The 69,598-nt window shown below is 56.7% G+C and overlaps 1 protein-coding gene across 5 annotated transcripts; it reads left to right on the top strand.

The window, feature by feature from the left end:
* Positions 1 to 26,005: 26,005 nt before the first annotated feature.
* CTDP1 (CTD phosphatase subunit 1) lies at positions 26,006 to 57,143 on the top strand. 5 transcript variants are annotated; one of them, XM_060405420.1, is made up of 14 exons: positions 32,087 to 32,107; positions 34,193 to 34,281; positions 36,970 to 37,053; positions 37,562 to 37,655; positions 38,857 to 38,985; positions 40,399 to 40,549; positions 41,420 to 41,510; positions 43,021 to 43,187; positions 43,962 to 44,939; positions 45,258 to 45,399; positions 45,972 to 46,172; positions 50,528 to 50,690; positions 51,851 to 52,017; positions 56,341 to 57,143. In XM_060405420.1, the coding sequence occupies exons 2-14, from the start codon at positions 34,247 to 34,249 to the stop codon at positions 56,480 to 56,482; spliced, it is 2,544 nt and encodes an 847-aa protein (XP_060261403.1). In that variant the 5' UTR covers positions 32,087 to 32,107; positions 34,193 to 34,246; the 3' UTR covers positions 56,483 to 57,143. The 5 variants fall into 5 exon arrangements, with proteins under 5 accessions (XP_042095469.1, XP_042095470.1, XP_027816523.2 ...); XM_042239534.2 differs by lacking the exon at positions 32,087 to 32,107 and adding an exon at positions 32,164 to 33,468; XM_042239535.2 differs by lacking the exons at positions 32,087 to 32,107; positions 34,193 to 34,281 and adding an exon at positions 26,006 to 30,984.
* The last annotated feature ends 12,455 nt before the right edge of the window (positions 57,144 to 69,598 follow it).

Below are 69,598 nucleotides of genomic sequence, written 5' to 3'. Positions count from 1 at the left end.
GCCTGCAGCAGGCTATGCTGTCCACATCCCAGCCTGGCCCTGGGTCTATACGGAAGCCAGGACCCCAAGAGCGTGGGCGGCCTGGCCCTAAACGGTCCTGGCTACTCCAGGTGCTTCAAGGAAGCCAAGGTGGCCCATGAGCAGTGAGAACCCCCTGCCCCTTCCCTAACTCAGGTCACAGAGTGACCCCTCACGTCCTCGCTCAGCCCCAGGGTCCTGGCCAGCTCGCTGCAGGACGCTGAGTCCTCACATGTCCTGGGCTCATCCGGGCCGAGACGATCTCTGAGACGTCCCGTTTTCGATGACCCACTGGCCTCAGGGAGAGGTGGCCAGCTGTCTGGTACAATGTCTCTCTCTCGGGACCTGGCTGTTGCTTTCCTTGCAATGACGCTGGGCTGAAGAGTTTGGGGACAAGTTCGAGTCAGTCTGTATCAAAGGTGAGGCTCCCTGGGTCACCTGACTGCGGCCTTTGTCAGGCATCTCCGGGAGCAGTGACCAGGTGGGAGTAACACTCTCCCTCCTGAGAGGGGGTGGGCAGAATCCACGGAAATCCTTTGGAATTCTTCTGCACAGGAGATGTGTCTGTTCTCTCCCTAAATTTACTTTTTGGCTTAATAACAAGGTTTTAAGAAAGTCACTGTGTAGTCTTCACTAGAAACATAAAGCCAACTAATTTTTTTCTACCAGAAAATGCAGAAAAACGAGTTCTTCTTAGGTGTGCTACTCACTGAAGTGAGGTCACCGGTCACCGCGTGCTCTGCCCTAGGCACCCTTACCAGGATCCCCAGGACTTAGAGCCCGTGGAGTGAGGAGCCTGTGCTACAAGGGACATGGGTGACCCCGCGGAGACGTGCCTTCACTCCCCACGGGGACAGGAGCTGCAACCTGTGATGCGGCCACCCGCTGAGCACACCCTGAGGGAAGGGGGCCCCACCAGGATCCAGATGTCGGAGGGCGGGGCCTCCCCAGGCTCTGCCCGCTCCCTCGGGGCATCTCCCCAGAAGCCCTGATAGGAGAACCGCTGGAGGCTTCAGCAGGTCCAGAGTGGAGGGTGGGGTTCTGCTCACCCCAGGGCCTCAGCCCAGGGACACCCCGTATGCCCGCCTACAGGGAGTTCCCGCTCAGATAAGCAGGCCTCAGGGCTGACCCAGGGAAGGCAAGCGAGCCTCCCCCATCCCCGCCCCCGCCCCCACCCAGGCTTCCCAGCTGGGAGGCCTAGCTCCCAGGGACCCTCTAAGAGTCACGAGTGAGGTGGTCTCAGGCAGAGGGAGGGAGCCTACCCAGCGCTGCCTGGTGGACACTGGCCTCGGGACCTCTGGCCCACGGAGCCCAGAGAGGGGTCACTCGGGGTTGGTGCTCGGCCTCGCGGGGTCCAGGAGCAGCTGTGGGCGGGAGCGCGGACGCCGTAATCTAATATTTCCCTTCTGGCTGCGGCCATCGCACGCTAAGAGCCGCTCTCTCTTAATTAAGCTCAGCTCCCAAATCCTTTTAACCACGCAACTTTAAAAGAAGACTGCATCTTTCCAAATTAGCCTTGTATCTACGAATAATAAGACAGCAAGAGTGTGTTAATGAGCTTAGACGAGCTCCGAGGGCCCATCTGCAGGGGGTTTATTTGCTTCAAAGGAAACCAGCATCCATTACACCGAGAGGAGCTCCGGGGCCGCGGGGCACGCCTCCCACCTCCTCACCGACTCTGCAGCTCAGACGGAGGCTTAGAGAGCTGGCCGCAGGCTATGGCGGCCTGGGGTCTAGGATGCCTGTCGGTGTTCAGTTGCTCAGTCACGTCCAACTCTTTGTGAGCCCGTGGACTGCAGCACACCAGGCTTCCCTGTCCTTCACCATCTCCCAGAGTTTGCTCAAACTCCTGTCTGTCGAGTCGGTGATATCATCCAGCAATCTCATCCTCTGTCGTCCCCTTCTCTTCCTGTCTTCAGTCTTTCCCAGCATCGGGGTCTTTTCCAAAGAGTTGGCTTTTGGCCTGAGTCTGCCCTAAATAGCCTCCAGTATATTCCAAATGACGTGAAGGTTTTTCTCCCAACTTGTGCTAAAGTCACATGCAGGCTCTGTCTAGAATAAGTGCCTTTAATTGAAAAAGTCAAGAGAGAATCTTGTCCAAAGAGTGGGATTTTCAAGGTACAGGAACTGACTCTGGACCTTTCAAGGGCCACTCCTGGCTCCTGCCTCGGACCTGAGACCCAAAGCCTGTGTCTTGCCTGTGCCAGGGGCAGGCCTGGGACCGGCAGGTTTCCTGAAACAGGTGGCAGGTTGTGTCCCAGACCACCGGGCGCAGGGGTGTTTGGAGTGCCCTCTCCCCACCCCGCCCCTGCAGTGAGCGCCACCACCCAGCTCCTCCTCTTTCTGCCCACAGAGCTGAGCAGGTCAGCCACCTCATTCTGAGAATCTAAGCTAGACTAGAATCAAAGTGGGAAACTTGGAAGAGGAAGAGGCCACGAGCCGAGCACAGTCAGAAGTCACCTCCCATCTCCCCGGTGACGCCGAGTAACCATGACACTGGTCTCAGTCTCGAGAGAAAACTCTAGATTCTCCTTACAATCCGCCAGCGGAGGAAACACATAGACACCCCCTCCCCCCACCTCCTGGAGGCCAGGGCTGTCTTAGGTCCTCAGTCATGCCCAGATAGGGGGAAGCCAGGTGGCCCTCTGGAGGAGTGGCAGGCCGCCGGGCAGGAGCACAAAGGACCAGGCTTGCAGGCCGCTGGTGCCGACCACCAGGGCGACTGGACAGAGAAAGCGAGAAGACCAGCCTCAACCCTGCGTCTGGACACCGCGGGATCTGGGTGTTTGCACCCTGGGCCGCAGCTCCCACGCTCGGCTCCTGAGCGGGCAGTGGCCCCAGGAGGGGCTGTGTGTCCCGCAGCCTCCAGGCCCAGCAGATGGGCCCCTCCTCAGGCACAGGAGATGGACGTGGCCGTGGGAATGAAAGCAAAGAGAGGATGCTGAGGGGAGGAAGATGCAAGATCAGCCAGGAGATGGGCCGGCTGGGGAGGATTCGGTGCGGGGGCCGCAGCAGGGCCAGGAGGAGCAGGCAGACAGTGAGCTGACCGGAGCCTGGAGGCAGACAACGGGAGAACAGCCCCCGAGCAGGGAGCGGCCCTGGACCGATGTGGATAAACACAGCGAAAGCAGACGGGACCCTCTCCTGAGAGTCTCAGCCTCTTGAGAGCAAAGGGCGTTTGCAGGGCTTCACACCCAGCTCTGACAATGCCCCTGGGTCTCAGTGCCTGCTGTCCCAGGAAAGTGGGGGCACGGGGCCTGGGCCAGCGACAGAAAGGGGGTCAGCCCTGAGAGAGCCGAGGGTTTCTACACATCATGGGGTCTGGGGGCTCCCCCCCACCGCCCCCACACTGACCTGCGGTGTCGTATTTCACGAACAAGGAACGAGGGTCCAGGAATGTTAAGCCACTCGCCCAAACGGCCGTAGGGGTCGCTACCAGGGGCAAGCCCTGTGACCCCTGACCCCTGACCCCAGGGCCCTGGCCTGTCCTCCGTTCCACTCTGAGTTTTTTAGACCACCGACAGCAGAGCGGCAGGGGCCGGCCACGGTCAGGGGTCTGGCGGCAGGGCCGTCCGCACAGAGCTCTGGGGGTCACCGTCCTTCCTGAGCAGGCGGGGAAGCCACACCTGCACAGCGGGGCCAGGGTCCCAGCCAGGGTCTCAGATGCGAGGGGAAAGGCCGGCCGGGCCGTTTGCACTCAGCTCTGATGGAGGAGAGGCTGCGGGGTGTGGCTGGTCTTCCTGAGAGAGGAGTTATTCATATTTCCCAAGTGGGTCTAAGTAAATAATCTATTGTTGGTTCCCTCTGTCAACAAAGGTGAGCCTGCTCACCACCCAGGCCCTCCCTTTGGGGCCAAGTGTCAGCAGGGATGTTACATGCTGGCACCTCGGGGACCAGGGTGCGAGGATCAGGGCTCGAGGCCATGGAGCAGGCCCGTCCGGGGGACCCGGAGCCCAAGCAGCCCGGCATCCAGCCTCCAGCCGCTCTGTCACGACATAGGGTCAAGCATGCCCTTTAGAAGGGGGCCTGCAGTCAGCGAGGGGGGCGCAGGGGGCAAGACCGTGAGAGCCTTGTCCCCCATTACCTCCATGACGGGACTTGGCCGTGGCGTCACTGGCGTTGGAGGAGGACCCGCGTAATGTGGAAAATCTTATGTGGATCAATACGAGTGCGGCCCTCTCCACTCCGGCTGCCAGAGACTTTCTGATGACGGGACTTGTCTGGAACATGAATCCTCTGGCTGTGCGGCAGAGTGCTTTCCGTAACCTGGAAAAAAATTTTAAGTTGATGAGTAGATGGGACCCCATCTTGCGGTGGAATGCAATGCCAACGAGAATCCGAAACCTGCGCCGTTATCAGAACTTCCGCAGGCTGGATGCGACAGGAGCCCCACTGCTGGTCTTAAACACTCTCGTAACTGGAAGGACTGCTTTCATAACCAGGAGACAGACGCCCACCTGGTGACAGCAGTTAAATTTAACATCAGTTAAATTTGGTTTTCGTTGCCTGTTAAGACTTCATTTTAAGGAAGTCTCATATTCAAAAATCTCGGTGAACGGAACATAGAAATTAGAGAATCTCATTGTTTTCCTAACACATCCGTCCTTCCTCGCAGAGTCTCTGCTGTAGTTAGACTGTAGCTAAACGAGACAATCCAGCAAGCTTCTGCTTCCGATCAGCTTTAAAAGACGCTGCTGCAGCGCCAATTCAGGGACACTTTTATCTATTTTAAGCAAAGCTTGATAACCACGATTGTCATTGCAATGACTGATATGCTTGATTTTATGATTTTGTCTTTTGGCAGCGGGAGGGGAGGGGAGGCGGGGCTGATGGGGGTGCTGGTCCAGGAGCCCCATCTCTCCTCGTGGGGCTTCTCAGTGACCTTCAGCAGCACCAAGCGCCCCCACCACGTCCACGTGCAGATGAACCTAGCCCTGGGGGTGGGCAGACGCTGGCTTCTGGAATTTTCCAGAATCACCTGTGTGCAGAGGAGAAAGGTGTCCTGTTCCCGGCCTGTGTCCCTGTCAGCCTGTCGGCTCTGAGGGCAGACCCCTGCCTGGGGCGTCTGTCTTCTGGTTATGAAAGCAGTCCTTCCAGTTACGAGAGTGTTTAAGACCAGCAGTGGGGCTCCTGTCGGCATCCAGCCTGTGGAAGTTCTGATAACTGGCTGTGAAGGACCCAGAGGGAGCAGTGAGTCCAGCACCATCACCTTCCACAGTAGGAAATGAAGAATCGGTCCAGACTCTGTGCCCACTGGATAGGTTGGCCTGGCCTGGCCCAGCCCCTGGGCAGGGAGGCAGCCCAGTGCACAAGCTCCCCTTCCATCCGTGAGGCTCCACATGGAACCTCTTCCAGGAGAATGCCTACCAGATCTCTCCACTACTGGGAGACCTGCACCCTCAAGGCCAGGTGCTGTCAGAAGCCCCCTCATGATGGCAAGTGGAACCAGCCTCAGAATGAGGCAGAATCCAGAGGCCTGAAAAAAGCACAAGTTTGGTGTCACCATTGAGCTGCTGGATCAAGCCATCCCTGAAGCCTGATCCCCTGGACCTGCCAGCTGGAGGGGCTGATCAAACTCCTTAACGATATTATTATAAAAATGAGCTTGAATTGACAGCAATCTAACTGACGCAGTGGGTATACATCGGAAGGTAGAGCTCAGGTTCACACAGCGTTGAAGAGCCTGCCCAGCCAAGTGACGCCGAGTCAGGGAAGCCCTCCCCCAGAGCCCCGTAAAGATGTGCTGCTCCACAGTCATGGGAGGACGGCTTTTACAGGGAGGCCGTGGGAGTGCCACCTTCTTTCTCCAGGGTAGAGATTACGGACTTCAGGACAACAGATCCACCCTGTTTTTATGAGATTCCTGTCCACAGCCTCAGTCTTAGTATTACAGAGAATATTTAGGATATTAAAAGCAACAACATCGTGCTTTGGGGAGCAAACAGCTGCCAGAGACCAACAGCATGTTTGGTAAATGTTGAATCCGCACACTTGTGAAGGAGCTTTTAATTAAAATGTGGAACTCCAGGAGGCCTGGGGTCCCAGGGGACTTTCCAGGGTGAGTATCCACTCTGCTAACATGTCTCATCAGCGGAGAGCTGCTTCTGGGGAAAGAACAAACAATAAACCAACCAAAAATAGTCATGATTGATCCAAGCTTCCCCTTTCAGAGAAAAACCGGAAGTCCCCCTTCCGCATTCCCGTGGAAACCCTGGCAGGTGGGGGGCACGGGGCTGGGGTCTGGGGAGCTGACACCCCGCGGAGGCCCTGCTGCCCTTGACTCACTGCCCGGCCCCCTCGAGGACCCTGCACGTGCACCTTGGGGAGACAGTGATTAAACCCTGACTCAGCCCACCCCTCTGTGCTGGAACTTGAGAATGTTCGTTTTTCCTCTTGGAAAAGTACAAGAAAGGCAAAGCAAGATTAAGAAAAAACCCGTGTTTATAGGCCTGCTTGGTTCTGCCAACACATTCAGAGATTTACACAGATGCAGCACATGAAGGGGGCTTCCCAGGTGGAGCTAGTGGTAAAGAGCCCGCCTGCCAATGCAGGAGACACAAGAGCCATAGGTTCGAACCCTGGGTCAGGAAGATCCCCTGGAGCAGGGTGTGGCAGCCCACTCCAGTATTCTTGCCTGGAGAATCCTGTGGACAGAGGAGCCTGGGGGGGCTACAGTCCATGGGGTCGCACAGAGTCAGATCCGATTGAGCCTGCAAGCAGCCTATGAAGGAGTAAGGGCCCAGCCCAGGCCTGGACAGATGACCTACCTTCGGCCCTCTCTGAGTTAGGCAGGATTTAAATCAGTCAACAAGGCTCCTCTTTAAAATCTGGTCCCTTTCACCTTCTGAAAGGCCTCTTCAGGTGGACAGAGCTCCCGGCCACAGAGGCCTGGGGACAGACTCCAGAGAGTTCTCGGAGCTCTTTCATCTCATGACACAACCTCTGAAGCACACCAGTCCCCCAGGCTCCGCCGCGGCAGCTGGTCCCCATTAGCACTCACGAGACCCCCGGGGAGGGAGCTGTCAGCCTTCAGCTAAGTACAACTGCCCCGCAGCCTGGGGCCACAGGCATCAGAGAATCACTGTGGTTTTCCACCCACTTTTGGGATCTGCATTTGAGAGAAGCCTGTGTTTAAAGGCCCCTAACAGACAGCTGGCAGCGCGGACGTCCCCGGGCAGGCCTAATGTGAAGCCAGCTTGACAGGCTCATTGGGTCCGGCACTGGCCATCTGGCCGTGCAGAGCGGATCCACCACTCGGGGTGACGGCCGGTTTGTGAGGAGCCAGTGCAGTGACCAGTCAGTGAAGCTGCTGTTTCTAACACCCAAATAAGCAGGTGTCAGGCATCCACTGGAATTCTAAACCGGAGATTTAACCTCCTCTCTTATAAAGAAGGCTGAATGATGAAGAATTGATGCTTTCAAACTGTGGTGCTGGAGAAGGCTCGAGAGTGAGAGTCCCTTGGACAGCAAGGAAATCAAACCAGTCAATTCTAAAGGAAATCAACCCTGAACACTCACTGGAAGGACTGATGCTAAAGCTAAAGCTCCAATACTTTGGCCACCTGATGAGAAGAGCCAACTCACTGGAAAAGACCCTGATACTGGGAAAGATTGAAGGCAGGAGGAGAAGGGGGTGACAGAGGATGAGATGGTTGGATGGCATCACCAACTCAACGGACATGAGTTTGAGTAAACTCCAGAAGATGGTGAAGGACAGGGAAGCCTGGTGTGCTGCGGTCCATGGGGTCGCAGAGTCGCACAACTGAGCGACTGAACAACTTCTGCATGAAATCAGCTCCCAGGGATGCAGAGCCAGGCTGGGGTTCAGGGGAGGTCAGGTGGCTCGGACCTCGGAGGAGGAAAGCCTCGCAGTGAGAGGAGAGGCCGAGCTCGCAGAACACCCTCCAGGGAAACTGGCAAGTCCAGCCCAGCAGGGAGAAAGCAGGTGGGCGGCCGGGGCCTCTGTGCTGGGATGGTGCTCACAGGGGACTCTCCAGTGGGCCTGGGCCTTGAGGACGGCTCCCTGGGCAGACAAACAGTGGCTACCCCTGCGGACCTTGGGGCTTCCAGCAGAGCCTGTCTGCACAGTCCTGGCCTCATCCTGGCTGCATCACTGGGCTTCAGACAAAGCGAGGTAAAGGTGCATTCCTTCCTGCCAGGGCCCCTGAGTGTGGTGGAGGCCCTGGGAACTGCCCCGTCATTTCCCACTGGACGGTGCGGTCCTGCGGGTCTTGTGTCTGCCCACCGGGGCTCTGGCCTGCGCTCTGGACCAAGGTCAGAGAGGTGGAGCCACTTTGCCCTCTCTGACCCTGATTCCCCGCTTTATCCTGGCACCTCTACCCAGGAGCACTTGGCAGTCAGTCTGGAAGTCTTGGCTTAGCAAGCGGGACACAGGACCGAGACCCGTGAGGGACCCGTGTCTCCAGGCCCGGCCACCCAGACTGTCACCAACAGGGAGGCTCACAGCAAGCACAACCCCCCATCACGCCTCCGGATTCCTCCTCTTCAAACAGAATCGGACAAACAGCAGAGCAAACGCTGTCATGTGAGAAACAAACTTCCAGTAACAGCTTAGGAAAGCTTAACATCATTTCCTCAAAAGGCGGGAAATGTAACCAAAATAGCATTTACAACAGAGAACACACAGCAAACACAAGGAGCCCTGGAAATGAGAAATATGGTGACGAATGTCAAGTCTACTAGAAATTACAGCTGAAGGAAGACAAGATCAAGACTGGGAAAGGGAGGGTCAGAAAGCCACAGCGCATGTCCGGAGGGCCGACACTGGCCACCCGGAGCCCGGAACGAGGAGCAATTCAGATGGAAAGAAATCAGCCTGTAGTGGAGAAAGCTTCCCAGACCTGAGGGCACGAGTTTCCAGGCGGAGACCTTGAGGGTCCTGCGTAGACTGTCCCTGCCGATCCCCCATGAACTCTGCACTCAGCCAGGAGGAATGTACCTGGGGACCAGGAGGACGCAGGGGGCTCTTGGGCCCCAGAGCAACCACAGGGGCTGGAAGTTAATGCAGCACCCCAGGATTGGGGCTCGGGGGTCCAGCAATAAGCGTCAGTTCTCAAGGGGTGGACACTGAGGGCAAGCGGTCAGTTTGCTCAGGCTGAGTTGTCGTGATGCTGCTCACGTGACCAGTAGGGAGCAGGCCACGAGGTGAGGGCCCAGGGCTGAACAGAGGGGCCAACAATTAGTACCTAAAAGACAGTGATAGTAGCCAGTGGCTCAGAGGCCGGGGAACCACTGAAGGTCAGCTCAGAGATCAGGGAGCAGGTGCCCCTGAGAGGAGGAGGGTGGGGGTTGCGTTCAGGGGCTGCTGCTCCAGAACACACTTAATAAAACTAGGCAAACACTGACCTGGGGGCTTTGCCTCGGACAGAGTCTTCCCTTGAACTTCACGGAGCTGGAACAGTGGTGCCGCCACGTAACTCAATTAAGACGCCCTTTGTTATCATTACTGTTATCATCAGGGAGCCTTCGCCACAAATTAGTATATTAATAATTAATATCAAATTGTCTTTCTGCGCATCTCCCAGGGACGAGAAGATGCTGGTGAGGATATGGAAAGTTCATCTCTCACTGCAAGTCTAATCGCCTCCCAGGTCTCAGTCCAGGAAAACACCATCCATCTGCTGCGTCTCTGAGCTGTCTCTCGGGAACCCGGGGACAGTAGGCTGTGCAGACATCCAGGGCACGCAGGCTGCCCACCGTCGGCTGGGTCTGTGAGCAGAGCAGGTCGGGGCCCACAGGAGCCGCGCAGCAGAGGGGTGTTGACTCCTGTGCACAGCCAGCAGGCCCCGCGTGCGCCCCGCCGGGACCCGTCCAGGCCGGCCCAGGTGCCGGTCCCGCGGCAGCCCCTCAGTGAGCCGCGGGACCCCTGATCCCTCGTCCTCGTGAGGCCAGGCAGCTAAGCTGATGGAATAAAAAGTGCCCGGGAAGAGGGGAGTGTGGCCTGTGAGCCCGCCCCGAGAGCTCAGTGCCGTGACTACACGGGCTCTCGACACACGGCTGGGAGTCACGCAGCTGCTACACGCGTGTGTGCTTGTGCACGCGTGTGCCGCATCTCGGTGACACACAGACAGCCAGAGTGAAAGCTGACTAGCTCCGGCCGTAGTCTGAGGCTGGGCCCGGCCTGCTGCGGGCACCAGAGGTGCTTAGGGGTCTCCCCTGCACGGCTGCCACCTTGGGGCTGGACCAGGCAGAACTGCCAAGTAGGGTGGGACCCGGAGGGGCCTCAGGTGGAAGGCCAGCTCCTCCTGCCCACGTCGCTCAGCTCATTGGCTCTCTGCGAGGGATGCGGCCGTGCAGGTGCTCTCTTCCTGGAAACACCTGACTCACCAGAGGAGAGCCGAGGGAGGAGAAGGACCCAGAGTCCACCAGCGGTGGCCGCGGGCCAGGCCGGGGAGGAGAGGCCGCGGCCTCCACGCCCAGCTCATGTCCTCCTCGGGCAGCTTCCTCAGCCTGCGAGCAGCAGGGGACGGTCACGTCGAGCTGGACATCCTCATCTTCAGGACTTCACAAGGCGTCTGCTGGAGCCTTGGTGGCCCATCGCTACCCTGCGGGGGGCCTGTGATCTCAGCCTAGAAGCCGTTCGGAAAGGAAGACTGGAAACACAGGGACCCCCGGTGACCTGACGGTGACGAGGTCCCTGCCTGGCCTCGCCTGGAAGGACGCAAGCCGGGGGGCAGGAGACTTGACCAGACGAGGCCCGAGGTCGCGACCCACCTGGCCAGTGCGGTGGAGGACCCTCGGGCCTTGTCCCAGGGCCATCCTTGCTGTAAGAGACGAGGACCGCACACACATCCACCAGCACAGCTGGCACCTCCAGACCAACAGAGGGCTGCGGGGCCGCGTGACTGCGAGACCAGCTGGGCCAGGGCCAAGGGCACTCCTCCCGCTGCTGCGCCCCCGTCCGGGCTCAGCTGTCCCAGCTGCCTTGGTGGAGCCCTTGGTTGTTGACTTTTCATGCAAGAGAATACTGAGTTACAGTCATTTAGGGAGAAAAAGAATTAGCTTTTTTGAATGTCCATGTCCTCAATCACTGAACACAAAATTAAGAAACAAAAGCTGAGGGCTACAGACCATCCCAGCTTGAGAACAAGGTCACATTAGTGACAAACCACAGCCTCCGGGGCCTTCCCATACGGTGGCCCAGTGGTTTCCTGGGCCTGAGGGGCCCCCAGTGCTAGCTGGGGACGTGGGTGACGGAGAGGCGGTGAGGTGCTAGGGCTGGGCCAGGCCCCTGTGCCTTGGGAAACCTTCGTGGTGACCCACTGATCACTCCAACCCGAGCGCTGACCCCAAAAGCTTAGCTGAACCAGAAGCCGCTGGCGAGACGTCCCTGGGGCCAAGTGCCCAGACATGAGGTCAAGAGACCTCTCAGTGTCCAACCCAAGTGCTCACTGAAGTCTTTGTTAAAATACTAGGGTTTTTTCTCAGAGAAAAAGAAGGCAAACTCATTATAGAAACATGGGAAAGTATAGAAAAATGGAGGGAGCTAGGGATCACCAAGAGCCTCACTTCGGAGAGGACCGGGCTTAATGCCCCTGCATGATTCTTCTCAATTGTGTGTGTGTATGTGTGTGCGCGTGTGTGTGCACGTGTGCACGCGTGTGTGCATGTATGTGTGTACATGTGTGCATCTATATGAGTGACTGTGTGTGCATGTGTGTGCATGCAGGCAGGCGTGTGTGTGTGTGGAGGCAGGACAACAGGTCAGTGCAGCCTGGGCCGAAATCCAGCCCCAAACAAGGGGGCGTCTGTCGCGGGTCTCGAGTGCTGGCTTCCAGACCCTCTTGCAGAGGCACTCTTTCCCACAGCAGGCCCATCCTCTGAAACTGTGGTTCTTATGAGGTTATGGACGCCACTGCAGAGAACACCTCACGGGGTCGACGTGAGGGTGGCTGACCTTTCCCGGGAGTCAGTCCTGGATGCAGAATTATTGACCAGAGGGCAAAGATGTTTCAGGGCTTGTGGCACACGGGGGCAGCAGAGCGACCCCCTTTAGGATCCGACTGTAGGGCTGTGCCCTCTCATCGCGAGGGGCCTCTGAGCATCTCAGGCACCCTGGCCCCCGAGGGGCCTAAACAGCCCCCTGACCACTGAGTTGGCCTTTGACCCTGCCCAAGGTGCCAGGACACAGGAAGCGACCCTAGGACGGCCAGCACACTGACCCTTGATCCAGGCCTTCCTGGGGCCTGGACCGCAGGGAGGGCGCGCCTCTACCAGAGGAGGAAGGTCAGCCTCGGGCCTTTCCTGGTTTCCAAGGACTCTGAGTGCCTCCTGGGCCCGCTTGCAGCATCGCCCTCTATAGCCCTCAAGCATTTCCACCCGTGGATCATCCTCATGGGGCTCCCATCCTGTACCCACCCCTCCCCATGGGCTCTGCACCCACCCCTCCCCATGGCTCCCTCCTGACCCGCCCCTCCCCATGGCCCCCTGCACCCACCCTTCCCCATGGCCCCCTGCACCCACCCTTCTCCAAGGTCCCCTGCACCCGCCCCTCCCCATGACCTCCTGCGCCCGCCCCTCCCTAAGAACCCCTGCACTCTCCATGACCGCCTGCACCCACCCCTCCCCATGGCCCCCCTGCACCCACCGCTCCCCCAGCTGCTCCGAGGGCACCAGACATCCGGGAAGGCCCTCTTGCTCACATGCTCTCCCCACCTCCCAGGTGACCTTTGCCCTGCTGCCCTGCTTAGACCTGCATTCCTGACCCCAGCACTTCACTCTCCTGGTTTCTTTCCTCTGTGGCTCTCTTCCCACCTGACAAACATCTTCTTTGCTCCAGGCCCGTCTCCTGGACCCAAATTCCCCATGGTGTCCTCTGGTGTGGCCGCTGCCGCAGACAGAGCCTCGCACACGTGGGCCTGGATTGCTCACCCAGACGCCATGGGCCCCCAGGGCTGTGCCCTGCCGGGGGCAGAGCCTTCAAGGCCCCAGGATGGGGGTCCTGACCTCGGTGGTCTCGCACTGGGCCAGTCTCCCCTCCTGGACACCACCCCTCTCTGGCCCCTAGGTGACACTGGCTGGCAGGGCACAGTGGCAGAGGCCTCGGTGGCTGGGACAGAAACTCTGCTGTCTCTAGCCCTTCAGGAGGGGGTGGGAGGCTCCCCCAGGGCCCCAGGGTCATCATGGACCTCCACTCACGTTTAGTCCTACATGAGCCAGGCGGCAAACCCAGCTCCTCCCCGAACCTGACGCCAGCAGAGCAGTGACAGGGGCCCAGGGGTGAAGAGGAAGAAGGCAGGGAGAACTGGACGCTGGGCAGGGCACAGCCCTCTCTCAGTGCCCCCTCTGCAGCGGGCCCCTGCATGGACCCTCAGGGGAGAGCTCCGATCTGGGACCCTGGGACCCTCCTGAGCTCTGCTTCGGGCCCCGGCACCCGCGCTCAGATCTGAAACCAGTGTCCAAGGTCAAGGATGTAGAATCGCGCCTTGAATTAATTTTTGTTAATGTTGAATTTTAATCGTGTTTGTCTTTTTATGTGTGTGTTTGGTGTTAGAGCTTTTAATCCCTTTGGGATTGAAAATCTTCAAGACGGAACGGAACAGAGGATGAGGAGAATGTCTTGGGCTGGGACTGACCTTCGGGGGCCCCGAGGCCCAGGCACTTGCCCCCACCAGGGGTGAGTCACCTCCCCGGACCCCAGCCCGCGGCCCCTCACACCCTTCATTCCCGAGGGCGGCACAGCCGGGGCCTGAAGAGCAGAGTGTGCCACGCTCATCCGCCAGGCCTCACGGCATTCTCCTTGTGCTAAAGCTCGAGAGCAGGTTTCCACAGGCTGGGGGAAAGGCCAAGTCCACTCAATGCTCATTTATACTGGTATTTGTAAACACTTTTATCAGCACCATGGGGTCCTAAGAGCATGTAGGACACTCTAGGGATTGTAAATGTCTAGGGGACATCAGATCCACGAACGATCCGAAGCAAAAGAACAAAAGTATGTCAAATAAGCTACGTGAGAATTCTGACACTGAAAAAATTCCAAAACCTAAAGACGCGAATGTGGGACGAACATGAACGCGAGGCCGGGCCACATCCTGCCTCTGCGGTGGGTCTGCGCCGGCGGGGGCTGGGCAGGGGAGCCTCCTCAGGACACCACAGCGGCAGGAGACGCAAAGCGACTTGTATTTAGGGCAAAACTCTGAGGTACAAGGCTCAGGCCAATTGCAGCGAAATTCTACCTTCAGGAAAAGTAACTTCCATGCTGTTCCAGTATCTAATACACGTGAGACAATCTTCAAGAGCACAATGTCACACTGGTTTTCAAAGTTTCTACTGGCGTCCAGTCGCTTTAGAATGCCGTGTTGCTTCCGCTGCGCGGGGCCGCGGCCCGCCTCTCCCCGCACGTCTCCCCTGCCGTGGGCTCCCTTCCCGCTCGGTCACCACAAGCGCCCAGTCGGCTTCCCCGTGCTCACAAGTCACGTCTTCAATACATACTAGTGTATATGTGTTGATCCCAATCTCTCAGCTTCACTCAGCCTCTTAAAGATTCTGCCTCCTCCCCCAAAAAAGCCACATGGTGAACGGTCGCTTAACTCTACCCCTTGCTTGCATTTCTGAGAAGCCAAAGGCCCGAGGGGCCCTGGTACGCCATGGGCCCCTGTTCCCGCCCCAGCCAGGGCTGCCTCCCAGAGGAGCACCTCCACGCGGGGCTCAGGAGAGCGGGCAGGGGCCGTTCCTGGAGGTGTGTAAGCTGTTGCAGGCCAGGGCGGGGACAGGGGTCAGGGTGCCAGTGCCGGGACCAGGAGTCAGGGTGCCGGGGCTGGGACAGGGGTCAGGGTGCCGGACCAGGGGTCAGGGTGCCAGGGCTGGACCAGGGGTCAGGGTGCCGGGGCTGGGACAGGGGTCAGGGTGCCAGTGCTGGGATAGGAGCCGCAGCGCTCTGAGGTGGGATGCAGCCCCTCCTTTGAGGCCCTGGCCCCCCCGGGTGGAGCCCCCAGAAGGCACAGCACTCCCACCAGGCATTCCTTGGTTCATATGACTACACACCTGGCCTGGGGTCACCCAGTGCCCGGCTGGGCCCACCTTCCAGTCACAGCCCGTGGGGTAAAAGAGCAGCAGCTGAAGGCACAGCCTCAGACCCTGTTCTTGGGAGGGACCGGCTTCTGGCCCCCTGAGCTGTGAAGCTGCGTCTGCAGGCTCGTGCCACTCAGAGGAACTGCTCCTGGATGACACCCGTGTGCACAGAAGAGACGGAGCCTACACGGGGCGGGCCAGGGGCTGCCTGTGGCCTCTGGCGGGAAAGTGCCCTCCAATCGCTGTGACGTGGGCAGAGGCTAGGGAGGGCCTTGGAGAGTGCTCCTCACCCCCCAAGAAGACAGCAGGGCCCCCAGGCTCCCGTCCGCACCAGTATCACAGTGGAGTCTGCACAGGAGCTCCATGGAAAGCTCAGCGTCTGAGCCACTGTTGCCTCTCCCGTCTCCGACTCTGGGCAGACTCACGGCGTTTCTCTCAAGGCTCTGCAGCCCCCTCTCCAAGCCTCCTGCTGGCAGCCTGGCCGCCTTGCTTCCCCACAAGCCAGAATCAGAGAGAAGGTGGAGTGCACATCCACCTGAGGTTGTCACCAACCTTGTGCACAAGGCTATCAGCTTTGAGTGCCTCTATTCTGAAGTGAGGCGGTTCTGTCCGGCTCTAATCTCCCCTAGCAGCCATCTGGACTGAGGCAAACTCTGCCAGCGTTTGGACTCTGTACATAAGAAACTCCGACCCGAAATGTTTTTATAGGCTTAAAAGTTTTGGGGAAAACATTTCTTGAGAAGTTTCTGTAAGAAAAGAGCATTTATTTTGGTTCCGTGTCTACTGGCAGGTTGCCTGGCTCTGCACCCTCCCCAACCCCCGCGCCACCCCCCACCCTCAGCTCTTTGTTCTAACTGGGCTTTCCAGCCACTGCCCAGCAACTTGGGCTGAGAGCTGTTCTGAGAAGCGGGAAGGCTCTCAGGATGCTTCCTTCTGCCGCAGCACCACGTGTCCGCAAGACTGGGCAGCCCTCTGTTGGCGGGGGCAGGCCCCAGCCCGAGTCGGGCCAGGACAGGGGCCTCGGCCGGCGGGGGCTCCTGCCAGCAGAGACACTCCCTCTGGGAGTCTGAGTGGGAGGAGAGGGCAGGTTTTATGGGACTTGGAAAAAAAGAATGACAATCACGTAAAATATGTCACAAATTCCTTTCATGAGATGGACGGATTGTGGCCAGCCACACTCTCGGAGTGAAAGGGCGGGGGCGAGGACACGGCCTCTGCGCACGTCCAGGGGAGGCGGCTGTGCTGAGCGCTCAGCTTCTCCCCGGGGCCCTGCAGTCTGCGCCCTGGCAGGTCCTCAAACACCCGCTGCGAGTGCTGGTCCGGGAACCTCTCCGCGAAGCTGGAAAGATGCATCTCTGCTGCCTGAAGATCAAGCCTTCCGAGCAGCCCTATCACAATACAATGGTATTTTAATATGTGACTCCATCTCTCTCTAAGCTACTTGCGACACAGGTTTGTAAAACAACTCATTCAGTACAGTGTGCTCCCCTCAGTCGTGTCTGACTCTTTCAACCCCATGGACTATAGCCTGTCAGGCTCCTTTGTCCACAGGATTCTCCAGCCAAGAACACTGGAGTGGGTTGCTGCGCCCTCCTCCAGGGATCTTCCCGACCCACGGATCGAATCCACATCTCTGTGTCCCCTATATTTGCAGGTGGGTTCTTTACTATTAGTGCCACCAGATACACCAGTAATGACTGTTTTTGACATTGATGACCAATGTCATCTTCAAATAAGTTTGCTGCTAATAAAACTCTGTGATGGGAGAGAGACCTGGAGGGGGAGAACGGGGCTTGGAGCCCTTGTTAGCTCCCAGCCCAGGCCGTGTTCCTGGCTGTCCCAGTGGGCAAGTGCCTCTCACCTGCTCCTGAGGGCATGGGCCCCGCCCCCCTCCTCTGCAGCCCCACATCCTGAAGCCCCCCCAACTCACACAGACCCTGCTGTTGAGTCTCGGGTACCGCCTGACCTGGGTTCCATGATTTTCATCTCAATGACTGGTGAAGACTATCAGACCCCCGTCTAGATTCAGTGGAGGGTAACGCAGAGAGCCTTCAAAGGCCTCAGGTAGCCACAACCCCCAGGCACCTACTAACATCCTCACCCCAAGCCTTCCAGCCCTGCTGCCCCTTGGCACCAACCACCACCCTCAGGTTCTGATGGTTTGATGTGGCAGCCCTCACAAGGCCACCAAGTCACTCACCTGAAGGCCCCCTGCCCCGCCGTCCTGCTGTGTTACAAGCAGGGCACTCCTGAGTTCTCTGTAACCTGGAGATAGTCACCCTGCACAGGGGGCACCGGCCGGGGCCAAGCACAGGAGTCAACGCCTGAGGTCCGTGCATCTGGCACAGGCTCAGCTTTCCGCCCGTACTTGGCCCTTCACATGCCCAGCGCTCCGGGCCTTCCTGGTCCTCCCCAAAGCCCTCTCACTCACTCTCCGTCCAGACAAGAGCACGGCTCTCCTCAGCCCCGGCCTTTCCTCCCCTTGTCGAGCAGACGGGGCTTTGCCATTTTCACCTGGAGGATACTGACTACAGAAGTACAGATTCCCTCTTGCACACGTACTTCTAAAGGCAAATTGTGCCCCACTGTGGTGGCAGGAAAGAATGCAAACCAGGGAGCCTCACTGCCACATGCCTGTGCCGACTGGCTCGAGGTCTGAGGGCAGCTGCAGGAGGGGAACCCACCGGGGATGGGCAGCCGCTTGGCTTCTCTGCAGAACCCTGCATTTTGCAACAATGATAGATTTTGTTAGCTTGTTAATTCCTTCAGACCAGGTACTGTGTTTATTATCTAATTTATTAATTCATTCATTTTCTCTTTATGCGTGTATAACACCCTCTCCAGAGTGGTAGGCAGACACTTTACTAGCACGAGAATAACCCCTTTATGGAATATGATCACCCAGTTCAACATTTCGTTCTCACAAAGGCAATTACTGCATGAATCCCCGTCTTCAAACTTGCAACACCTTATAATGAAGAGAAATGCTTCATTCCAAGTGTTTTCCAAAAAAGCTGGCAGTTGCCACGACAGACGAGTGATGTAGGTAATTATATAAGTGTATTGTTGTGCTGGGGTGGAAACAAACCTAAGAAAGAATAATACAGTAAAAGAAAACCTGGAGTCAGAAGACCGAAGTTCAAATGCTGTTTCTCCAGGGACCAGTTAAGTTGCTAGCTTCTCTGGAAGTCAGTTTCCTCATCTAGGAAACAAGGATGATGCAGCCTCCTACCTCTCACAGATGTCACGGAAATGAAATCAGAAAGGGGGTGAGCACACCTTGAGGACAACTTGGGGGCAGGAAGCTCACTGCAGGGAGGTGAAACCTGGGCGGAGAGCTGCTGCTGAGCACTGAGCTGCTCACCCACTCCGCATCACTGCTCAGGGTATTTCCAAATCCTGGTTTGCAGCTGACCCCGGATAACTGCTGTCCTGCCCGGTTCTAGCATCTGCTGGCCACAGTCAGGACCCCGAGCACACACAAGTGGCCTCTTGTTCTACAAGGGTCGACTTCCAACTGGCCGTCCAAATGACGGAGGGCAGCTCTCCCCATCTAGGGCCATCCCAGAGCACAGAGGAAACCCAAGGCCTCTTGCTGCCAGGCCTGGGAGGACCAGGCAAATAACCTGGGATTACTCCCCCTGACCAGCACAGGGAGGACGCCCCTCCAGACATGAGAGGATCTTTCGTTTGTGGAAATGAAATTTCCCCTTCTCACGGTGGGTAGGGGTTCTTACTGAATCCTCCCAAACCTCAGCACTCTGAGTGCTCACACAGCTTTGCCATATTTACACAACACTTGTGCTGTTCAGTTACTTAATAGTTTTCTTGGAATTAATTTTAAATGTAATCCTTTTTTAAAAAAAAAAAACTTGTCCTTATCCTAAGTAAAATGAATAACATCATAGGCTTAATATATTTGTTGTATTTTTTCTATTACACATTCAGACAAATACGTAATAACTATGTAATGAGTAAATTAAAATATGTCTGTCCCTCAGTTCGGTTCAGTTCAGTCATGTTCGACTCTTTCCGACTCCATGGACGCCAGACCTCCCTGTCCATCACCAACTCCCGGAGTTTACTCAAACTCATGTCCACTGAGTCCGTGATACCATCCAACCATCTCATCCTCTGTCGTCCCCTTCTCCTGCCTCAATCTTTCCCAGCATCAGGGTCTTTTCAAATGAGTCAGTTCTTCGCATCAGGTGCCCAAAGTATTGGAGTTTCAGCTTCAGCATCAGTCCTTCCAACGAATATTCAGGACTGATTCCCATGAAGACTGACTGTCCCTAGGCTACCTAAAAAGTCTCAGCGCTTCAATCTGGGAAAGCCGCTTGAAAGAACCCGGTTTGCCTTTGGGTAAAGGCGAGAGGGCGCGGCAGGGCCCTGATACCCAGCGCGGGAGCGCCTCCGTCCCCACCCCCATCCCGGCACAGCGAAGGACCGGACTTCGCAGAGAAATTCGCTGAAGGAGCGTCTCCATCTAGTGGCAGAGACCTCTCATTACAGCCGGAAGGCAGCTCTGCCTAAAAGGCACCAGGGGGTTGCTTTCAGGGTGACGAAAAAGTTCTGGAATGAGTGTGCCGATGGCTGCTCACCTCACTGAATATACTAAAACCCTCTGAATTGTACACTTCAGAGGGATGAATTGCCTGGTAAAAATTACATCTCAATTTTCAAAAAAAGAACGATTATGGGAGGATTCAATATGAACAGAGAAAGAAAACACTGTGCCTTCTGGTGAAATTATATCATCTGAAGCGTGGCAGTGAGGGCGTCTTTTTCTTCGCTCTGTCTTGGGGAAGTGAAGTTTACATCCAGGGGCCACAAGTCTTACCATAAATCGATTTTTTCATTTGTCTGTTTGTAAACCACGCCTGTAGCTCCTATTAAACACAATTTTCCCATGATTCCTTTAGCTAATATTCTAAAAAGTTGTCTCTTTTTTCACCCTAAAAAGTGCTTTCAAGCTGCAATTACACAGATCTGAAATGTGCAGCCTGTGCCTTCACATTCGCTCCACGGTGGAGCTGGTGGGTGTGGTTAAATTATGATGTTTTATTCTAAGGGGAGGCTGAGAAACATCTGCTCCTTGATGGAAACCATGTGTTGTTGCAAGACACTACGTCAGGCAGCTTAACGCGATGTATCCCTTACAATTACAAGTGCTAAACAGAACCCGTTACAGAATTCCCACTCACGTTCTCCTCACACACCAACTCAAGAATCTTCCCCTGTAACTCGCGGGGGATTGATCAGTGCAATTATTTTGTAAAGGTCTTTGTCAGTGGATTCAAAATAACCAGAAACAGTAATTATTATTATTTAGGATTCAAGTGTTGATTTTCCAGCTGAGATGCAGCCTCAGCCTCACGCGGCTACAGGTGTGGATAAAGCAGATAGCAAACCCTTCTGTGTGCAGCACGTTTTCTGGGAGGGCCTCTCACCCTGCTGGGCACGTGCTCCCACTGCAGTGCATAGGAAGGTGGTCCCAAGACCTCCAGACAAGCCAGCGTGAGCTCAGTTCCGCTCTGGCCACAGCTCACGTCCTCACGCCCTAAGCAGGTCTCCCTCACCGGGAGGCTTAAGAAAAGGTGCCTTTCCCAGCCCACCCCCTCAGAGGGCTTTGTCCCCAGCCCCCACCCTCAGAGGGCTTTGTCCCCAGCCCCCACCCTCAGAGGGCTTTGTCCCCAGCCCCCACCCCCAGAGGGCTTTGCTTGCCCCACTGCTGCAGGAGCAAGGCAGCCCCTCCAACCTCAGTGCCTCAGCCAGAGCTGTCGGGACAGGGGAAGAAGCCGGGGCAGCGTCTGGCGACAGCTCTGACAGCCCCAACTCCACTCCCCCCCTCAAGTCCTGCTTCCCCTCCTCTCCTCTCACATCTCATACCCTGAGGCCCGTGTGCACAGTCTATAATGTGCAGGATGAGTTATTTAGCCCCAAATGTCGTTAGTTCTCAAGTTGAGAGATCCTTAGCTAGACTGGCCAAGGAAAAAGAGAGGAGACAGTGAGCAAAACTGGTAATGAAAGAGGGGCTTTCATGAGAAACCATGCCAGGAATAAAGAAACGTTAAGATGAAATGGACAAATCCCTAGAAAGACACAAATGACCGCAACTGACTCAGGAAGAAATGGACAACTGGGACGAACCTACAACAAGTAAAGAAATTCAATTGGTGATTTTAAGTCTTTCAACAAAGAAAAACTCAGTCCTATGTGGCTTCAGTGGTGCATCCCATCATACATTAATATTTAGAGAAAAGCCATGAAATTAAAAGATGCTTGCTCCTCAGAAGAAAAGCTATGACAAACCTAGACATAGGTTATTAAAAAGCAGAGACATCACTTTGCTGACAAAGGTCATTAGAGTCAAAGCTATGGTCTTTCCAGTAGTCATGTATGGATGTGAGAGTTGGACCATAAAGAAGGCTGAGCGCTGAAGAATTGATGCTTTCGAACTGTGAAGCTGGAGAAGACTCTTGAGAACCCTTGGACTGCAAGGAGATCAAACCAGTCCATCCTAAAGGAAATCAACCCTGAATATTCATTGGAAGGACTGATGCTGAAGATAAAGCTCCAATATTTTGGCTACCTGATGAGAAGAGCCGACTCATTGGAAAAGATCCTGATGCTGGGAAAGATTGAGGGCAGTAGGAGAAGGAAACCACAGAGGATGAGATGGTTGGATGGCATTACTGGCTCAGTGGACACGAACTTGAGGAAACTCTGGGAGAGAGTGAAGGACTGGGAAGCCTGGTGTGCTGCAGTCCATGGGGTTGCAAAGAGTCGGACACTACTTAGTGACTGAACAACAGCTGTTGGGGAAATCATATTAAGAATTTATACTTGATTATGACTCTTCGGGCTGTTTCGTAGAGTGTGCTCTTGCATGAGGGCTAGTGTCAGTTTAAGGACCACAAGCTACTTGGCCAAACAAAATGGGTGCTGAGATAGTAAGAGCATGGAGTAGCTTCTATTTTATAAGAATACAGTATATAATACTTACAGCATACAAAATATGCATTAATTGACCAGTCGTGTTATCAGTAAAGCTTCCAATCAACATTAGGCTTTCAGTAGTTAAGTTTGGGGAGTCAATAGTTATACACAGATTTTTGACTGCACAGAAAGGTCAGCATCCTGTTCTTAAAAAGTCAAGTATACTATCATCAAATAACCTGAAATGAAATTAAGAAAATAATTCCAGGTACAATATCATCAAAAAGGAATAAAGCACCTAACATTGAATGTAAAAAAAAACTTCAAGATTTATTCACTGAAAACTATAAAATATCACTGAGAGAAATGATAGGAAATTTAAATGGAGAGGCATCCCACGCTCACAGATTGAAAGATTCAGTATTATTTGTACGTCAGTTCCCTACAAATTATAGAGAAACAGTGCAGTCGTTATCAAAATCCCATCGTATTTTTGTAGAAATTGACAAACTGATCCTAGTAAATATGTGGACATGAAAAGGACCTAGACTAGCCAAAACAATTTTGACAAAGAACAAAGTTGGAGAACTTACATTATTGGATCTCAAACTCACTATTATGCTACAGAAATCAAGATCAGCTGGTGTTAACATAAGGACAGACATAAAGATCAATGGAACAGAACTTGAAATTCTAGGATGTTCATGGTCTGTATTGTAAAATTTAACACAAAATAACATTTTAAAGCATCATTGGAGAGAGATTTCTTCCTATTAAGGACTCTCTCAACCCCATAGCTTATTCTCATGTCTGTCTTGTGCTGGATTCAGAGCAGGGACCAGCGGGAAAGGACTCCAACACATTCTCTGCTGTGAATTACACGTACGTGATTGTCTTGGGACCTGCTTTTTAGAAACTCTCTCCAGCAGCTGTAGTGGAAATTTGGTCATGAGACGAGAAGCAAATTAGGAGGTAATTTGTACATAAAATCATGTGGAATTCATGCAGGAACATTACTTCTTATCACACACATTGTATTTTTTATTAGGAAAGTCTTCAGATATGCAAAAATACCAACATTCCTGATATTCCTCTGATCAGGACAGAACCTACCTTGTTCAATCACACTTCCCATTCAGTAGGCCTGATTGTTTAGAAATAAATCCCAGGTATCCTATTATTTCATCTGTAAATATTTCATCACACATCTTTAAATGATAAAGGTTGTTCTTAAACCACCAGTAATCTCCTATAGGTGGAGAAGGAGATGGCAACCCACTCAAGTATTGTTGCTGGAGAATCCCATGGAAGAGGAGCCTGGTGGGCTATAGTCCATGGGATCGCAGATGAGTTGGACACGACTAAGCAACTGAACAACAGTCTCCTACAGGAATTGAAACAGTAAAAGGAAGCCATCCTTTGTAAGCTGCACAGACTCTGCCTATACAGTCTAGCTCGCTTCAAACAGCCTTTTTACACCCATCTGATGATGTAAAATCAAATGAGTCTCATGTTCATTTTTCCAAAAATAATAGACTTTTCCGAGCAGCACAGCCAAGAGCAGGGCATGCTGTGGCCAGGAGCCTGCTGTCCCAGGGGGCACCGCAGGGCCCACAGACACACCCCCTTCCACCGAGTCCAGCTCAGACCCAGGAAAGCGGACCCTCAGTCCAGAACAAGGGCAGACTCCCTGCCTCTAAACCTGATAAAGAGAAGTTTCAAGTGAAAACCTCTGGCTTAGAGATGTGAACCAGAGTGACTCTATCTTTTCTCAGCATCTGACTTGAAATAATAATTTAAAAAATTAAACCTAAGCCATGTGGGAAGGGATTCCCAGGTGGCTCAGTGGTGGAGAATCCACCTGCCCATGCAGGAGATGTGGGTTTGATCCCTGGGTCCAGAAGGTCCCCTGGAGTAGGAAATGGCAACCCACTCTGTATTCTTGCCTGGAAAATTCCGTAGACAGAGGACTGGAGGGCTACAGTCTGTGGGGTTGCCAAGAGTCAGACACGACTGAGCAGCTGAGCAGGCCTATGCGCCTTCAGGCCGCCTCTCCCCACCGTAACAGACAGTGTGCCGGAAAGATGCCGGGAGAGCCGCGCTGCTGACACTGGCACTAGAGTCACCCCCTCATGTAGGTGGCGAGGGCTACACTACTCTGGCTTAACCAATGGAGCACTGACTCTCTGCTCCCACAGGCTTGGCTGCACAGACAGCATGTTACTGTGGCTGGTCCAGGAGACCCAAGGGGGTGCCACAACATCCCCCTTTACTGGGGAGTAAGACCACAGAGAGAGCAAGGAGACTCTCCTGATCACCCAGCTGCCCTGAAGGGCCGAGACATGCTCCTGGGAAAGTCGCTGTTCCTTTCCTCCTCTGGCTTTTCTGTATTTCAAGGCACTGGTCTTAGAAGAGCCCTGTGCCCACTGCCCTTTCTGTTTTGGTGAGTGGGGCAGAGGGAAAGCTGGAGATGGAGAAAGCTCCTGTTAGTGGGAGAGCACTGTTGACATGTTGGAGGAGTGGGTGGAGGGAGAGATTCCTGGGAGGAATGGGGGGAGGGTAGGGAGAGGAGGGGAGAGTGGGGGGAAGGAGAGTAGGGGGAGGGGGAGGGGAGTCATTTCTGCCATGTGATCCAGTTAGAAACAGAGAAGAAAATCTAAGAGGTTTCCACTTTGGGTGGGACAGCAGTCTGGAGACTCTAGGGGCCCCACACTAAGAACACTTAGATTTCTGTCTAGGACATGAATTTCCATGCCAGCACCAGGTTTGAAGGAAGCAAGGGACATCCTGAAAGTGAAAGTTGCTCAGTCATGTCCGACTCTGCAACACACAGACTATACAGCCCACTGAACTCCGGGCCAGAACACTGGAGTGGGTAGCTTCTCCCTCCTCCAGGGGACCTTCCCAACCCAGGGATCGAACCCAGGTCTCTAGCATTGCAGGCAGATTCTTTACTAGGGACATCCTGAAGTCTCTCAAACCAAGGAAATCCTAATGAGCTTGACCCAGGGAGGGAAGTCCAGTCAGAAAATACAAGAAGCAGAGTGACCCTCAGGGAACTCGCCAATACCACAACTACTGATAATATATTATGCAAATATTTCAGATATCCACCATGTGGGTGGACAAGTTTCTTTTCATTGGAATGTAGCTCTTTCATAATAATTACCCCAAAAAGGAAGCTATGAAATGTAAAAAAAAAAAAAGGTGAGAAACAAATTGGTTAATATGGTGGTAGTTTAGTCACTAAGTCGGGTCCGACTCTTTGTGACCCCATGGACTGTAGCCCTCCAGGCTCCTCTGTCCATGGGATTTCCCAGGCAAGAATACTGGGGTGGGTTGCCATTTCCTTCTCCAGAGGATCTTCTTGACCCAGGGATTAAACATGCATCTCCTGTATTGGAGGCAGATTCTCTACCGATTGAACCATCAATTGGTAAACATAGGTTAAAGAAAAACAGTCTATAAAACAATGACTAATTTGGGAGTTGTAAAAAATGAAGAATTAAAATATTAGATAATTATAAGTGTGTAAGTCTGAAGAAGAACAGAGGTATAGTGTACTGAGATCTATATGTTGTTTGGAAGGAAAGTGGAAAATTAACTTTACATTTATTAAGTGAGGAATGTAGGTTCTTTGGGTTCCTGAACCCAGTTCCAATGTGCGTGTGTGTGCAGGCTTCCCTAATCAACAGGCAATTCTTGGATGCCAGCAGGATATCCAGGAATCCAACTCAGTCCTGATACTGTCTCCCTAGAGACAAAATCAGACTCAACAGCTTAAAGGGCTCAGTCCCACAAGACGGCCCTCCACTTCAGACTCCAGTCGAAAGCCCTGGTTCTGTCCTCCTTACAGACTCAAGATCCCGAGGACCCTCCAACTCAGGATGTCAGTCACAAGCCCAGCTGTCTCGTGCGCTTCTGACCAGCTGGCTAGAATCAGAGGTTCCCACAGCCCCCTCCTCAGGTCGGATTAATTTGCTAGAACAGCTCACAGCACCTGGGAAAACCCGTTTTCTTACTTGATTACCAGTTTATTTCAGAAGGATGTGGCGTCGGATGGAAGAGAGACACAGGGTGACCAATGGCGGGGAAGGGGGTGGGGGGTGTGAAGCTTGCATGCGCCCTGCAGGTATTAATATAAAACTTGGAAAGGAAGTAATTAAACAATTATTTGTAAATGATATGAAAACTCCAAAGAATCTACTGATATACCACTTAAAATAATTTATTAAAGTAAATGGATCATTGCACAAAAATCCACTACATTTTCATATACCACCAGCAGTCAATTAGAAAGTATCAATTTTTAAAAGTATCATGCAATGACAAAAGTATCAACTGAAAAATAAAGTAACTAGGAATAAATGTAAAGTGAAAAAAAGAAAGTGAAGGTGCTCAGTCGTGTCCAACTCTTTGGGACCCTGTGGACTGTAGCCTGCCAGGCTCCTCTGTCCATGGGATTCTCCAGGCAAGAATACTGGAGTGGGTTGCCATTCCCTTCTCCAGGGGATCTTCCCAACCCAGGGATCGAACCCGGGTCTCCTGCATTGCAGGCAGACACTTTATCCTCTGAGCCACCAGGGAAGCCCCGGAATAAATGTAACCAATATAAAAATCCTACATGCAGAAAATCATAAATTCTTATTGGAAGATTTTAAAGGGGGCCTAAATAACTAGAGTGATATACTGTTTATAGATGGGGAGATTCAAATCACAAAGATGTCTCTTCTCCCCAACCTGAATTATAGATTCCATGTAGTTCTGAACAAAACTCTTAACAGGTATAATCAATAAATTTGACATATTAATTAAAAAATTTATGAAGCAATGGCCAAGAATAGCCACAAAACTTCTTCCTAAATAAGTAAACTACTACAGGCAATTGCCCTCACAAATAATATGCCTTCTTATGATGCTATAGCAATGAAGACAAGGCAAGAACCCAAAATAGAAAGTCCAAAATAAGCCCATGTATTTATAGAGACTTACTGAGTATCAGAGGTGGCACTGCAGCTCAGTGGGAACAAGATAAGCCTTTCAACAGCAGTAAGCTAGTAGTAATAACCAGTAATAACCAGCTAGGATAACTGGTAACCCATATGGGAGAGAAGTCATATCCCTGCCTTACACCATAGACAGAACATCCATTTCTTATTAAAGACTGAGCTGTGAAAGGCAAACTCTTATAAAATTAAGGAGTAAAAAAGGAAGCTATCTTTATACTCTCAGGTTAGGGGATACATTCTTAAAATTAAGGACTTCTGTTCTCAAATGACCATGAAAAATACAAGTCAAACACTGGTGGATGGTATAGGTAATATAAACAATCAAAGATCTGTTTCAGGAACCACAAGGAACTACCACTGCTCAACAAGAAAAAGACAAACCACCCAACAGAAAAATGAGCAACAAACTTGAATAGACATTTTTCAAAACACACAAAAGGCAAATTAAAAAAAAAAATAGGAAAAGATACTAAGTCAAGATGGCTAGCAGACGAATACAAATTAAAATCACAACTTCATTTTAACAATTTTCATTCAGATTGGCAAAGATTAAGTAGGATAATAGCAAGTCATTGAGAATGTGGTGAGAATATAAGCTGAGACAACAATTTTGACATATCTCATAAATCTGAACACTTGCATATCCTGATTCAGCAATTCCACATTTATGTACATATCCTCAGATTTCAACTCATCATACTAAGAAACATGCAGAAATATGTTCATTGTAGCAATTTCCATATTACCAAAAAGGGAAAACATTCTAAATGTCCTTCTATAAAATAATGGATGAATAAATCCTGTCACATTCCCCCAATGAGCTATTATATAGAAGTCACAATAAACTGTACCCATATAAAATAATACAAATAAAATTCAGATACATAGTGATGAATGAAAAAACCATTCACAGATTTAAAACCATATGACACATTTTAATAAACATCAAAAGCATGACTAAATAGTATCTTTGTGCATACACTTATACAAAAGCAGCAAAACATCATACAACAGGAAAAAGACAAACGTGAACTTGAGGATGGCTGATACCTCTGGTGGGGAATCAAGGGGATGAGATGGGACTGTAAGGAGCACAAACGTAGCTATAGCAATACTGGTCATGTTCAACATTTTCAGACCACAGATAGGTTCATTTTAGGATTACGTCGTCTTTGGTATGTACATGATTTAGTTTTTAAATGAGGGGAGGGAAGAACAAAGGGCGAGAGAAATCCAATCAAAGACCATGACAGGTCTGCCTTGGAGATATGAAGGGTTTGGTTCCAGACCACTGCAGTAAAAGTGAATATTGCCAAGGCTCACAAATTTTTGGCTTCCCAATACATATAAACATTATTTCTATATTATACTGTAGTCCATTACATGTGCCTAAAAAAAATGTGTAAATTCCTTAACTTAAAAATGCTTTATTGTTAAAAAATGCTAACCGTCATCTGAACCTTCAGTGAGTCGTAATCTTTTTGCTGGTGGAGGGTCTTGCCTGGATGTTGATGGCTGTTGACTGATGAGGGTGGTGGTTGCTGAAGGCTGGAGCTGGTGTGGCAATTTCTTAAAATCAGACAACAAGGATGCTTGCCACATCGACTGACTCTTCCTTTCACGAACAGCATCTCTGTAGCGTGCAACGCTGTTTGACAGCATTTTACCCACCGTAGAACTTCTTTCAAAATTGAAGTCAATCCTCTCAAATCCTGCCGCTGCTTTACCAACTAAGTTTATGTAATATTCTAAGTCTTTTGTGGTCATTTCCACAATCTTCACAGCTTCCTCACCAGTCGATTCTGTCTCAAGAAACCACTGTCTTTGCTCATCCATAAGAAGCAACTCCTCATCTGTTAAAGTTTTATCATGTGACTGCAGCAACTCAGCCACATCTTCAGGCTCCACTTCTAATTCTAGTCCTCTTGCTATTTCTACCACATCTGCAGCTACTTCCTCCACTGAAGTCTTGAACCCCTCACAGTCATCTATGAGGGCTGGAATCAACTTCTGCCAAACTCCTATTAATGTGGATACTTGGACCTCTTCCCATGAGTCACGAATGTTCTTAATGGCATCTAGAATGGTGAATCCTTTCCAGAAGGTTTTTAGTTTACTGTGCCCAGATCCATCTGAGGAATCACTATCTATGGCAGCTAGAGCCTTTCGAAATGTATTTCTTAAATAATACGACTTGAAAGTTGAAATTACTCCTTGATCCATGGGCTGCAGAATGGACGTTGTGTTAGAAGGTAGGAAAACAACATTAATCTCATTGTACATCTCCATGAGAGCTCTTGGGTGACCAGGTGAATTGTCAATAAGCAGCAATATTTTGAAAGGAATCTTTTTTTCTAAGCAGTAGTTCTCAACAGTGGGCTTAAAATACTCAGTAAACCATGTCGTAAAAAGATGTGTTGTCATCCAGGCTTTGTGGTTCCATTTATACAGCACAGGCAGAGTAGATTTTGCATAATTCTAAAGGGCTCTAGGATTTTCGGAATGGTAAATGAGCATTGGCTTCAACTTCAAGTCACCAGCTGCATTAGCCCCTAACAATAGAGTCAGCCTGTCCTTTGAAGCTTTGAAGCCAAGCATTGACTTCTCCTCTCTAGCTATGAAAGTCCTAGATGGCATTTTCTTCCAATATAAGGCTGTTTCATCAACATTGAAAATCTGTTGTGTAGTGTAGCCACCTTCCTTAATCATCTTAGCTAGATCTGGGTAACTTGTAGCTTCTGCATCAGCACTCACTGCTTCACCTTGCACTTTCACATTATGGAGACGGCTTCTTTCCTTAAACCTCATAAACCAACCTCTACTAGCTTCAAACTTTTCTTCTGCAGCTTCCGCACCTCTCTCGGCCTTCATAGAGTTGAAGAGAGTCAGGGCCTTGCTCCGGATCAGGCTTTGGCTTAAGGGCATGTTGTGGCTGGTCTGATCTTTCTCCATATCAGCAATAAGGCTATTTCGCTTCCTTATCATTCGTGTGTTCACTGGAGTAGCACTTTTAACCTCCTGCAAGAACTTCTCCTTTGCGTTGACAACTTGGCTAACTGTTTGGCGTAAGAGGCCTAGCTTTCGGCCTATCTCAGCTTTCGACATGCCTTCCTCACTCAGCTTAATCATCTCTAGCTTTTGATTTAAAGTGAGAGATGTGCGACTCTTCCTTTCACCTGAACACTTAGAGGGCATTGTAAAGTTATTAACTGGCCTAATATCAATACTGTTGTGGCTTAGGGAACAGGGAGGCCAGAGGAACAGAGACAGGGTACGCAGGTTGGTAGAGCAGTCAGAACACACACAACCGTTTATCAGTTAAATTCCCTGTCTTACCTGGGTGCAGCTGCCAGCACCCCAAAACAATTACAATTGCAACATCAAAGGCCATGAATCACAGATAATTGTAACAAATAAAACAAATATGTTTGAAATACTGTGAGAATTACCAAAATGTGACATTCAGACACAAAGTGAGCAAACGCTGTTGCAAAAATTGGTACTGTTGGACTTGCTCCATGCAGGCTTGCCACAAACCTCCAAGTGGTAAAACAAACAAACAAAAAACACGATCTAGGAAGCATAATAAAACGAAGCAAAAGTATGCGAATACTGAGCTGTCTGCCTTCCTTAATTGTGTCAGTTTTTGCTTCATGCACCTGGGGTAGGGATGGGGTGGGGGTGGGGGGCTCTTGCTGTTGGGACAGGTGCTTCTGTCCAAATCTCAGCAGAGAAAAAGCAGCTCTTCAGAAATCATATCAAGAAAGACCTTGAAGGCCTCCGCAGACGACCTCGCCCACGGCTCCCGGACTGGATCAGGTGGTTTCCGAGGCGGTTCCCGCTCTCTGCGGGCAGTGCACCAGGTCTCCCAAGGCGAAGTCAAGGCGAGGCGGACAGTACGGTGAAGGTCCAGCCAGAAAAGACCCCAGAACACGCACTCCGGGGCGAGGGGACCTGGCGACCAAGCCCCAGCCCTGCGCCGTACGGGGTACGCTGGGCCAGCGGTTCACAACGCAGCCCGGGATTCCCGGGGCAGCGGCACGCCGGGCCTCGGAGTCCAGGACGACCGGCCTCCGAGGGTGATGGGAGGGGTCGTGGGACGACGGCCGCTGCAGCGTGCCGGTACCCGCGGCGCCAGACCGGGCGAGTACCGAGTGCCGGGTCTCCGGCCCCGCCGTCCTGAGACGCCAGCCAGCCCTCAGCGCGGAAAGGAAGGCGGGGCGCGCTGCATACTGGTACTTGTAGTTCTCCTGGCACCGGCCCCGAGCCGGCGATGGGGGCTGCGGGACAGACACCCCTGTTGCATGCCGGGACTCCCGGCGCCAGACAGGGACTCGTGATACCGCGGGGCGCGCTGGACGCCGGGACTCGTAGTCCCAGGACGTCCAGCCGCAGCGCCTGACGCGGTTTGCGGCCCGGGGTCACCGCTTTGCCTGCCGTCGCCAGTGCAGGATGCTGGTGCTCACGAGGTCGACGCGACGAAGGAGCCCCGTCCCCAGCAGGCCCAGCCCCGCCCGCGCCGTAGAGGCAGCGGCCGGTTCCAGGGACCGGCCTGGCCTCTCGGGCCCCGCGTGGCGTGCGTCCGCCACGGCCCTCGGCGCATGCGCGCGCGCGGCGACACGTGACTCCGCACGCTGTCCCGGAAGTCGGCGCGGGACGGGCGGCGGGTGGAAGCCGGTGCGGGGCTGAGGATCGCAGCGTTACCGCCGTTGTCCCCTCCTGGGCCGGGGTCGCCCGCCCGCGGCGAGGGGCGCCGGGCCCTGAGCCTCTGCCGGCGCCCTTCCGCAGCGTCTCCGCCTGGCTGCGATGGAGGCACCGCCCGGCGGCCGCCTTCCCGCCGAGGGTTCCCAGCCGCCGGCCGTAGCCGAGGTGCGCTGCCCCGGCCCCGGGCCGCTGCGCCTGCTCGAGTGGAGGGTAGCGGCTGGCGCTGCCGTGCGCATCGGCTCCGTGCTGGCTGTGTGCGAGGCCGCCGCCTCCACGCAGCCCTCCGGGCCCGCCCCTGTCCGCACCGGCTCCGGAGGCTGCGTGCGCGCGGAGCGCAGGCTGAGGTCGGAGCGCGCGGGCGTGGTGCGAGAGCTGTGCGCGCAGCCGGGCCAGGTCGTGGCCCCCGGGTGAGTGGTAACGGGGGAGGAAGCCAGGTCTGGAGGAAGCTCTGGGCCTGGGCCGGGAGCGGGTCCTGGGCTGGGCACTGGGTAGGAGCGGGTCTCCCGGGCTGCTGCTGAAGGGGCTGCGCTCGGGGAGAAGTTTGCAAGGTAGGGCGCACAGCTGCGCCTCTGCCTGTTTTTCTGAGGCTGGGTGATAGTCCCTGCTAGTCATCTACTGATCGGAGGCAACAAACTTAAAAAAAAGCCCTGTGTCACCGAAATTGCACTCTTTGAAAGACAGTTGCGTTCTTTTCTCTCTCTGACAGGTGTCTCCACCCGAGACGTCACGTTTGTAAGTTAGGAAAACTAGGGGTCATAGCACGTACAGGAAGAAGCAGGCTGCTCCTTGCTTGTTGTCACAGCGTTAATTGTTGGGAGGCGTGCAATTGTTGAGGTCCTAGTAAACCTTGTGAAGCGTGGTTGTAAAACCTGGCAGTTTTGCTTCATAGCCCAGGAAGGGGGTGTGGCTCTGGCATAGGTAGGTCAGGGCAAGCAGTAGTATCCTCCTACCATCAGCTCTTGCTGTCGTATCCGTTTTAACCTTGTGCAGGGATTTTTTTGTTTGTTTGTTTATAAGTTGACCAGTGTTGTGTGCAAAGTTGTGTACACATGACTGGTGTGGTTGTTTCCATTGCAGGGATGGAAACCTCGGGCAGGTGAGCATCCCTGCCTCCTGTTCAGTGGCCGGGGTGCAGCTTCCCTCTGTGGGGGCCCCAGTGCCCTGGGCGCTCAGTTCCCTTTCTCCCCACCCTGGCCCTTCCCTGGAGAGGTGGGCACCAGCCCCTGTTCCTCTCCTGGTGGCGCAAGTTCATCCTCTGGCTGTTGAACATTTTCCACCTGGTTCCGCATGGCTAGAGCCTGCCTGCCTCACAGTCCTGGGTGCCTCATCTCGCATCCAGTTCTCTTCTCTCATCTTTGGAGGCAGAGCCGGGTCTTCAGCCTTCTGTACCTGCCAGAGTGCAGGGGAGGTGGCTGGGCTGCACTCTCATCTGCCACTGCCAAAGCCACCCGCCTGGCCTTACGAGGGAGAGGCTCTCTGTGTGTGACACCCTGGTGTGCTTTCAGCGTTGCTTGGAAGTCAGGTTTTCCTTGACCATTGCTTGGGCCCTAAGGAGCCTGTAAACCCACCACCTGGACGATGGACATGCTGCTTGATGCTGCCGTTTCACTGGGTAGAAAACCCCTGAGGGAAAGACATCTGTTCCACGTTGTTCTGTTACTCTGACTGCACGGAAACGACCGCAAGGCCCAGGCAGGCTGGTTACTGGTCACAGCAGCTAGGGAGCCTTCACATGCAGCCATCCTGCAAAGCAGAGGAGCCCAGTCAGGTAATGCCGCCAGTCAGCCCAGCAGCTGGCCTAGGGACAATTACCAGCTGTGGGTAATTTTCTGGTTTTTGGTGTTTCAGGTCTTGGGGTATCTTACTGCAGTGGTTTGTCCCGGGGCCTTTTGAGACTCTGAGCAGTGGTAGCATTTCTCCTGGAATGCAGGTGTGAGAGGGTGTGTAAAGCACCAGCCCAGAGCCAGGCTCTATGGCTGGAGTTGTCCTTGGGTCCATCATTGCTGTCATCAGCTGGTCTCATCCTGACCACACCAGAGGTTGTTCTCCGGCAGTGAACAGTTCCAGGAACTTAGAGACCTTGTCTCTGGATGTAGTGGAAATGGCAGATGCTCTTGTGACCTGTGATGGGATTGCGTGTTTTTGTAGCGCTCACACTGTCGGGGAGAGCGAGGATTGTTCTGACCTTTTAGACAGAGGAGGAGACGGGGTCCCAGCAGGTTCTGACACACCAGCCCGGTCCCTGTTGGGCTTCTCCGGGTTTCCTCCACACTGCTGTCTGCTTAAGCTGCATTTCACCCAGAGCATCCCCGTGGGGGAAGTAGACGAAAGAAGAGTCTGTTTCTGTCCTCGTATTGCGTATGTGGATTGAAATTATTTTGATTTGGAAATATTCTGACAAGGCACTGTTAGCAGAAAGTATTTCTGTTAATTATTTGTCCTTTCTTTTCACTTGTCTACTTTTTTTTTCAATTCATGTGGATACATTGAAGTCTCCAAAGGAAAGGAAAATATACACATAAAATAATCAGAAAACAAGCCTGGTGATGGATAAGGACCGGCACAGGAGGAGGCTGTGTAGGTGCGTGCTTGCGTCTTTTCTTGACGTCCAACTAGCACTGTCTGTGCCCGGTAGCCTGTCTGTCTGAATCTGCTGTTTGTATCAGGATTGTACAGTGGTGATGTTTTTAATTCCTTCGTTTCTTCTTCCTTTCTTGGTTGGCTTTCTACTGTAAGAAAAACTAACTTATTGGCGTGGACTCATGGGTTTTTATTCAGTGGCTTATAGTCCATTTCCAGTTACTTTCTCAACACTCAGATTATCCTGGACTAGGCAGCAGGCACTGTTCCAGGTCCTGTTTCCTGACACAGCCCTGGAATCAGCCTTTCTCAAAGAAGTCCTGCTTCCTTTCAGTGTAGCCGTGGTCTGGACGTCTCGCCCCCCAATGCTCTTCAGTAGTCAGATGTTTACTGCTCTAAAGAGGTCCCTTCACCCCTCACCCATCCGACCCGCCCAGATCCAGTACCTGGCAATGCGCCGGGACCCGCTCCTTGACGCTGCGCTACTTCTAACACAGCCGGTGTGCTCTGAGCTCCCCGTTAGAGCAGACACAGACGCTCCTGAGCACAGAAGCCTCCGGAGAGCTTGGTCCTTGTGTGCTGAGGGGAATACCTTGTGTGGGGACCGCACTGACGCCTGTCGCATGGCCTCTCTTCAGGCACTGACCGGGGAGGCAGGCCTGTGTCGGTGGCTGGCTTGCCGTTCTGAGGCTCGTCTCCTTGGTTGAAGTGTTTCTGGAGCTCACAGCATGTCAGTCCCTTGACTGTGCGGTGGGCTGAGGGTGAAATGGCCCTGCCCGTGGCAAGGTCTGCAGAGCTGAGGAGGGAGGGCCTCTCGTGCCAAAAGGCCGTGACTGTTGCTCCTGTCTGACCCCCTTTCCCTCTCTGGGGACTGCATCTCTTTGGGTGGATATTCTTTAAGCCCAAGAAGAGATGCCGAAGTCAGCTGGACAGTGTCACACCCAGCTCTGACCCTGGGGGGGCAGATCTGAGTGGTCCTGTAATTTACAGAAAATGCAGTTGGCCCTCCCTGTCCATGAGTTTCCCCACCTGTGTGTTCAGCTGACTTTGGGTCAGAACATCTGAGCAGTGAGGGTAGGGATTCAGAAAGTTCCAAAAAGCAAAGCTTGAATTTGCCACGTACCAGCAGCTGTGATAGTGCTGGCCTTGTGGCGGGTGTCACCGGTGGCCGGGAGATGGCCAGTGTGCACAGGAGGGTGTGTGCACACACCGGGCCGTGTTCTGTGAGGGACTAGAGCGTCCTCTCACTCTGGTACCAGTGGGTCCTGGGGGCAGCTTCCTGCGGATACACACAGGTGACTGTCAGGTCGGCTTCCCTCTAATGTGGGCTGGGCGTTCCCGCAACTTACCTGGCAAGTGTCAGCCTAAGCTGCGCCTGCCGAGAGGAGCGGCGTGTGGGGCCCCCGGCCCGGGAGCCCACCGGGAGCCCACCGGCCGCTGTGTCCCTGTGGCCTCACGGGCAGCAGGTCTGCGGGGCCTGTGACCGCAGCGTGAGGGGCGTCGGCGAGATGGTGGATGAGCAGTCACTGTTTCTCCCCGGCCCGCCACCTGCGGCAGGCTGTGCGCAGGCGCCACAGGGCCCACAGCGCCCCGACCCATGAGCAGATGCTGGAGGGCACCCTCGACTTGGAGCGGAGCGCCTCCGTCCGCCTGCCAGCTCCACTGCGCGGTCTCAGGCGCGTCCTGGGCCCGTCCCCCTCTCGTGTGCAGGAGGGTCCCTGGCAGGAAGGGATCTGGGAAGGTGGGGGGCCGTGGCAGCAGTGGCCTCACCCCAGAACCGAGGACAGAAGCGGGTGAGACCCCACGCCGGCACTGCTGACGGGCAGGGTCACCTGGAGGAGCTGCGTGTGCTCAGGGCAGGGGCTCATCCGCTCCCCCAGCCTGTCTAGGGTCAGGGTGAGGGGGCAGTTTCTGGGAGGCGTTGAGATGGCGCTGACAGTGGGCCCTCAGGGAAGGGGTCACGCCACCCGCCCAGCACAGGCCTTGGGGGGTGCCTGGCCGGGGGCACAGGGAGCCGGGTCGTGAACGGCAGGGATGGGGTCACTGCCCGGGAGGCGGGAGAGGTCCCAGAGAGTCTGTGAGGAGTCAGCCAAGGGGCCCCCACGCCAGGTGCCCAGGCCCTCACCCGCCGGGTCGGGAGGTGGGACACCACGCTGACCCACAGCCATCAGGTTGCGGAGCTGAAAGCCCCCCTTCAGAGGCCGCTGCCAGGCCACCAGGATTTGAGGTGAATGTACAGAGAAAACAGCAATTTCTGTGTTTCTGAAAACTAGGAATATTAGTCCTGTCAGAAAAATTTAGATTAGTCATAGCCTTTCTCCAGACTGGGAATGACTACAGGAAACAAGAATCATTTATTATTTGTCTGTATTTTAACGAGTTGTTCTTTGTCATATTAACGTTTCAGTTTTTCTAAGCTGTTTATCAGAAACCGTAGGAGAATCCCATGTAAGCTTCTCATGCATTTTGAGACAGTTTTCTGTTATCTGACAGGACATCCTGAGTCCTTTCTATTGTTCCGTAGGTAGTTTTGCCGTGTTTCACGTGAAGGACACACGGAAGGGAAAGCCCTTCACTTTATCACCAGAGAGATGGCCTGGGGGCGGCGTGACCCCCTGCAGTCCTGGGGCATCCGGTAAGCCCAGGGGCTGCCGCTCGTGCTGACGGGCTCATTCTCCCCCGTTTCCAGGGCTGTCCTGGTGCGCTTAGAAGGATGTAGTCACCCCGTCGTCATGAAGGGCCTGTGCGCCGAGTGTGGCCAGGACCTGACCCAGTAAGTGCTGGCGCTCGGGAGCGGCGGGGCCTGTGGGGGCAAGGGCCGAGGGCTGGGGTGCAGGCGGCGGCGCCGCTGTCCCCCATACGCCATGGGCCGGCTGCCTCCTCGGGAGGCGTGCACCCTGGTGTGGCGGGAGCAGCTGTGACGAGCCCTCCTCCTCGTCCCTTGGGGACAGCCGTCCCGGACCTGGCCTGGACTTCCCGCCTGGGCGTCTCGGCCTGGACTTCCCGCCTGGGCGTCTCGGCCTGGGCGGGTTTGCCCCCGTGGTTGAGGGTTTCCCTGGTTCGCGTGTGTGGAGCAGTGTGGACCCTTCTGTTTCTCATGCTGTGGGCCTCTGGGACCGTCTTTATTTTCAAAGGGAACTTTGTGAGTGTGATTTAGTTTCTTCCTCAGTGCTCCTGTGTTTCCAGATGGGGAGGACACTTCCCCACTAGAACTAGACCAAGCTAAAGTCCCCGTGAGTTAGCGAGCTAGAGCCCTAGCCTCAGCGCCCCTCTCTCCGCAGGCTGCAGAGCAAGAACGGGCGGCAGCAGGTGCCGCTGTCCACGGCCACTGTGTCCATGGTGCACAGCGTCCCCGAGCTCATGGTGAGCTCCGAGGTAGGTGTCCTGGGGGGCCGGGGCTGGGAAGGTGGTCCTGGGGGCACTTCTCAGTCAGGGCAGGGGTGGGGGCAGAGAGGGCAGGCCTGTTCTCGTCACTGTCCCAAGTGACCTTAGTGCACGCATGGTCCGTACGAAGCAAGCGGCCTGCCTGCGGGACGGGGGCCGTGCCTCTCCTGTTATCTCCCTGCCTTTGGGGTGGGAGCTCTCCGGGATGCTGCCTCCGGAGCCTGGGCTCAGAGGGGAAGACAACCTTGGGCGGGGAGCCCTGGCCAGGCAGGGTCGTGAGCTGGTGGCACCGGAAGGCCCCTGCCTGGGAGCAAGGCTGTGCAGGAAGTAAGCGCTGTTGGCTGAGTGGTGCTGGCCACGGGGGCCTGGGGGCCCAGTGCATGCTTTCACTAGCAGACGTGCGCGTGCTGCGGGGAGGTTTGGGAACGGAAAGCTTGCTCTTACACATTGCGAGAGTCACATGGCTGTGCTGGCCAGAGGCCTCCTGATGCTGGGTCAGGGCCCACACAGGTGCAAGCCTCGCCAGGACAGGGTGCCAGCACAGGCCCCATGAGGACTGGCTTCTTGTCTTGTTGAGGGAGCCCTGGAGCTCTGCGTCTCTGTAAGCTGTCAGTCAAAGCACTGTGTTTGTAAACGACATACGCCTATTTTGTGTTTTGTGGAAAAGACCACGCCAGAGAAGTGATTCTGACTTCTCTGAATTACTGAAATCTAAGCATAAGTATGTAAGTATGTTTAAGACAAAACAAGGAAGTCTGAGGTAGAAAAGAGAAGGAAGTGTTCCTGCTGTTTCTGTTGTAACAGAGTAGCTCTTGGCCTTTCTGCATAAACTCTTCCGGGAGCACAGGGTGGGATTCCTGTCGCTCATCGGATGGCCGCAGCAGCCCCACGGCTCACAGCATCTCAGTCCTCCCGCGCCCCGCCCTGAGCAAGTCTGTGTAGATTCAGCCTCTTGCCCTCCGCCCCCGATCACTGGTCCACACGTAACTAGAAGCGGTCCCGATCAGACTGGCTTGAGGACACTCGAGCAAACGGAACGGGCTTCAGGCACCAGGGAACTGACTCTGGGCTGCTGGGCGCATGGGTGCAGCGGGCACCCCCAGCTTCCGGTTCTGTTTCCTGAGAAGACGGAGCGCTGCCTTGTCTCCACATGGCCTTCCTCAGTCGTTTCTCTTTGCTTCCCCGGCTGTAGCAAGCGGAAAAGCTGGGGAGGGAAGACCAGCAGCGACTGCACCGCAACAGGAAGCTGGTGCTCATGGTGGACTTGGACCAGACGCTGATCCACACGACGGAGCAGCACTGCCAGCAGATGTCCAACAAGGTGCGTGCGGGTGGGCGCGGCCAGGGGGCGGGCGCGGCCGTCCTCGGAAGGAGCCTGGGTGTTCGGCTTAGGAAGGGAGCAGGCTCTGCCCCTGAGCTCATGGCCGCGGTGGGGGGACAGTGGAGAGCTGGCGGGGGCTGGAGTGGACCCTCTCTCCCGCAGAGCAGTGCAGGTTTTCAGGTGGCTGGTGTTTCTGTGTTGTGGGATCTTCTGTCCCGGGACAGCTCTCCATGCCGTCTGTGCCGTCACCTGTGGACGTGTCTCAGGGTTTCCTGCATCACGACCACCGTGTTCACAGGCGGCAGAGCTGGGTGGGCAGGGGTGGGGCGCCGCGGTGGCGACTGCAGCCTCTCGGGGCTTGTCCACTGCGGAGCCGGATATTTCCATTCATTTCATAAGAGTTTAAATGGTTGCATCATGCCCAGTGTGAGCACGAGTGGTAGCAAGGTGTCCTTGGGGCCGCGTGGACCATGCCCACTGCCAGGGGCTTCTCTGTGCCCCCCCGATTCCCCACCACTGCAGCTCCCAGACCTGCGGGCAGCACTTAGGTGGTTGAACCCTTAACCTCAGATACCTTCACTTGGGATTTGAGGATTTTTCTGTTGCAGCGTCCAGACGGTTTACCACTGAGCATGGGGCTGGGGTGGGGCTGGGGTGGGGCTGGGTGGTGGTTGTACCATCTCGACTCCCAGGTGTTTTACCAGAGTAGCCCCATCGTGAACAGTGACAGATTTATAGCCAATGAAAACTGAACAGTGCCTCAGGTCATTTCCATTTCGAGTTTATTATTACGGGGAAATGAACGATAGACAGAATTGAAAGGATCAGAGTTTAACTTTCTAAGGAGAGTAGACTTACGTGCGTGTTGATCCCGTGTGAGCAGGTCGGAGTTACTGATCTCATCTGTCTCCTAAAGATGAACCTGGTTTTGTGCTGTAAGTCAGTGGAGTTGCATTTTACAACCGTAAGGAAGTTAGGCTGAGTTGTGTGGGGCTCTTAGCTTACCTTCCTCTCTGGCTCTGGGAGGCACTGTGGATAGACCCTGGAATCTGCGGTGGTTGGCTGCCTGCCCAGGGTGCTTGTGAAATGGCTGGGACGTGAGTGTCCACCGGGGTCCTGAGACTTCGTGAGGCCCTTGGTGTGTGGTCCTCAGACAGCTAAGGTGCCATAGTTGTCACAGGAAGCTATCGCAGGCCACCTGGCTGTTCTGGGCAGTCGCTGGGATTAACCGGAGTGCTCACCTGGGCGGTTACTGCAGGAAAAGGCTGAGCTCCCTTACAGAGCGTAAGAGAGGAAGGCATTTGTGTGGCGCGGCAGGCTGTGCTGCCGTGACGCCCCCGTGTAACTCCCAGCCTGGTGGCTGTCACCTGCCGCATGTCGGTGCCGCCCTCTGACCGGTCTTGTTCTCTGCAGGGCATCTTCCACTTCCAGCTGGGCCGGGGAGAGCCCATGCTGCACACACGCCTGCGTCCCCACTGCAAGGAGTTCCTGGAGAAGGTGGCCCGGCTGTATGAGTTGCACGTGTTCACGTTCGGCAGCCGGCTGTACGCGCACACCATCGCAGGTGAGCGGCTCATGGGGTTCTGTCCCGCTCTGGACACTCAACGGCCTGCATGTGGGTTTGGCTCCTCTCTTTCTCAACGGCGGATCCTGCAGATGGAGGGAAGGTCAGAGGCTCTGCCTGCCTCAGCCTTGGCCCCGCGGTGGTGGCTGGGGTGCGGGCAGGCCGTCCTCCAGAGCCTCCTCTCTGCTCGGCGGCAGTCGCGCTCCAGTCCCGAGTGCAAGCTCCTGTCCCTCTGTCAGCTGCATGCCGCAGGCCACTGGAGAGGCTGGTCAGGATCACGGCTGCGTGGGGAAGTAGGGGCGCTCTGTGAGGGCTGCCGGCCTGGTCACCAGGGACGTGTCTGTCTCAGTTGACGGACAGTCGGCAGACACGGTAGACAGCAGTCAGTGTGAGTGTCGAGTCTGTGACCTCGGGGTCCTGTCAAAGGGCGAGGGCTCTGGTGGGCGCGCAGTGACCCTGGGAACAGCTGAGCACTGGCGCCGTGCGCGGCTGGGCAGGTGCTTCCTCGTCCATGTCCACGCGGTTCTGCTGTCGGGGCAAGTTTCAGAGCGCTGCCTGGACGCCCTGCTCTCCCCTCTGCTGTACAAACACCACGGCCCAGGGACGCGCACGGGCCACAGGCGCCTCCCAGGAGCCGTGGCTTGTGTGGGGTCGCCATGCTGGTTACTGGCAGACCCTGGGCTCCTGGGGCAGCACTGAGCTGTGCTCACCTCGTCTGCTGAGCCAGCAGGATCCGGGTGGGGGGCGCCGTCAGCATCTGGACCGATCCCCTTCCCCTAAGGGGGGCGGGCTCCGTGTCTCTCCATCTCACACACAGTGGGATGGCAGTGCATCTCAGGCACATGACCGTGTCCTGTTTTCTTTTCAAAGGCTTTTTAGATCCTGAGAAGAAGCTATTTTCTCATCGAATATTATCGAGGGACGAATGTATTGACCCGTTTTCCAAAACAGGGAACCTCAGGTAGGTGCCTGGCTGTGCCCCTGCCGTCGCGACGTCTGCATCTGGAGCACTGGCTGCTGTTCCGAATCCGCTCCCGGTCCCCAGCGTCCCCTCTGGCATGTGGATGGCCGCTGTCTTCCAACTAGACCCCTCCCTTCCCTGCTTTCTCTGAATGTCCAGTCAGCGGTGGCTCCTGGGCAGCTCGGGCCGGAGCCCGGGATCACACGTGTGGGAGTGAGCGCAGGGCGAGGGTGCGTGGCGAGCACCTGGGGCGGAGCGCCTGCAGACCCCGGCCGCCCCCGGGGCCCCGTTCCTTCAGGGTCTCGCATGTGCTGACCCTGCCGTCAGTGTCCTGCCTCCTTCCGCCCCACAGGCCCCTCCCGTCCTGGCCTCCAGCCCCTCACTGAAGGCCTGTTTCATATCGCGAATTTCTTGCTCAGCTTGTATAAGGAATTTCCCCGTTTTCTACCTAGAGAGAGGCAGTCTCTCCCCAGTAAGGGGGTACATACCCCTGGCTCGGGTGTGGTCTTTTGGCTGGTGTTGGCTACCCTTAGCTGACATTTTGAGTTTCAGGTTCAGGATATCCTGTTCACATCTGTAGTACATAAGAGAGCCTGGGAGCACTCGTCCGGAAACAGCGCTCATGCCTACAGGTTGAGCATCTGGATGAGCAGATACAGGCACGAGGGAAGGTGTGATGCTTGTCAAGGGAGAAGCTGCCCGAGGACGTGGCATCCAGGGACAGGGCTCCTGGCAGCTCCAGGCGGAGGTGCTTGGTGGGGCAGGTTTCTGGCCGTGAGCTCTTCCCTGGTCTCGCTGGAGTTAGAGATGCTGAAAGCATCACCAGTTTAAGTCATTGTAGGTACCTTGTGCCCGTGGAAACAGACTCACAGAAAACATTTCGGACATGTGAACGTTTTTCCTGCCTTTAGTGGCAGCTGGAAAACCTGAGCAGTGGCAGGTGCTTCTGCTGGGTTTGTTCCTCAGGCCTGGAAGATGGGCAGGAAGCACCATTCTCTGACTCTCTGTCTTTGCACTTGCTTGTCTGAATGTTGGCCTTGGGGGCAGAAACCAGGTGACGAGACCCCAGAGCAGGCCCGTGTCCCTCGGGCTTGCTTGACCCTTGCTCCCCTGGCACCCCAGCGTCACTGTTCTGTCCTGACGTCACGTTCATGCCCGGCTGAGACGCGAGTGGGGCTCTGCCTTCTGCCCAGAGCCGGTAGCTCTCACAGGGCGCGGGCCTTGGCCGGGCCCGTCGGTCCGTCCCAGCTCCCCCAGGCAGGGCTCTCGACAGCCCTGCCGCCTCACTCTGTCCTGCTCCTGCCCCGAGGAGCGCCAGACAGGGGAGGAGTGTTGGCAGCCTTTTTCTCTGGAAATGTTGAGAGTCTTGCTTGTTAAACAAGCCCGTCTGTGCAGCTCATGCCTGGTTCTGGTTAGTCTGCTCTCCATTGGCTCCACGTGAGAGACGATGTAGACGTTTGGTGGGGGCTGACTTCCATAAAGGGAACTAGTGATGCATATTTACTTCCAGAAATCTCTTTCCCTGTGGAGACTCCATGGTTTGCATCATCGACGACCGAGAAGACGTCTGGAAGTTCGCCCCCAACCTGATAACCGTGAAGAAGTACGTCTACTTCCAGGGCATCGGGGACATCCACGCCCCGGCCGCGCCCCGGGAGCCCCCGGCGCGGAAGCGAGGTGGGTGGTCCCCGGCCGTGGGCAGTGCGCCAGCCTCGGTCCCGGCTCAGCTGTGGCTACTGCTCCTTCAGGGTTCGGTTTGGTTTTGTTCAGTTTATTTTGTTTCAGCATCAGAGAGGTTGGGTGGGTTTGTTTGTTACACTGATACTATTTGATTTCAGTGTAACAGTATTAGCCTGAGCGTGTTTTCCTGTTGAGTCCCGTGAAGAGTGCTACTTGACTTAATGCACCTGAACTCTCCCTTTCCTCCTGGTTCTCCCTGGAAAGAACAGCCGGGCCCAGGGGTGCGATGTGGGGGCTCCTGCAGAGGCGGGGCCACTGCACCCTGCCCAGACCTGCATGGAGCCCCTCCAGACAGTAGAGCATTTAAAGTGTCTGATAATCTTTAGCCCTTAAATTATTTTAAGAATACAGTTATTGCTGCAGTGGCTGAAGCAGGACTTTGAGGCCTGGTGGGGGGAGGGAGGCCCGGTGGGGGGAGGGAGGCCCCAGGGCACCCTGCATGGCTGAGGCAGGGGCGTTCTGACCACAGCCTGGGAGCCAAGAGCGGTCCACACGTCTCGGACCCTGTGGAGCCCCTAACACAGTGACCGACGAGGCGGCCAGCCTGGAGCAGTCACCCGCTGGCCACCTCCTGGTGTGTGCCAACGTCCAGAGGTGGCTGGAACCGCAGGTGCGGGCAGGCGGGCAGCAAGTCCACAGGAGGCTTCCTGTCGCTCACTGAGTAATGGTGGCCTTGTCTCCTGTGTCCTCGACTGGTCGATCGTCCTGAAGGTGCCGACGCCGCAGAGCAGCCTCTGTCCATCAGGGACCCGGAGGAAGGAAGGCCAGCGTCTGCGGTGGAGAGTAACGGCCTTGGGAGGCCCGCTCGGGAGCTCAACGGGGGCCCGGGCCCTCGGGGGTGCTGGCCTTGCCAGGAGGAGGAGAGGGGCGCCCGGCCCACTGCCCGCGCCCCCTCCGCTGACGGCCGCGGAACCTCGGCGGGCTTCCAGCCACGCGGAAAGACTCCGCCAGAGAAGAGGCCTGTGCGGGGTCCGGCTGGCCCCGACCCGGACCCGGACGTGCCCGGCGACAGCGGGAGCAGCAGCGAGTCCGAGGGACAGCCCTCGCCCGCCCCCTCCGACGGGGAGAGCGGGGAGAGGCGGACCCGGAGGAAGCCCCAGGCCGCCCGCGAAGCCGGGAAGGCCACGCCGCAGGGAGGCCCCCCAGGCCTGGCCGGGGAGCGGCTCGCGGGCGCCAACCACTGCGGGGAGCCCAGCCCCGGCGTGCCGGCAGACGCGCAGGAGGATGGGGAGAGGGACGGGCTGTGCGTGCTTGGCGGCGGCTGCGCCGACCGCAAGGAGGCCGAGACCGAGTCCCAGAACAGCGAGCAGTCGGGCATCACTGTGGGCGAGTCCCTGGACCAGAGCATGGAGGAGGAGGAGGAGGACGACGCGGACGACGACGACCACCTGGTGCACCTGGAGGAGATCCTCGCCCGCGTGCACTCCGACTACTACGCCAAGTACGACCGCTTCCTCAGCGGCGAGAGCCCCGAGGCCCCCGACATCCGCAAGATCGTCCCTGAGCTGCGCAGCAAGGTGCTGGCGGACGTGGCCATCATCTTCAGCGGGCTGCACCCCACCAACTTCCCTGTGGAGCGCACGCGGGAGCACTACCACGCCCGGGCGCTGGGCGCGCGCATCCTCACCCAGCTCGTGCTCGACCCCGACGACCCTGCCCGGCCCACCCACCTCATCGCCGCAAGGGCTGGTGAGTCACCCCCAGCCTGCCCGCTGCCCTGCTGAGCCCGAGGCCTGAAGCTCCTGGCCAGAGGCTCTGGTTGGGGGCCAAGTAGAGAGGCAGCAGGGGCTCGGGGCCCTTGAAGAGCTTCCTAGGACGGGCCCCTACTCCCGCCCCGAGCCCCGGCCCCGCCCCTCCGTGCCCCTCTCCCCCCCCCACCCCGCCCCAGCCCCAGCAGCCCCGGCCCTCCGTGCTGCCCCGCAGCCCCGCCCCTCTGTCCCTGCTGCCCTGAGGGTCTCCCGCCCCCACCCCTCACCGTGGCTCTGAGTGGATCGAGTTTGCTCGCAGGCACGGAGAAGGTGCGCCAGGCCCAGGAATGCGGGCAGCTGCACGTGGTCAACCCGGACTGGCTGTGGAGCTGCCTGGAGCGCTGGGACAGGGTGGAGGAGCAGCTGTTCCCACTGCGTGACGACCAGGGCAGGGCGCAGAGGTGAGTTCTGGGCGCCCAGTCCCTGACAAACACATGTGGGCGGCGGGCCTGCTCAGCCCTCGCAGCCGGCGGCTTCCCGTCTGCGGAGACGCCCATCAGTCTCTCCCCTGTGCCCGCCGAGCGGGTTGTCACCGAGAGCCCCTCTCCCTGGTACCACCTGGAGAAGGAGCAGAATTGCTGCTTCTAAGACATGAGACGGCATTCCGCCGTGATTCCTGGTTTCCAGGTGTTTCGAGGCTGGGAATGCTTCTGTGAAGTCCCGGGGTCTCTGCAGAGTCCAGCGTGGAGGGAGGTGGTGGCTGGGGAGGGTGGGTGCAGAGGTGCGTGGGCCACAGTGTGGGGAGAGCGGGCTGGCGGGCGCCCCCTGCATGAGATCAGGCGCTGGGTTTACAGGCAGGGCTGCAGACAGCCTGAGAGACAGTGCGGGAGTGCTGCCTTGGATCCAAGGCCGCGGCAGAGCCTTAGGCCTGACCAGGAACCGTGTGCCCCCTGCAGAGTCACGTCCCAGCGGGAGGGGTTGCCGGGGTCCCGTGGGTTCCAGCCCCTCTCACAGCCCTCCTTCTCTTCCGTAGGGAGGATGGCCCTGCGTCCTTCCCTGACAGGCAGAGCCTGCTCCCCGCCGCCCTGTTCCACCCAACACCCGTGCACCCCAAGGCCCCGCCTGGTCCTGAAGTCCGGATCTACGATGCCAGCACGGGCAAGCTCATCCGCACAGCCACCTCGGGCCCTGGGCCACCTGGCGCCCTGCCCCACGCGGGGCTCTCCTCCTTCAGGTACTCCACCCGCTCGCGGGGAGGTATCCCTGAGCCACGGCCGGCCTCGAGGAGCAGGCTGCGTGTGGGGCAGGCCTTGTGCACGGTCTCCCATCTGGTGCGGGGCTGGGCCTGAGGAGGTGTGGTTCTGCCTGGACGGGCACGTGGCCCTCCTCTGCCCAGGGTCAGCGAGGGAGCAGGAGGCAGCCCTGGCTCTCCTGCCTTGCCCTGCCGGCTGCATCTCTGGGACACAGGGCGGGCCTGTCAGGAGCAGCTCCCGCCCTGCGCAGGCACATGGGCCCTGGAGACTAGGCTGTGTATCTGTCCTGCTGCTGGGCTCCAGCTGTGGACAGACAGTATACTCGCTGGTTGAGGCCAGTTTCAGTTAGGTGTTGGTTGGTGGTTTTGTTATTTGAAACTAAGAGCGTGGTCACTGATAGAGCTTTGATTTTTTTTTTCATGACGATGTGACACTTAATCGTTTCGATAGACGCGTCGTGAGCCTGTGTGGTGCTTTTGTTCCTGTGGAGTTGCTTTCTGGCTGGGTTAAAGGTCGTGGACATCTCTGACTCTGATAAATGGGGCAGTTGTTGTTGTTTCGCCCAAGGCTCGCTGAGCCCTGTGGTCCTGCCCGGCAGCCTCCAGCCCTGGCCCATCTCGGACACACGACTGTGCTGGGACACGTCTCTGGCCGCTGCAGCCCTGTAGACCCGCCTCCACCTCACTGGCCGTCGCCTCGCATCCTGAGTCGATGCTTCTTCCTGGCTGGCTTCTGGGAGCTCTGCCCTGGTCCTCCTGGGTGGCGGTCGCTGTGAGAGGGCTGCGTCACTGCCTGGGTCAGGAGACGCTGGCCCCGTGCTGCCGGCCGAGCGGTGCTGGCTCCTTGGGCATGTGGACACTGGGTGGCCTGCTGGGGTTTTCTTTGAGGTGATTGTCGCGTTCTCTGTTAGGTCCTCCCTGACGGAGAGCAGGTGTTCGGGTGGTGGGTTGAGGGCCCTGGAGCTGCGCTGGCCTCAGTGTGTGTCTGTGGAGGGCGCGCCATCTGGACAGAAGCGGCCCAGTGTTTCTAGAGTAGCTGGTGTAGCTTATCCTAAACAGCGTTTGGGTTTTGGGGTGCAGCTCTGTGTTCTGTCATCCCAGAAGCTTCACGGGGCTCTCGTTCTGTGGCGCTGGTCTTGCCGCTCCTCGCGCGTGTGTGGCGTGTCTCGCTTGTCGCAGCGTGGCGCGTGCGCGCTGTGTACTCAGCTCCTCGCGCGCGTGGCGTGTCTTTGTGTGGCGTGTCTCGCTTGTCGCAGCGTGGCGCGTGCTCGCTGTGTACTTATTGCCCCACTGAGCTGCTCTCCAGAGTGTTGCAGTGAGCTCCGTCGCTGAGGTTCCTCCTTGTGAGGGTGAGCCTGACGGGGTGCAGGGCTCGCCTCCGAGCGTCCAGCCCAGGCCACCCCCTGGGCCATCCACCCTTTCCGGTCTTGTTTCCTGGACATGGCGCCTTGCCCACACGTGTGCGGAGGGCAGGGTGGGCTGCACTCCCGGGGGCAGCATGCCGGCGTGTTCTGATCCGGAACCCCAGGGCAGACCCGGTTGTGACCGGACACCACAGCTGTTGGGCGGTTGCTTCCGTCTGATACTTGTTTGGGAGTCGTAAGTCTCGGGAGCTCCTGCTTTGATGTTCTGGTTCTGGGCTAAGGTGCCAGCCCGCGAGGGGCCTGGAGTCAGAGGTCCTTGGGGAACATGGGTGGAGCGCCTCTCACCAGGATCTCCGTGTGTAGGTCGCTGCTGGGACTGTGGAGGGGAGAGCAGCTGCCGTTCAGAGCCGCTGGGCTGGGGCCCAGGTCCAGGCTGCCTGCGTGGCAGGCGCAGCTCCACGGCGTCGCTGGGCCAGGGCCGTGTCTGGAGAGCAGGGTGCGAGGTCGGGGCCACGGCAGCATGCCTCACACGTGTCTCCCAGTGGGTCAGCCGCTGAAACAGCTTCTTCTATGCCCCTTCGTAGCTGAATGCTGCAAGTTGTGAATGTCTTGTCTTTTTTTAGTATAGGTTTTCTTTGGAGATGATTGTGGGGGAACAGGCAGTTAACAGAAATGGCAGAGAGCCCAGGGACCCTTTAACCATCTCCCCCCAGTGCCCACATCTCCAGACCTGCTGCCCGCATCGAGCTGAGACGCCCATCCCGACGGTCCAGACCTGGAGTGGCCACCCCCTCTGGGCCCCCTGCCATCCCCAGCTGCCCTGCCCACTCCCGCTGGCCCCCTTCCCCCAACCACCTCCCACGGCCCCCCTGGTCTGTGCCCGTCCCTGTCCTGTCGTCCGAGAGCACGGGCTGGTGGGCTGGCAGCTCCGCCCGGCTCGGCTCCCTGGAGACTCTGCCCCAGCGTCGCTGTGTCGACTGCTCAGAGGGCGTCGTGGTGTGAGGTGCGGCAGTTTCTGTGACTGTCCACTCGCTGCGGACACCGGGGGCATGTCCAGCTCTGGACTCTGAGAGACAGGGCCGCTGTAAACGTGTGCGTGTCTCTGCTTCTCCCAGGTTGGCCATGGGGGCTGCTATGGGCTTGCTAGCACCAGGGCGGGGAGTGGTTCGTGGCTGTCTGACCCCGCCAGTCTCTGTAGGTGGCGCGGGTGTTGCGGCCTGGGGAGCTGTGCAGGCAGCATGGGATGCTGAGAGCCGGCAGGAGCGGCGGGGCTTCGGCAACTGGCAGTCACCGTGTTAGGAGACTGTGGAGACGTCTTTAAAATATCTACTTCTCATTCTTCTTAACACAGCGAACCTCTGCATGTTAATACCTTTTTAATGAAGAGCAACTATTTTCCAGTTCCCTGGTGCTTCAGACAGTAAAGAATCTGCCTGCAGTGTTGGAGACCCAGGTTCTATCCCTGGGTTGGGAGATCTCCTGGAGAAGGAAATGGCTACCCACTCCAGTGTTCTTGCCTGGAGACTCCCATGGACAGAGGAGCCTGGAGGGAGGGTTACAGTCCGTGGGGTCACACACGGCTGTTTTCCAAGTAGAAAAGAAACGTATGGAGAAGCGTGGCTTGTTTGGGTTTTGGGGAATCTCTGGCTGATGGAGGGCGGGTGCCCGCCTGCCGCTCGCCTGCCCGGTGGATTGCCATCTGGCAGGGGAGGCCACGAGGGGGAGTGGTGGCCAAGCCCATCCTGTCCCTGGAGGAGGGAGCATCTTGGCGGTGCCTGCAGGGTCCCTGGAGCCCCAGCCCGAGGCAGCGAGGGGCAGGCACGCGTGTGCGCTGGGCGGAGTCTGCACTCGAGGGAGCCGCCCCAGCGGAACCCCGGGCCTCCGCCTCCCGTGGAGGGCGCTCACGTTTCTCCTTTCCCTTTCTGGATCTGGAGGGAGGCTGTAACAGGTGTGTTTCTAGTAGAAAGATGCCGCTGCCGTTTTTCCACACTCATAAGAGCTGTGGCTACTGATGTGACCTGATGTGGGACTGTATGGAGATCTTGTGGCTGCTTGACCTCACGTGGAGCGCAGATCCCCCTATGTGGGCTTCTGGGCGAGTGTTCGCCCTGCCTGCCCACCCCACCAGACCGGCGCTGAGCAGTGTGGCTTGTTGGTGAGAGAGGAGGTCAGTGTCTCCCTTCAGCCTGAGGACAGGAGAGCCTGACCTGCCGCAGTCTGGCTGGACCTGCTGGGCTTTGGCTTCGTAAATAAAGACTGATGAAACCTGAGCAGGCGCCACCCATGAGGCAGCGCCTGTCTTCACAGCTCAGGTTTCCCACGCGTGCTCTGTATGTGCACTCTGGGTGTGTGTCTACGCTGTGTGGGTGGGGGTGTGTGTGCCTCAGGTGTGTGTATATACTGTGTGTGTGTGTACCCCGAGGAGGTGTGTGTGTATACCCTGGGTATACGTATATTCTCTGTGTGTATGTGCACCCCAGCTGTGTGTATGCCCTGGGTGTGTGTACTCTGGGAATATGTATACTGTCTGTATGTGTGTGCACGCCCTGGGGGTGTGTGTAGGTTTACCCTGGGTGTGTTTATAACCTGTGTGTATGTGTATACCCTATGTGTGTGTGGGCCCTGTGTGTGTATACCCAGGTGGGTGTGTGTGCACCCTCAGTGTATGTATACCCTGTGTGTGTGCGTGTGTACCCCGGGTGTGTGTGCATACCCTCTGTGTGTGTACCCCAGATGTGTGCACCCTGAGTGTATGTATACCGTGTGTGTGTATGTGTACCCCAGGTGGGTGTGTGTACCCTGGGTGTATGTGTACCCTGGGTGTGTGTGTATGTGTACCCCAGGTGGGTGTGTGTACCCTGGGTGTATGTACCCTGCGTGTATGTATACTGTGTGTGTGTGTGCGCGTGTGTACCTGTCCTGAGAGTCGGGCTCGGGCCAGCTTGTCCTCATGGGCTGTGACTTCCCTTCCAGGGCGGTGCAGCCACGCCCCCAGCAGGTGTTTGGTGACGACCTGCCCGACAGTCAGGATGGGGAGCAGCCTGGTCCTTCCCGGAGGAAGCGCCAGCCCAGCATGTCGGAAACCATGCCGCTGTACACGCTGTGCAAGGAGGACTTGGAGAGCATGGACAAGGAGGTGAGCCCACACTGCCCGCTGTCCGCCCGGCGCGGCCCAGCGGGACGCAACTGGTCAGCGTTGGGCAGCGCAGGAGGCAGCTTTCTGGCCCCACCCGGGGAGCCTGGTGCCCCGCCTGTGGACCATGGGCAGCCTCTCGGAGGAGACTGTAGACTCTTACAGTTCGGGTGCTTCGGGTGTGGACGTGTGGTTCTGTTTGGAGCAGTGAGTGCCGTCTCTCAGCACAGGAGTCTTGCCTTGCCTCCCTTCATGGGCATTCTCACGTTTCATGGGAGAAATGGAGGCTTCAGCTCAACTGAAGAGGGTGTATTCCGTGTGAAGGCCTTGTGAAAGTGGCAGTCACTCGGGCGCGTCTGACTCTTTGTGACCTATGGACTTTAGCCCACTAGGCTCCTCTGTCCCCGGAATCCTCCAGGCAAGCATACTGGAGTGGGTAGCCATTCCCTTCTCCAGGGGATCTCCCTGACCCAGGGATCAAACCCAGGTCTCCTGCGTTGAGGCAGATTCTTTACCGTCTGCACTGCCAGGGACGCCTGGAAGACCTTGTGGGCCCAACAGTACCACCGGCCCTTGGACTGTCGACGCAGTGTGTGTGTGTTTTAGTTCGTGCATGCATGTGCCTTGTCCCTTCTCAGCTGCACGTCTAGGTTTCAGCTGGAGATGTCACTGGTCTGAGCCCTCCTGCTCAGAGCTGCTCTATTTGGGGCGGGGATGTCCCCCCTCAACCCCATCGCCCAAATTTCATCAGAGGGTTTTTCATCCTGGCCATGCCAGGTTCCAGGGCCTTCCTCCAAGGCGTCCCCACTGTCCACTGTGCGTCCACGACTTCTGCAGGGAAGTGGGCCCCGTAGAGCCGTGGTGTGCACAGGTGTGTGGGGCACATACCTGGGACAGGGCTCCAAGGGCACCGGCCGTTGTCCTGGGCGCTGGGCCTCCCTGACTCGGGGCTCCGGCAGAAATGGTGATTTGTTGGGCACTGGAGTTCTCAGTGGGGGAGGCCCTTCCCCCCTTCCCGCCCGGGCAGACCCCACATCGGAGCTGCAGGAGCTGCTGCGTGTCTTCCTGGAGCAGGCAGCACTGAGACCCGTCCTGGGAGGGGGCCGCAGGGCGGGTTCCTCGGGATGGTGCTCCGTCCGTGCTGACGCTCAGCTCCTTGTCAGGTGGACGACATCCTGGGTGAGGGCAGCGACGACAGCGACAGCGAGAAGAAGCCACGGGAAGAGGAGGAGCCTCCGGAGGAGGGGCCGGGGCACGGCCCGCCCGAAGCCCTGGGGGCGCCACGGGGCCGCCGGCTAGAGAGGAGCGCTGCAGACGGCCGAGGGCTCAGGTGAGCGAGGGCTGGGCGCCTCCCACGTGGTGAGTGTGCACCATCCTGTTGGGTCTTCCTGGCATCAGGGACCCTGATGGGAGGGGTGGGAACCCTGAAGGGGTCCCCAGAGGGCAGAGGCCTCCCTGCTTTCTGAGCAGGCGGCTGGGTCCAGCTTCGCTGCATGAGCGCCTGTGGGTGTCTGCATCTGTGTCTTTCTGGCCATCTGGTCTGACTTGCAGGCCGTCCTGTAGGTGAACAGACCTGCGGAGAAAGTGCGGCCCCTTCAGGCGGGCAGAGGCCAGTGCCCTGCAGCAGGTGGAGGCGGCACCGCGCCCTCCGCTGCTGGAGCCCCTCGGCGCACTGTGTTTCCCCGCTTCGTAGGAACGCTGTTCCATGGGTCGAGGAGAGAACTGTGAACTCTGTTCTGGGTGATCAGCCGCACACGATGGTTTGACTCCGTGTTCTCACACGTGGGGAGTCCTGCTGTCAGGGTGGAGGGTATGAGGGGTGCAGGCGTCGTGGATCCCACATCTATGCCGGGCGTGAGGGCTGGGGGAGCCCTGTGCTCCATCCCACAAGGGCTCAGACAGCTGCTTTTGTCATGAAACGCGCTCAGGCTATTCAGAAACGTTAGAGCAGATGAGGTCTGGATAAGCTTTTCTTGGAGCGTGCCCTCTCACCCTGTGGTCCTGGCCCGGATCGCATGCCCCGGGGCCCTGATGCCGTGGCACGCTCCCCACGTGTGCGTCTCTGAAGACGCGCAGAGCCTCCCTTGTGGCCGGGCCGGGCGGGAGCCCACCTGGGAGGCGGCATCCACTCAGCCTCAGGGCCCCAGTGGCCTTCCACACCGCAGGGCAGGCGCTCCTGGGGTGCTCAGCTCAGGGTTTGCCAAAACTGCTGGATCAGATCAGGTGTTTCCTCATCCTTTGTAATAATGGCCCATGTTTCCAAATGAGAGAGACATTCCTTTCAGGTCGTTTTGTGTCCTGGTAGCACCAGGCTGCCGTTCCCTCCTGATGCCCTGTTCCTGGCACATTGCCCTGCCACCCCCCCGCCCAGTCATAACCTCCACTTAATGCCCACGTGCACAGAAATAACCAGCTCCTCCACTGTGAATGCAGCTGGGACAGCGGCGGAATACAGACCTGTCCACGCAGGCGCGCGTGCACGCACCTGCACCCGGCGTGGCCTTGAAGGGTGAACTGATGACCTTACCAGGTGCAATGCTGCCCTTTTCTTTTTGCCAGAAACACCCAGCGGGTTGTAACCAGCAGTTCAGACATACGTGCTTTGTGGATTTTGTCTGATCTGGGTTAGGTGTTGATACAAAATAAGTTTTTCATTTAGTGTTTACTAAACAGCAGACTTCAGGTGTGGGTCTACATGCTTTTCTATAGCGAAGTGCTCAGACAGTGGACCCTGGGGGAGGAAATTTGCATGCGTGTTTGTGTTCCTGTTCACATTGTTGCTTTATTCGACATCAAATCTGAGATGACTCTCGGGCCTTAAATTTTCTCCAAATTAAATCTGTTAGCGTTTCCCTAGGGAACTGTGCAGCTGGTTGTGGAAACAAAACACAAATATTGCTTGTTCTGCTGGGAGGAGAGGAAGCTGGTCTCAATTACAGGCCTTTATTAACCATGGCTTGCAGCTGTTTCCAGCCTTTGAGGTAATTTAAGCACTAAAACTCAATTGTGTTGGACGTGAGATTATTCCAAACATTGTGTAACCGGGACTGAGGGCTTGCCTGTTCCACCAGCGGGCACTGCCTCTGTGGCCTCTGACTTTCGTCCCTGGCAAGCCCGCCTGTTGGACCCCAAGATCCCAGAGCCTTCCTCCTGTGGAACCCCCAGGGTTCAGCACGTTGGCGTTCGTCTCTGAGTGGAGGCTGTAGTAGGCTGTGGGCCCCCCTCCTGGCTGGCTGCGGGCGCCTCCCTGGGGCTCGCGTCTTCTCGGCTCCAAGGCCCATGGGGCCGTTGCCCTGAGAGTGGAGGGGCCGTTGCCCCTGCAGCAGTGTCTCCAGATGTGGTTGAGAAGCTTTTATCGACAAGTGGCTCGGAGTGCCCCTCGTGGGGACCTGTGCCTCTGCCCTGGGGCCCTGCCTGGCCCCATCCCCACCCCTGGGGGCTCACCGCTGACAGCCTCAGCTCCTCATCGAAACACCTTGGGGCGCATGAGGGTCTCTGCACTTATGTTTCTTACCTCCAGGAAGGTTGCCCGCCCCCACCCCACCCCACCCCCGGTGACTCACTGTGGGTCTCCCAGCACGTGGAGTGGAAGGTGGCCGAGGAGGAGCTGGAGGGACAGCCCATGACCTCAGGGTCTTGCTGCGGCTGAGGCCGTGCAGCCGGGGCTGGGGCCTGGGTCACCCCCGCCTGGTGCCAGCGCCCGCAGTTGAGCAGGACCCGCCTGGGGCCGTGTGCTCGCTGCACGTGCATCGTTGCTGTGCGCATGAGCCCACACGCACGACCTCCAGTTCTGTCCCTGGGAGGCGGTGCCCCTGTGAGGAATGGTTATTGGGGCTGTGTGCAGTGGTTTGAACGATAAAGAAGTAAGCAGTCTTTCAAAACTGTTTCTATGTGTCATTTCTAAATGCATCTGCATGTTCACCACTCAACAAAGGGAAATAATCTGGGTGCTTCAGATTAATCACACTTAGTAACACCTTCTGTTCGAGCATCTCTGCACGTCCAGAGTCAGCCTGCAGTGTGGGGGCCGGCCCAGGGCCCCGCATCTGCTCTGATTTGGTTTGAGAGCTGCAGCCCTGCATCCCCGCCTACCCCCGCCCGGCGCCCGACCCCAGCTTGGCTGGCGCCTTTCCTGGAAGCATCGCAGGGACCCACTCGGCCCCATCCTTGTGTCCAGGCCCCGGCACCCTCTCCTCTTCCCAGCCCAACCTCCTCAAGGTGCGAATGGGGCCTGAGAGAACGGGTTCTTCCCAGTTGACTTTCCCTTCCCTCACGCCGCCTGCGGGGCCCAGCGCCCAGCTCCAACTGTGGGCACTGATTGGAAAGGCGGCTGTGGTCTGTGGCTGTGCCCTGTCCTGTGTCCGTCTGTCTGAGGCGGGTGCGCCTGCTGCAGGGCTGTTTCTAGGATGAGGCAGGACGCTCTGGGGGCCCACTGCCCTCCCAGACCCGGCTGCTCCACGAGGCCTCTGAGCTCAGGCTCCAGAGACCCACAGTTCACCTGTCAACTCATCCCACTGCCTCACGTTTCTCTGTAAGTGACAGCGTAAAACGGAGTGGTTTTTTAAACGGAGATGCGCCTCACCCCAAGGCTGCTCTGCCTGCAGCTCTTCTCGTAACCATGACGACAATAGAGCGTCCAGAGTGACGCTTTGCTTACCTGGTGCAGATGAAAGGCTGCGACTTAGACACGTGTGTCCGCTGCCCGCTCCTTTTCCGGGATGTGTCCCTCTGGGCGGGGCTGGAGGTGGAGGATGTGGGGGACCCTCAGCTTCTGAGCTCAGTGTTGGGGAGTGTGACCTCAGGGTGGGGGACGGTTCCGGGTGCCAGGCCATGGGCGCGTCAGCTGAGGAGCTGAGGGTACCGAGCTCCCGTCCAGCACCCACCCCGCAGCACCTCGCTGGACATAGCTGGGAGGCTGTCCGGGGACGTGTCTCCTCTTGGGGAGACGTGCCTGTTGCACGTCTTGGCTCGGGAACTCGCTTCCCAGGGCCAGTCCTACTCCTGCGCAAAGCCCAGGGCCTCCCCCTAATCCTGCCAGCCTGAGAGGTGAGGTGCTTCCTAACTGTACCTCCGTTTCAGTTTCTAATTAAGTCGCGCTATTTTTTCAGTGTTTATTGTCCTTTTTGAATTTTCTCTTTTGCGGGGGTCGGTTGCTGTTTTCTGTTTGGGGAGTGTTTCTCACGATCGGATCGTTTGTTGTCTGTTGTAGAAGCATCTTTGTGATAGAGCTTGAGTAACAGGCGACATCGTCCTGTTTGTGTGGCTGCTGACAGTGCCCTTTGTGGCTCTAAGAGAGCACTTTGGGGGGTTTCTTCTTTCTGGAACGTTTTCCCAAACCAGAGGTGTGTGTCAGGGGATGTACGTACTCTTATAAAACTGAAGTTTCTGTTTCGATAAATGGTGCTGCAACAATTAGATGTCAAGTGCAAGATAATCTTGGCCGCAGTCAGAAATTTATCCAGAAATTAGCTCTAAATAGACTATAGGCCTAGACCGTGAACCTGTCTGCTGGCGACTGACCCAATGCCCCTTTCCGGCGGCTGGTCCCACCTGCCCTCTCCTGTCCTCGTGCGGCACGGTCACTGTGTCACCTGCTATGGGCCCTGGCCATCAGGGCTGGGCGCAGCTCACAGCGCGTCTGCTTCCATTGCAGGGGCCACAAGAGGAAGCTGAACGAAGAGGACGCGGCCAGCGAGTCCAGCGGGGCGTCCAGCTGCGAGGACGAGGAGGGGGGCAGCTCGGAAGCAGACGAGATGGCGGCCGCACTGGAGGCTGAGCTGGGTGACCTCATGTGACCTGGGATGGCCCGCAGCTCACCCATGGAAGGACGTGTCTGTTTGCAGAGCTCCACCTGCAGAAACATTATTTTGCAGAAATAGGTGTTTTTAGAAGTTTTACCACAGGAAGGCCGACTTGTTAAGGACAGCATCGTGGGGAGCGCGGGCCACGCCAGAGACTGTCATTGAGCTCGGCCAGGCCACACAGCAGGACCGAGCGTGGGGTCTGTCATCAGAGGAGGGGTGTGGGCTGGAGCGTGGGGTCTGTCATCAGAGGCAGGGGGCGCTTGTGCCGTTACTGCCGCAGCACGTCACTTAGGGGAGGCCTGGGGCGCCGACGAGACTCAGGGGATGGTGCGCAGGAGCCCGGCATCCTGGCTCTCCTGATGGAAGCGGTGGCGCGCGCAGGGTTTAAGTGAGGCTGCGTGGCACGCACACACCTGCGCAGAGTGCAGATGGGCCAGGGCTCCCGGTGCGCTATGACCTGTGGGGTTCACTGACACCAGGTCCTGTGGCTTCGTGCCCAGGCCACCTCCTTACTCCCATGGGCATCGGGACAAAGGCCACCGCCTTCGGCTCCTTCTTGAGATCAGATGTAAAGTTTTGTATATCTGTTTCATATGTGACCCCCCAAACAGATTTTTCTTTCATTTAATAAAAGTCTTTTTTGTAAGCCTTCTTCCCGGCCCCATTCCCTCCTTGCAGGGTCCAGCCACCCGCCGCCCCGCCCCAGCGCCCATCAGGGAGGTCATGGGCAGCGACGTGGGGAGGTTCATGGGTGAGTGAGCAGGGCCTTGGACGTTGGAATGGAGAAGCAGGGTCCTCCCAAGCTGGCCCATGGCTGTTGCTCATTCCGTACGCACCAAAGCTTTAGAAAAGCTGAGGACCGCTGCTGTTTCTAATAGATTTATGAAAATTAGATCTAACGCCGAAGGAAAGCAGAGCAATTCTGATTCTAGAAGCTCAGAGCTGACAAGGTTGTAAAATTCGTCACGTACGGCTTGTCTGCCAGCAGCATGGACAGCGTGGTCCTGTCCCCAGGGTCTCGGGTCTCACCTGCAGGCCTGTGTGCTCAGATGGCGCCAGTGAGAGCCCGCCTGGCGCTGCTGACCTGAGACCCCAGCCACTCGCCTCCGGCCTCCACACACAAGGCAGTACCAGGGCGATTTCACCGTCATGCCTCCCCTGGGACGGCCCTCTGGCCCTTCCTGGTGACCCTGGGTTGGCCTGCAGGTGGAGGCACAGAGCCCAGGAAGGCATAAGAAAGCTGCCGGGGCCTGGGGCGTCAGCGGCACCAGCCTGAGGCATGGATGAGTGACAGCGCTGCTGAGCCACCAGGTAGAGAGCAGGCCTGCTTCAACTCGAGGTCAGCAGCCGCGCAAGCCTGTCTCTTCTGGGGTAATCACCGGTTAAGGTGAGGGTTGGCTGTGGCTGTATCCTCACGTGCAACAGTGGCAAGGAACAGTCGCAGCTCCAGTGGGCTTGTCTTTCTCTGTTGACTGATTGGTCTAAGAAGTGAGGTGTAGCTTCAGGTACAGCTGGTCCAAAAGTCCACCAGATGATCTGACTGCCCCACCATGCTCCGTCCTCTCTCCTGGATCCTGACTCCCTCCCCGAGGTCCGTCCTCTCTCCTGGATCCTGACTCCCTCCCCGAGGTCCGTCCTCTCTCCTGGATCCTGACTCCCTCCCCGAGGTCCGTCCTCTCTCCTGGATCCTGACTCCCTCCCCGCCGTCCATCCTCACGAGGGTCATGTGTGCGCAGGCACATTCAGAGGCACAGCCTGACTCTAAATAAAGCTTTTCCACTTTGAAACTGCTGCCCAGGACTTCCCTGGTGGTCCAGTGGTTGAGAGTCCGCCCGCCAGTGCAGTGGACAGCGGCTTCTGTCCCTGGTCTGGGATGATGCCGCGTGCCTCGGGGCAGCTAATTCCATGTGCCAGAACTCCTGAGCAGGTGTGTTCAGGAGCCTGTGCTCCGCAACAGTGAAGCCGTCACAACGAGAAGCCCGCTTACAGCAACGAAGACCTAGCACAGCCAACAGTAACTAAATACTAAACATCCTGTCCTAAAACGCTGCCCAGGGAGAAAAGTTTTTAAGTTAAAAAAGGAAAAAGGCACCCAGGGTAACAGTCACAGCCAGCACTTATGGTGCTTTCCTGTGGTCATGTGCCTGGCCTTTTAAGATAAATCTGATTGTGACCTTATAAAATAGACACTGAGGGCAGAAGGAGGAGAGGGCAACCGAGGATGAGATGGTTGGATGGTGTCACCAGTACAGTGGACATGAACTTGGACAGACTCTGGGAGATAGTGAGGGTCTGGGACGCCAGGGGGTCACAAAGAGTCAGACACGCCTTGGCCCCTGAATGACAACAACATCGACCATCAAAGATGGAGGAGGAAAATGGCTTCAGTCCACCAAGTCCACCCACATAAACATTTCAAAGCGGTTTTGTTTTTTTTTTAGTTTCTTAAACATGCTGTTTTTATAGAGTTAATTTTTAGAGCAGTTTTAAACCTAGAGGACAGCTGAGGGGAAGGTTCAGAGCTTTCCTGTGCATCTTCCCTGCACACAGCCTCCCCCGCTGTCTGCTTCCCCACCAGACAGGACATTTGTACAACTGATGGACCTACATCGGTACATCATCACCCAAGTCCACAGCTCACGTTAAAATTCCTTCTGGACATTGTATGCTCAGTGGGTTTGGACAGATGTGTAATGACATGTGTCCATCACGATGGGTTCATTCAGAGGCTTTCACTGCCCTAAAAATCCTCTATGCCCCCCTGTTCATCCCTCCCTCCCTGGTCCCTAGACCACTGACCTTCTCACTGCGTCCGTAGCTTTTGCAGAAAGCCCTGTGGTTGGACGTTGGACACAGGGCAGCCTTTTCAGGTTGCCGCCTTTCACCTAGTGGCGAGCGCCTATGTCTCCTCCGTGTCTCTTCACCAATAACCAACGAAGGCGGGCTGCCAGAGACTTGGAGAGACACCCTGTTTCCTTCAAAAGGTAGTTCTCAGGAAAAGCCAGAGAGATGGAGCAGAGCGTGCTCGGCGCAGTTTGAAGACAAGCACGCCCGCCAATCCCGGTGCGTGGGCTTGTTTGGATCCTAATTCACACAAACTGAGCGTGCACAAACACACAGCATGACAACAGAAACTTTAAATGTGAGCAGATGTGAGACACAGATGAATACTGTTCACTTAGGCGAAGTGCACCTCTTTCCAGAGCCCCCTTAAAGAGGATGTCCTGAAATATTTATGATAAATGGCATGATGCTGAGGTTTGCGTTGGACAGTACGAGGCACAGCAGGAGAGCTGAGGCTTGGAAGGGGCGCAAGGTCAGCGCTATTTCCAGGAAAACCTCAAGTTCTGCCTACTTTGCGTGTGTTTGGAATGTTCTGTAATAAAAAGTGACAACACTGTGAACAAAGTCGCTCAGTCTGAGTCTTAAAGGTGCACAGAACAAGGCCAGGTGCTTTGAGGTAGACGGACGATTCTGTGGTCCCTGTACCCTCAGCTGCAGACCCACTGGCAGGCAGCCATCTCCCTGCTGTCTGCCTCCCATGGGGCCCCTGGGCCTGAGGTCATCAGTGTCTGTGGCCCATGCTGGACACACCTCAGTGCACGCCTTGTCCTTGAGACCTTATGGACCCCATTGAGACACATGCGCACATGCCACAGCCCATGTGGGCTAGCACCGTATTCACAGGAGATGGCTTCCTCAGGCTCCGACCTCTACCAGCTGAGCGCCCGCCGCGGCCTGGCACCAACAGGGCCGCCTGAGTGCAGACGAAGGCCCCTAAGGATCCGGCCTTGGAGCCTGAGCTCCGCACAGCAACGCGGGCTGACAAGGTCACCGGGTGACACGCCACCTGAGAGGCCAGACCGAGCTCCAGAGCACTTTCTGGGCAGCAGCCTCTGGGCCTTGCGGCTCCCCTGAGACGCCCACGTTCCAGAGAAGCAGGCCCAGATTTGAAGTCAGGGACAGCCAGGTTTCCTGCGTGTGCTGCGGGGAGGGGAGCCCCTGGGACTTGCAGTCAGCGCATATATATATTTATACATATATATACATCTAACGTGTTTAGCAGTAGTTCCATTTCTGTATCAGAAAAAGTGTACACATGAAGCCCGCACGCGTATGAACTTAACTGTTTGCATTTGCGGCACTGTAAACACACACGTGTGTTGACAGGAGAACAGTCCCTGGACCCGGCCACACGCAGAGCCAGGGCCGGGGCGGGGACGGGCTGGGTCAGTGGGGGCCCTGACCCTCCGTGCAGGTCCACAAGCGCTCCGCTCCGCTGCTGAGTCACTCTGCCGGTGCCGAGTGGAAGAGCAGACGAGTGGACCCTGGAAACAGCTTGGCATTGAGCTCTCGCCTGAAATTCCTCCCATGTGTTGGCTATACCAGCCCAAGGAGCATCCCTGGATGCCGGCAGCTCACGCCAACAGCACACCCTTCAACACCTGTGTTAGAAAGTGTGTGAGCTGGCGAGGCTGAGCCAGTGATGGGGTGACGGTACGGGGCAGCCCCTTCCGCCAAGGGGCCTGACCCTGCTGGACTGGGGCACTGACCCAGGCGGCCGGGATGACCAACCTCCAGGACAGCAGTTAGGAACCGAAGCATCTGCTGTGATACATTGCTTCACGGTCGGTTCAGAACATTCATTTTAATAACAGCACGGCCGTGCAGGCCGCCAGCACGTCCCTGTGCAGACGTTAAACTGCCAAGGTTCGTCATCAGTGACGCTCTGCGGCCTGTTTGGGGAGAGACCTCAGCTCTGCTGGTCCCTTTATGACCTCTTCAGCGTCTTCCTTCGTTTCACAGAATCAAATCAACACAGAGCTGCCTGGGTGCAGAGACGGGAGGCCCAGCCTCTGGAACCTGGCTGCACGCGGATGAGTCGTCTGGGAGCTGGTACGATGAGCCCAGGCCAGGGCGGCGCCGGAGACCGGTCCCGCAGGCTCTGGGTACAGCTGCCCCCTGCAGACCAGCAGCAGCCTGCTCACCCGGGTCCACCCTGACGCCAGACAAACCAGCGCCGCCTTTGCTCTGATTTTCAGTTGCTTTAAATGCGCTCACCTACACTTCCACACAGACTGAGCAGATCTCAGGAATGAAGGGAAACCCCTCTGTAATGTGGTCACAGGGTGAGATCCGCAGCCCACACGGAGGGGTGACCCCGGCCCCAACTGCAGACACTCACTCTCCTGGGTCTCGCTCCTAACAGTGACCTGGGGAAACAGGTGCTGCTGAGCACCAGGACACTGTGGGAACGACCAGTCAGGCTTGAACCACGCTGGCCTTCCTAGACCTTCCCCACAGGCTCTACGCAAAAACCGGCCTGCGGTTCATCAGACGGCAAATGTCCAGACTCTGGAGCCAAGTGAACCCCCGCCACACAGACAGATACACACTCAGACACACACTCAGAGACATAGACACACAGACACAGACACACACACAGACACACATACACACCCAGAGACACACACAGACACACACTCAGAGACATAGACATAGACACACACAGACACAGATGCAGACAGACACAGAGACACACACAGACACACACTCAGAGACATAGACACAGACACACATGGACAGACACAGACGCAGACAGACACACTCAGAGACACAGACACACAGACACAGACACACACAGACACAGACACACAGACAGACACACACAGACACAGACACACACGGACACAGACACAAAGACACACACACACACTCAGAGACACAGACACACAGAGAGACACACAGACACACACTCAGAGACACAGGCACGCAGACACACAGACGCACACACACACTCAGAGACACAGACACAGACAGACACACACAGACACACACAGGAACACACAGACACAGACACACACACAGACAGACACACACACAGACACACAGGCACACACAGACACACACAGGCACACACACACAGACATACATACACACACGCAGGCATGCACTGTGCCCTGGCTGAACACACCACACGCATGCTCTGGGCTCGGTTTGCAGCCACGTTCTGGGCTCTGCCTCCCCCACCTACCCATCCGTCCCGGCCCAGGGCTGAGCACCCGGGGCCTCCCCTGAGAACTATCCTGTGCGTCTCCCCGTGGGCAGCCCCCTGGGTGCACGCTGATGCTCCATAAGGGACGGGGCTGCTCCCCCTGGGCTCTGCAGCCACTGCCCTCGCTGCCCTCTAGCCGCACCCTGTCCAGGGCAGAGCAGGGGCATCCGCTGGGCAATCGGGGACCCCACGCCCTGCCCCCCATCTCCTTGGGAACAGGGGCGGGACAGTGGCTGAGGGTGAGAGCAGGGTCCACCTCCAGGGAGGCCCATGGAGGCCTCTGGGCCTGAGGACGCCCTGCAAAGCCCCGGTCTCATCGGGGTGTGCCCACCTGCCCGTCTGCTCCTGTGCTGAAGGTAGAGGCTCAGGAGCTTTCAGTTACGCTTCGGCTATATTTGGAAGGCGTGCAAGGCGCAGCACACCATGAGGGCTCTTTCTGTGTGCTTCATAGCATTTGCCTTCTAGGACCTGCTCTTACTCGAACCAGTGGGCTGCTGCATTTCCTTCTCAAATCTACATGCTCAGCTTTCTAACGTGGCCAGTGTCCAACCTGACAAACGAGAGGAGTCTAAAGCTAGCAGCACTGGGTATTTTTCCTCCCTGCTGAACTGTTTCTCTAATTGCTTGGCTGTCTTGGAGGCCTTGCTGGGCCGTTGGAGGAGGGCTGGGAGCCTTCAATCACTGCACGGCGCCTCCTTGGAAAGCTGTGGGGCGTCTTTTATTTTTGGTTCTGGTAATCTCTGGTTCGTAGGTGTTGACGGATGGGGAATTTTCCAGTCACTCCACAGCAAATACAGGAAAATAAGTGAGCAGGGCAACCCTTCAAATGCTGGGTCCTGCCTTTGGAGCCTTGGTGATGCCATAATGTTCCTGAGACTTGTTGGTGTCCACCAAGGGCAGGTTGGCCATGGACGCCCCAGGGCCACTGACCCTCAAGGCCATGAGGGGCTGGCCTGGCTAGGGTGGGTCCCTGAAAACCACTTGCAGGGACACATGAGTGTCCACAGTTAACCTGAACAAAGTGACAAGTCCTGGGCAGTTTCAAAGGCAGCACACGTTGGACGGCTGGGTTTAGCGTCACGGGTGGGTGGTGCGGCTGTGGGCTGGGACGGGCTGGCCCCCGTCCTCTCAGCCCTGGTCTCTGCCCCTGTGGCGCTGCCCCCAGTTCCTGCCCTGAGGTCGCTGTGGGAGCCTCACTCCATGGTGCTTGGGAGGTGGGGGTGGACAGAGGTTCAGGGCTCCAACGAGGCACCGGGAACTGCAGGCTGAGCCCAGGGCTGGGGTCCCAGCAGACCCCCGTCCAGGTCACCTGCAGGGACGCACACACCTCTGCAGAACGAGAGGCGTCCCCAGGGGGTCGCTCGCCTGCCGTCAAGTTAGGGCCCGCCGCTTGGTTCGGAGCTGGCTGGGGAGGTGGGGGCGGCAGGGGTGTCCAGCTGAGACTTGGTGGGAGCGCTTAGAGGACCTTCCAATGTTCTTCACGTAGGTCTTTCCAAAAAGTGACTTCCTGTCAACACTTGTTACCTTGCTGTCAAAGAGTAAAGCTTTATACCCAGAGCAGACTTGGAATCAGCACCCTTGCCTGTTTCCAAGAAAGATTTTTACTCACAGTTCCTCACCTGGTAACTGTATTTCCCACTTCTGATAATAAGTGGGGAAGTTTACCCCGTGGGCAGGGGAAGGGGCACGTGGGGAGGGAGCAATCTGAAGGACAGTAGAGACACCTGAGCCAGCCTGAGGAGCATCCCCTCACCCCTGTCAGCATTGCCTTTCACTGTGCGCCTGCTTCACTGTGACATCACGCGGGTGATGGCATCACACTTGCGATGACATCACTGAAGGGCGTCCCACAGGACGGGGCCCATTACCTGCTCCTGAGACCCCAGTCCAGCCTCCCTCAGGGGGAGACGTGGCCTCAGCGTCTGAGTCACCAGCTCCTGTTCCCAAGAGGATCCCAGAGTCACCCCACCTCTCTATCTTGCAGTCACGGCCTCCCCCTGGACATGGCACCCCAGGTGCCCAGGGCCCACCACTCCAGCCTGTTTCATTGAGAAATGACTCTTCTCCCCTTTCATTCAAATGCGGAGCCTGCCCCTGGGTCTGCCCTGTAGATGTCCCCGCAGGAGGGGCTGGGGCGATGACATGTCCCGGGGTCTGCGGCTGGCACACCAGCCCATCAGAGAACTCTCTCTGCATCCAACAGGTCCCAGCTGGGTGCTCAAGGAGAAGGGTGCATCCACAGAAGGACTCCCCTCAGGCTGGACGTGAACACACAGGAAGCTGTCCCTCTCAGGGCTGTGCTTTGTCCCAGAGAAAAGACACAGATGGTGGCTGGGGGAGCCCGTGGCAGAACCGGCACCCCAACCTCAGGGACTCCGTGGTCCCGAGCCCTCGGAGGGGCAGCCACACAGGGCGTGTCCCGGGACGTGCCCCGAGCCGGCGCCCACACTCACCTGTGGCTCGGGCACTGGGCACTCCTCTCAGGCTGGGTTCTTTTCTGTGGATGCACTGACTGCCCACCAGCAGAGCGGCCAGCCCAGACTGGGGCAGGGCCTCCACTGCACCCCAGCACCCTGGCCATGAGCATCACGCCTGGTGGTGTCCCCCTGCAGCCCAGCACCAGTGGGCCCGGGTCCAGTGTGTCCACGGCCAGCTGAGGACATGCTCACTGCGCTTTGGTTTGGTTTTCCATGGCCTGTGCATTTCCAGACCACAATTGCTCCTCTGAGACGGCAGGCCGGGTCGGGCCCCAGTCCTGCAGGAACCTGAGCATTCGCTCCACCGCTGAGCAGACTGGACACAGCCTCCCAAAGAGGGTGTCACAGTGCAGCCTTTCTGCTGTCTTCACCGAGCTTGCAGTTGCAGACCAGGGTCACAGGTCACCGGGGCTTCTCCTGGGCCCTTGAGGGAAAAGGACCCTAGGTCAGGGGACCCGCAGGAAGTGTGGCCCCTTGGGCGGCCTGGGGACCGGTGGGACGGCTGCGCACAGTGGCCGGAACGCAGAGGCCTCACGCCCACTGCCAGCCTCGTCGGAGCCCTGGAAACACAGGGGCAGCGGGGCAAGGCCAGACCACCCGGTCCCACCCAAGGCCCAGCTGCGTCCAAGGAATGTTTGAAGGACAGCGACGCGTCCGACCCTGAACTTCCCGTCCCCCTGGACACAGAGAAGCCTCCCTCGCAGGTCTTGCTCCTCAGGGAGCTGTTGCCTTGTAACTGGGGCAGAGGCTAAGGGAGGCCGCGGACCTTGGCAGGAGCACAGGGCCGTCAGGAGGCATCAGGGAGCCTTGGAGCGATGCGGACGTGTGGAGCGAGGTGTGTGCGGAAAGTAGGCCAGAGAGATTCAGCAAAGCCAGGGCGAGGGTGGCCTGCGGGCAGGTGGAGGAGGCTTGCGGGGGCCTCGGCCTCTCACCCCTGCCCCCACCCAGCGAAAGGGAAGCCGGCCCGGCTTCCGCAGCCCTCCTGCCTTCCTGCAGTGGCCTGTGGCCTGGCCAGGCGCTGGCTCACCAGGGGTCGGGGGCAGCGGCTGGCTTTCCCCACCTTGGAGGAGACACGTGTGACCAAGGAAGTGTGTGCCAGTAACCTGAATGCCTGCACAGCCACCCCTGTCTGCTCACACAGCCACACCTGTCTGCTCACACAGCCACACCTGTCCGCTCACACAGTCACACCTGTCCGCTCACACAGTCACACCTGTCTACTCACACAGTCACACCTGTCTGCCTGCACAGCCACACCTCTCTGCCTGCACAGCCACACCTGTCTGCTCACACAGCCTCGTCTGTCTACCTGCACAGCCACACCTGTCTACTCACACAGCCACACCTGTCTGCTCACACAGTCACACCTGTCTACTCACACAGTCACACCTCTCTGCCTGCACAGCCACACCTGTCTGCTCACACAGCCTCGTCTGTCTACCTGCAATGTCACACCTGTCTACTCACACAGCCACACCTGTCTGCTCACACAGCCACACCTGTCTACCTGCACAGCCACACACCTGTCTACCTGCACAGTCACACACCTGTCTACCTGCACAGTCACACACCTGTCTACCTGCACAGTCACACACCTGTCTGCTCACACAGCCACCCCTGTCTGCCTGTACAGCCACACCTCTCTGCCTGCAATGTCACACCTCTCTACCTGCACATCACATCTATCTATAGGTCCCCCAAGACACTGCCTGGTGGCGAGTTTCCCCCAAGAGGCCCAGTTGTAGCTCCTGGGTGTGGCAGGCTCCCTGTGCGTCCCAGGCCTCGAGCTGACAGTCCCTACTTCACATGCTGTCTCAGCCCTGGACCCCACAGGGAGTGAGAGCGGGGGCTCGGGGCAATTCACCCGCAGACGCACAGAAGGGTATAGTGCTGGCAGCTACAGCTTAGGAAAGATCTTAACGGAGCTGGAAATATTCACGTTGGAGAAGGAAGAAGACGGCTGCCTTTGTCACCCAGAGCACACCTATTTTTAGCTGCTGCAGTTCCTGTTCTTGAGGTTGGGGCTTTGGAGGACCGCTGCGGGCCGTGGGCCGCTGCGCAGGCTCCCAGGGCGGCCCCTGACGTGGTGACACATCTTTCCCTGTTTTCTCCCGTGCCCATCTTCGTTCCTCTCAGTCAGCCCTGAAACTAGGAAAACAAACCAAACTTTGCGGTTTCTCCTGCTCTAAGCTGTATGAGACTTCGGTAACCTTTCCTTTCCTGTGAATGGAACAGGACCAGACAAGCTCTGAGATGAAATCCAAGCGACTCACAGCCCCTTCCGGCCCTGAAAGCAATTTTCTTTCTTGGTTTAATGGAGAATTTGGGGTCTGGACACTGTTCACCACGATGTTGCTCGCCTGGGGACACTTGGCCTTGGTTAAACCACTGGGGGTCCCTGGGATCTCGCGGGGGAGGAACATGCTGAGCCCCCTCGGGCACAGAGCCCCATGGAAAGCCTCCGCAGATGCTGAGGGAGCATGGCCTGGACTGCCTTCCCGTGACCCCAGCCTGATGTCCCAAGAGCGCGTGCCTATGGACACAGCGACCCATTTCAGGGCCAGATCGCCCCCCGCCCCCGAGAGTGTTGTCAGGACTTTCTCTCCCCTCGGAGCCCTGAGTGGCCTCAGTCCAGGCGCAGTCCTGCCAAGAACAAGCGGAGGGGTGGGCCAGGGACACAGGGCCCGACCGCATTGCACACAGCCTCAGCTCAGGTCCTTGGCCGTGAGAAGCGAGGTACGCGTCTGTGCCAGCCCACCTGCTAACACAACAGCTGTGTCTGGGGAAGGGGCTGCCCGAGTAAACGAAGCCTCAAGGCCTCAGTGTGTTCAGTCCAAGCCCATATTCTCTGATCAGATCTGAAGCTGGAAACGTGATCATAACTCCCGAAAAGGATTCGAGGTCGGAAATGTGACTTTCTAGAAATTCACACTGAAGGCCTGTCTGCTTCGAGAGGTAAGGAATGTAGCCCTCGTGATGCGAAGAGAGCTGGTCGACCACTTTTGAGTGGGAAACTGTGCCTGAAGAGCCCCCAGCTCGACTCTCAGACGGGAACCTGGGGCCCAGGGCCTCCAGCCCCGGGGCCACAGCAGAAGCCAGTCCAGCCCGAGGGCACGCGGCCGTGCCCGTCCTTCACATGGGGCAGGGGGCTCCCTGACAGCGGGGCTGTCCCTCAGGACGGCAGGCGGGTCCTCCCCACAGCGCCCCCACTCCTTGGAGGGAGGAAACCTGGATGCCGAACCCCTTACCAGCTCTTCAGCCACGGCCCTGCAGCCTCCACCCGTGTCCCCGCTCCCTCACCACAAAGCCCCCAGGCCCCAAGCCGGCAGGGCAGACACAGACTCTCCCCAGAAGCTGGTGAAGCGCGTCACCCGTCAGCCTGGCCCTTCTCTGCTTTGGGGCTCACTGGGGCCACCCTCCTGGAGGGCTCCTCCCATCCCAGCCGCTCCCAGACAGACTGTCTGCCAGGCGCTGACACCCAGGGGCCAGCCCCAGCCCACCCACAACAGCACACATTTCTGCATCTGGGAGGGTCCTCCCCTGGGATAGCAGAGGGGGCAAGGAGGTGCGGGGCAGGGGGCAGCGGCCAGTTTGGGATGGAGGAGCCCCAGCAGTTCCCGCGGGAAGTGCTGTGTCTGTTCTCTGAACGCACACGCCAGTGCCTGCCACTTGAGGCTCACACACACTCACACACCCATCTCACCCATGCACAGGCACACGGACTGTCCCCAGGGCTCTGGGCCTGTCCTTGACACTCCTAGGAAGCTGACCGGACTCCTGGTCCCCAGGAAGCACGGACTGTGCTTCCTGCTAGATGACTCGGCGCGTTTCGTCCCCAGGGAAGGCACTGCGCCCCGGCCGTGTAACCACCGTGGGCGGCCTGTTCCCTGGTGGCAGATGCGAGCAGGACAGCCACAGATGGAAGTGTTGTCAGAACTGTGGGAACTCCTTGTAATTAGTATTGGGACTTGTTATTCCTCAGCAAAGAAAAAGCCCAAAGCCAGCACAAAGCACAAACCTCGCATCCCCACCGGGGTCTTTGTGGAGGCCAGGAGCCACGTCGCTGGTCGATAATTAAAGACCAGACAGGCTGAGGCACCCACCTCAGAGGCTGTGAGGATGAATGCGCACAAGGGAGCCGATAGCAAGGGTGCGGAGCTGAACACTTGTCCAGGGAAAAGTCCAATGGACAGGCATTTCTGCCTGAAATACAGCACCTCCTTACAGGCCATGATCATGCTGAGTGTTGGGGGCAATGGAGCAGAGATTTAAGAGGAAAATACAGGAAAACGGCCCACATGCAAGATGAATGGCAGTCAGTCCTCTGACAGCGGGAGTGAGAGTCCAGGTGAGGCCACAGGCAGGTCTGATCTCAGCAAAAACAGCACCTGGGTGCCTGGACACCTGGGCACGTGGGTGGACTTGGGGAGCCAGCTTAGGCAGAGGCACTGATAGCAGCAGCATTTACACAGACAAGGGTCACAGCGCTGAAGGCGGCTGCGCTTTCTGTATTTGCTTGCCTGGCTTTCAGTTCCGAAGCTCTAAGCACCATCCTGGCGAGGAGGCGGCCGAAGC

This window comes from Ovis aries, chromosome 23 (genome assembly GCF_016772045.2).
Source record: "Ovis aries strain OAR_USU_Benz2616 breed Rambouillet chromosome 23, ARS-UI_Ramb_v3.0, whole genome shotgun sequence".
Taxonomy (NCBI): Eukaryota; Metazoa; Chordata; class Mammalia; order Artiodactyla; family Bovidae; genus Ovis; species Ovis aries.
The sequence above is the reverse complement of the archived record's forward strand: the minus strand, read 5'-3'. Positions and strand labels throughout refer to the sequence as shown.

What these genes read in the sequence shown, in the direction of transcription:
- CTDP1 (XM_027960722.2), top strand. Translation starts at nt 31,803, where the DNA reads ATGGAGGCACCGCCCGGCGGCCGCCTTCCCGCCGAGGGTTCCCAGCCG. An exon ending in TGTGGCCAGGACCTGACCCA is followed by an intron (nt 37,054 to 37,561) that starts GTAAGTGCTGGC and finishes CTCTCTCCGCAG; the next exon opens with GCTGCAGAGCAAGAACGGGC. An exon ending in AGCTCATGGTGAGCTCCGAG is followed by an intron (nt 37,656 to 38,856) that starts GTAGGTGTCCTG and finishes CCCCGGCTGTAG; the next exon opens with CAAGCGGAAAAGCTGGGGAG.